The 72,089-nt window shown below is 39.5% G+C and overlaps 2 protein-coding genes and 1 long non-coding RNA gene across 4 annotated transcripts; all 3 read right to left on the bottom strand.

Annotated features, from left to right (window-relative positions):
- Window positions 1-11,895: 11,895 nt before the first annotated feature.
- Window positions 11,896-18,719, bottom strand: LOC139031414 (uncharacterized). Its single transcript, XR_011483868.1, has 2 exons — window positions 18,560-18,719; window positions 11,896-12,982 (listed from the first exon to the last, which is right to left on the bottom strand). It is a non-coding gene; the product is annotated as an uncharacterized lncRNA (long non-coding RNA).
- An 8,167-nt stretch (window positions 18,720-26,886) lies between these two features.
- On the bottom strand, window positions 26,887-43,133 carry LOC110152669 (DLA class II histocompatibility antigen, DR-1 beta chain-like). Of its 2 annotated transcripts, none has more exons than XM_070456292.1 (6): window positions 42,974-43,133; window positions 34,116-34,385; window positions 31,800-32,081; window positions 29,912-30,022; window positions 29,428-29,451; window positions 26,887-29,117 (listed from the first exon to the last, which is right to left on the bottom strand). In XM_070456292.1, the coding sequence occupies exons 1-6, from the start codon at window positions 43,038-43,040 to the stop codon at window positions 29,104-29,106; spliced, it is 768 nt and encodes a 255-aa protein (XP_070312393.1). In that variant the 5' UTR covers window positions 43,041-43,133; the 3' UTR covers window positions 26,887-29,103. The 2 variants fall into 2 exon arrangements, with proteins under 2 accessions (XP_070312393.1, XP_070312394.1); XM_070456293.1 differs by lacking the exon at window positions 42,974-43,133 and adding an exon at window positions 41,116-41,273.
- A 4,821-nt stretch (window positions 43,134-47,954) lies between these two features.
- LOC110152668 (HLA class II histocompatibility antigen, DR beta 3 chain-like) lies at window positions 47,955-58,543 on the bottom strand. Its single transcript, XM_070456294.1, has 3 exons — window positions 58,284-58,543; window positions 54,825-55,106; window positions 47,955-52,915 (listed from the first exon to the last, which is right to left on the bottom strand). Exons 1-2 carry the CDS (start codon window positions 58,417-58,419, stop codon window positions 54,892-54,894), a joined length of 351 nt encoding a protein of 116 aa, XP_070312395.1. The 5' UTR covers window positions 58,420-58,543; the 3' UTR covers window positions 47,955-52,915; window positions 54,825-54,891.
- Window positions 58,544-72,089: the final 13,546 nt, after the last annotated feature.

Consider the following 72,089-nt stretch of genomic DNA (forward strand, 5'->3'; position numbering starts at 1 on the left):
CTAGTCTCATTTGGAGGATCTGCCAGCAATCCACTTGTCATGGTCTGGTCCTCATCTGGAAAACACTAGAGTATTTATTTGTTTTAGGTTTATTTGTTGAGCGATGACTTAGCAAAAAGTTCATAGTCTGGTTTGGATTCTTATACCTCTGAATCAATGAGATATTTGGATCATGAATAGAGTGAATCTCAAACCTTAAGGCAGATTTCTGATAATGGGTGACACAGATGGTGGGGAGCAGATGGTGGTGGAGTGGTGAGCACAACAGAAGCACATCCATATATGTAAGAGGATTGGCATATCAGCAACATGTACTTTAGACTTAAGGAAGGATGAGATTGGACACTGAGGATTGGCATTCTCTATTTTCTCAACATGCATGTGTGTATGCTAAGTCACTTCAATCGTGTCCAACCCTGTGCAACCCCATGGACTATAGCCCCCTAGGTTCTTCTGTCCATGGGATTCTCCAGACAAGAACAGTGAAGTGGGTTGCCATGCCCTCCTTCAGAAGATCTTCCTGACCCAGGGATCAAACCTACACCTTTTGTCTTTTATGTCTCCTGCATTGGCAGGTGGATTCTTTATCACTAGCACCACCTGGGAAGCCCTTTTCTTAACATGTGGTGGTGGTGGTTTTGTTGCTAAGTTATGTCCAACTCTTGCAACCCCATGGACAGTAGCCTGCCAGGCTCCTGTGTCCATGGAATTCTCCAGGCAAGATTACTGGAGTGGGTGGCCATTCCTTCTCCAGGGGATCTTCCCAAACCAGGGATCAAACCCAGGTCTCCTGCACTGCAGGCAGACTCTTTACCTTTTTTTAACATAAACTTTATCTTTTCTTAACATAGACTGAAGCTAATTTGCATCACATTGAATTATTATGAAAATAAATAAATAAAAATGCAAGCAAATTTAGATATCATGCTTAGTGATAGTAATATTCCATATAATATAAATTCCACTATTTTTCTTCAAAGTTTTAAGAGAAGCAAAACAAAAGCAAGCCAAATCAAGGCAGCATGACCTTGAAAGGAGAGCAGAATATGCTATCACAAAATATGCCTCTTTGGCATAAAGATTATTTTGAGTCAGTAGGTGATTTTAGACAATAGAACTTAAATTATTTGTCGCCCATAGGAGTCTGCTATAGTAAATACTTCTGGTTTAGTAGAAACTCAAATACAAAAAATTAAGCCGCTTGGCTAAAACAGATTAATCCCTTTCCCATAAAGTATTTTGTTTGGTACCAAATGGTTTGGTTCTTGAGGGCCCTAACTAGATGCATATTTCAGTCTCTTGATATTTTCCTTCTGACAGTCAGCAGTTGTCCCCCTGTTGAGCTGTGTTCTCTCAAGGATCTTACAGGTATTCATGGGAACTCTAATGCGGTAATACATCAGACGATCTCATGGTGCTTTGAGAAACAGAAACATGAACAATAGGATGAACAGAAAAAACTTCTTCAAACGTGATTTTGTAACCTTTTAATTTCACAGTGAAATGAGTTACCCAAATGATGACTGAAAGTGTGCTAGTAACAAATATCAATATGTAAGAGGGTGCCCAAAAGGGGGAGATTGTTAAAGTGACTACACAAGGAGGCTATTAGACTGAGGAGGCTCAAATGCCTTGGTAACCGACATAAGCAAGTCTAAGCCCAAGTCAGGTCTAATACCCATTAACACACTCATATGCTAGAAAACGAATTTAAGAACAACCAATCACGAGCACCCACTTAACACTTTTTCAACTCAGGCAGCCACTTAAGTTATAGCCAGTCAAATAATTTTCTTTATTTCCTTCTGCCTCAGTTCTATAAAAGTGTTTTCCCCAACTTGTGTTCGTAGGGTGCTCATAACCACTTTTAATTTGGCACTGCTGGATTTGAGTTCATGTTCTCTCAAACAAACTCTTGAAAACATTTTGGTGGGCCTCAGCTTATCTGATTATAAATTATGGTGTATATTTAACTTTTGTTTAATGCCTTCATTGCCAAGTAGATTTTTTGGTTGGTTTTGAATTCTTCAGCATTGATGAACTTTCTTGTTATTTGTAGCAAGGTTTTGGCGGGGTGGGGAGCATACCTTGGAATCAAGAAAATGATACCATTCATGACAGCATCCAAAAGATGCTATCATGGAATAAATTATCAAGGAATAAATCTGATAAAAATGAGTAAGATTTCTATAGTTAAAACTACAAATCATCATTAGGAGAAATCAATGGATCTACATAAATGATAAGATTATAAAGTTTGGAGACAGTAAGAGTAAATATTTTAAAGATAATCAGTTGTCTCTAAAGCTATAGTCAGTAAAAAAAAAAAAATAGATGGGGAAACAATGGAAACAGCAAGAAACTTTATTTTGGGGGGTCTCCAAAATCACTGCAGATGGTGACTGCAGCCATGAAATTACAAGATGCTTGCTCCTTGGAAGAAAAATTATGACCAACATAGACAGCATATTAAAAAGCAGAGACAGTACTTTACCAACAAAGGTCTGTCTAGTCAAAGCTATGGTTTTCCCAGTAGTCATGTATGGATGTGAGAGTTAGACTATAAAGAAAGCTGAGTGCTGAAGAATTGATGCTTTTGAACTATGATGTTGGAGAAGACTCTTGAGAGTCTCTTGGACAGCAAGGAGATCCAACCAGTCCATTCTAAAGGAAATCAGTCCTGAATATTCATTGGAAGGACTGATGCTGAAGCTGAAACTCCAATCCTTTGGCCACCTGATGCGAAGAGCTGAGTCATTTGAAAAGACCCTGTTGCTGGGAAAAATTGAAGGCAGGAGGAGAAGGGAACAACAGAGAATGAGATGGTTGGATGGCATCACCAGGTCGATGGACATGAGTTTGAGCAAGTTCTGGGAGTTGGTGATGGACAGGGAAGCCTGGTGTGCTGCACTCCATGGGGTTGCAAAGAGTCGGACATGACTGAGCAACTGAACTGAAATGAAAAGTCTCATTAACATCATGGCAAGGGATTTTGTTCGCTTGATTCCTTGCTAGTTTTATTTCTTCAGTGTTTTGGGGTTTTGGTGGTGGTAGTGATGGTGTGGGAGGACTGCCAAGCTGATATTAAAAGTTCACATGTAAATACTATAGTCTTAGATTGGCCAGTAAAATTTTGAAAAATTAGGAAAAAAGCTAGAAGAAATAAATACAAGATAATGAAAGCTATATGAGTTAACGTTGTGTTACATATTAATCCAGGGTTGTGTTAGCTCAAGTATAGACAAACCGCACAACAGAACAAAAAAGAAATTCTAGAAACAGAGCCCCTCACAAATACAACGCTCTGGTCTGTAGTGAGACTGCAGAGCAATGGGGGAAAGAGGGTCTTTTCAATGACCCTCAATGACCTAGGGCCACTAGGTCATTTGAATGTCTATTTAAGAAAAGTTACTGTGACACATACTCAAATGTCAATAAAAACCAATTTCAGATGGATTGAACAAATTTAGTAAAATTTAACATTGAAGCAAACCAGGCTTTGGATTTCAATTGCTGGATAATCTAAATTTCTTTATCAGATGTACAGCTACACAGGTTGTCTATTTTGAGTCAATTTTGGTAAATCATATAGGATAAATCATATGGGCTTTACTGGTGGCTCAGAAGATAAAGAATCTGCCTGCAATGTGGGAGACCTGGGCTTGATCCCAGGATTGGGAAGATCCCCTGGAGAAGGAAATGGAAACCCACTCCAGTATTCTTGCCTGGAGAATCCCATGGACCAAGCAGCCTGGTAGGTTATAGTCCATGGGGTCACAAAGAGTCAGACACAACAAAGTGACTAACACACTTTCATGTGGTAGATTAAAGAAGACTACAAATTCTTTGGCATTTATCTCATGAAGACATAGATTATATATCCCTTCCCCATAAATCTGGACTGACCTGTACTCCCTTAGATCATTAGAATGTAATGGAAATGACTTGACACAAATTTTGAGGCTAAGTTTGACTTCCCTCTCTTGGGAGTCCTGAGCCATGATGTAAGACGTTTGTCTTCATTGGCGATAGGGCCACATGGGACTTCATGCAGAGGGAGAGTGTGTCCAGTGTCCCAGAAAAGCCTCCGGAGGACCCCAGGCCCAGTCACTGTCTGATTGTAGCCACGTGAGAGACCTTCCATGAAAACCACCCACTAAGCCCAGTCAACTCCCTGAACACAGAACAATCCTCAAACAGCTCTAGTTTTAAGTCACTAAGTTTGGGATGATTCGTTACACAGAAATAGATAATAAAATGTAATGTTTTTCAGTGAATTTCATCTAAAATATCAAATCCACTGGCACAAAATTCTTTACATTGTCCAGGTCATGGAACAACAGACTAGTTCCAAATAGCAAAAGGAGTACGTCAAGGCTGTATATTGTCACCCTGCTTATTTAACTTATATGCACAGTACAGCTTGAGAAACGCTGGGCTGGAGGAAGCACAAGCTGGAATCAAGATTGCTGGGAGAAATATCAATAACCTCAGATATGCAGATTATACCACCCATGTGGCAGAAAGTGAAGAACTAAAGAGCCTCTTGATAAAAGTGAAAGAGAGTGGAAAAGTTGGCTTAAAGCTCAACATTCAGAAAACTAAGATCATGGCATCTGGTCCCATCACTTCATAGCAAATAGATGGGGAGACAGTGGAAAGAGTGACAGACTTTATTTTGAGGGGCTCCAAAATCACTGCAGATGGTGAGTGCAGCCATGTAATTAAAAAACGCTTACTCCTTGGAAGGAAAGTTATGACCAACCTAGACAGCATATTAAAAAGCATAGACAGTACTTTACCAACAAAGGTTCGTCTAGTCAAGCCTATGTTTTTTCCAGTAGTCATGTGTGGATGTGACAGTTGGACTATAAAGAAAGCTGAGCACCAAAGAATTGATGCTTTTGAACTGTGGTGTTGGAGAAGACTCTTGAGAGTCCCTTGGACTGCAAGGGGATACAACCAGTCCATCCTAAAAGAGGTCAGTCCTGGGTGTTCATTGGTAGGACTGATGTTGAAGCTGAAACTCCAATCCTTTGGCCACCTGATGTGAAGAGCTGACTCATTTGAAAAGACCTTGATGCTGGGAAAGATGGCGGGCAGGAGGAGAAGGGGACAACAGAGGATGAGATGGTTGTGTTAGGGGAAGCACACTGATTGAAACTGCCCACCCTGGCCAGGCACCATAGTAACCATGTACATGAGTTGTTTTATAACAGGAGATCCTGATAAGTAACACAGAACTAATAAGCCACCACCAACCGGAAGAGTTCGGGAAAGGTCAAAAGGAGACACTGCGTGTCCGTTCACTTCCCAGAATCCCTCTCGCTAGTATCCATTTGGCAGAGTGACGTGTGAGCCACCAGGAAGGACTCTGAGTCAGAATGATTGGCCAAAGACCACCCGGAAGCTAATCCCATCACCATAAAACCCGAGACTGTGAGCCATGGGGCAGAGCAGTTCTCCTGGGTTCCCTTACCCTCCTGCTCTCCACCTGGGTGCCCTTTCCCAATAAAATCTCTTGCTTTGTCAGCACATGTGTCTCCTCGGACAATTCATTTCCGAGTGTTAGACAAGAGCCCAGTTTCAGGCCCTGGAAGGGTCCCCCTTCCTGCAACAGTTGGATGGCATCACCGACTCAATGGACATGGTTTTGGGTAGACTCCAGGCATTGGTGATGGACAGGGAGGCCTGGCATGCTGCGGTTCAAGGGGTCACAGAGAGTCGGACAACTGAGTGACTGAACTGAACTGAGTATCTTTTTAATGTCTGAAGGCTCTTTAGGAATATTTTTGCATTCTGGATATTAATAATTTTAATTTAGATTTTTTTTCCCTATTTTTAGCAGCCTTATAGGTGATTTATTTTTAAAAAATGAAAGAAAGGAGACCTTCTAGTTCTATTCATTTTCTTTATCATGCATTTAGTTTCAATTGCATTAATTTTCTCTTTATTATTTCATCTCTTCTATTTTTTCAGTTAAATTTTCTTTTCCCAGATTCTTCAGTTAAAAGCTTAGATCTCTGAATTTTATATGTTTTTATTTTCATATAAATATAAATATATATTTATATTTTAAATCTATAAATTTCCCTCTGGAGATTTCCCTCTGGAGATTGCTTTGGTTGTATATCACAAATTTTGAAAGTCTATTTTAACATTCCAGTAGTTTTCTAATTTCTCATCTAATTTATTCTTTGATAAGCTATGGATTATTTAGAAGTGTATTACTTCACTTCCAAAAACTTGACTATTATCTCAACTAAATATTCCTAATTACAGAATACAGAAAACTCAAGATAAAACAGAGAAATGAAGCAAAGAAATTTACCGGACCCACACATGACTGAAATTCAGGAATAAAAATCAAAACTGTGATTGAATCTTGATGAAATTCTCTTGTTGGGGCTCAGGGGAGTCTGTCCCCAAATATGGCACAATGGTATATTGATTATTTTGAATTAATGTTACTTACGAAGTGGCTAACGCAAGAGAGACACTCTGACCCTCCTTTCTGTCTCCCTAAAAGCAGGATATAATCTCTCATGCAAAAGATGTGATGGGGACAAAATAGATGATTAAATAGTTAATCCCAGTAGGGAACTGTAAGTAAAAAATATGGGAGACCCCTGTAAGCTAATGATGACTTGAGAAAGTAGGTTTGCTTAACCACAAAACCAAGCAGGTTTGCTTAGCAGGAAAACCATGCAACAGTGGCCTAAGACATGCCCCCAAACAATAAAACAGTGGTGGTATAGGACCCACATCCTGCCCAGTGAGCTCAGGAAGTTAATGATCCCTAGGACATGCTCTCTGCACACGTAAAAAACATTGGTTTGTAGACCAGCTTGACTACGACTAGGTAGGGACAAGAACTCCCCCGCTCAACCTGGAGAAGGAGCTAATGATGAAAACAATATGTCTACCCAAGAAAGACAAAGAAGGTCTTCTCCCCCTCCCCACTTTAGCTTTGATTATAAAATCGTAGCTCAGGAAGTTCTTGGGTCGGTCCGAGCATGTCTGGCTCACCGGCTTGTAAACCTCACAGGTGTCCTATTCTAGTAAATCACTTCTTATCTACCACTTTGCTCTGTAGCTGAATTCTTCTCTGCACTGAGACTTAAAACGACTATGGTACCAGAACTCTTCGGAGCCCTCTGAAATGACAACAATCAGTTCAGATGGACACCCTGCTTCTGGAAGTAAGCACACATAGCATCAGAGACAGGAATTCAGACCAAGAAGCCCGTATAAACAAACTTCGTTTCTTCTTTAATTTACTACCTCAAGCCCAAACTGCCTTTAGATTCTTCACTATTGCAGCACCCCAAACCTAAGTTTCTTTTTCCTGTCAACTACTCACTAATTTGTTTATTTGTCTAAAAAGCATAAAAGCCACCTGCTCTGGCCACTTCTTAGAGTCTGTTTCTATCAGACCTTCATGCACTTGAGTTAGAATTAGTTTCTTTTTCTCCTGTTAATCTGTCTTGGGTCAATTTTATTATTAGCTCTGCCAAAAAGAACTCAAAAAGGATAGAAAGGGAAATTCCCACCCCCACTTTTTTCTACCTTTTTTTCTTTGAAAGCAGATGCTTCTCATTCCACGTCTATTTGAGAAAAACTCCGTAAAGACTAGTCAGTAAAAGGTATTCAGATGGAAGGGAGGCTCTTAGGGTTGAATACAAAAGGGACCAGGAAGTAATGAAGATAAAATACTACCTTCAGTACTGAGGTTTCCAGGCCAAGGGGCAGGGGCTGAGGAAGCTATCAAGAAAGATATTTTCTGCACGAACAAACCTGCAGAATATTTTTGTGGATTAAAAGTGCAGGTAACACTTCCATGCTGCAGAACAGCTGAGACAGATGGTTTTTCTTCTTATGAGTGTCATTATATTCACTTCAGTTTAGGAGTCCTACAGGAGACAAAGGAGAGCATTGTTTTACTAATTCTACAGCTTCTTTTCCCCTCCTCCAAAGGGTTTCACGTTAAAGCAGTACTGTAAGAAGGGGGAAAAAATTCCTAAATCTCCCTGAGCCAAAGCTACTTGAGAGAACTGGAAAGTGGCAAGAAGAAGTTTAGAATTTAAAATCTTTCTTATTATGTCTGCCTCCTGTCTTGTCATCTCTATGATCAATTCTAGGAGACCAAGGTGTGTGTGTGGGGTGGGCGGGGGGGATGGCGCGTATGCACACTTGTGCGCTCACACATGCTCAGTCATGTTTGACTCTTTCCAACCCCAGGGACTGTAGCCCCCAGGCTCTTCTGTCCATGAAATTTTCCAGGCAAGAATACTGGAGTGGGTTGCCATTTCCTATTCCAAGGGATCCTCCCAATTCAGGGATCAAACCCGCGTCTCTTGTGTCTCCTGTGTTGGCAGGTAGATTCCTTACCACTGAGCCAGAGGCCAAATCTGTCTCTAAAAGAGGATTAAATATTACCTGTTGGCTAAACTCCAAAGTGTCCATGGAAACAGAAAGGAAGATATACATATTTACAAGATATGGAGGCAATTCTGTTACCAGATTCAATGTGCTCACACCCAGAGCCCCATCTGAAATTTCTCTACACCACAACCCACACCACATGATGTCAGGGCAGAAAGGAGAGCGACACTGAGAACTTGTGATCCATGAAGCTTCTGCCACGCAAATCCAGTATAATTTCATCACCCTGGGTCTCTTCCTGCATTTGTCCCACATCACCACATCACCAAGCATGTTAACCTTTCCCTTATCTCTACAGGTCATAATCTCTTATGTTTCAACTATAAGTGATCAAGGACTATTGATTTCTGGATTTCCAGAATTTCCAGGAAATCCAGAAATCAATAGGGGAAATAAAGGCTTTATACAGTGCCACTGAGACAGAGAACTGAGAGAAGCCATCTTTCTTCTTTTCAAAAATAAAAGTCTGTGGCTGGGGTCTCAGCTGCAAACAGGCTCCTTACCTTTCTGATTCCTGAAGTGGGTGAGCAGCCCCACCTCAAGGAAGAGCAGACCCAGAACAAAGCCCCCTGTTCCACTCATCATCTTACTCTGAGCAGAGTCAGACTATGCCCCTGAGAAAAGAAGCTAGTTTTAGTGGTTTTTAACTGAAATCCAACTTCGCTAATTGAGACTCTGAGACTGAGAGCTTCAAGAATGAGTGAGGGCAGCTGGAAGAACTAAAATAACTGACTACTGCTAGAGAAAAAATTTTAAAATCACACTGAGTAGCTACAAGGTTCAGGCACTGACTCTCTTAAATATCACAGCCCTGACATAAGGCCACATGACCTCAATGTCATGATGGATGAGAAGTCAGGGATTGAATGAAATTAAGTATCTTCTCTTAGGTGACAGAGTAAGGTTGGACTCTTCTCAAGTCAGGAAAAGTCCCTACATTAGAGAGGTTGTGCCCTTCAAACAACAATGAACTCAGAGCAACAGTATTAGAAGTACAAGCCCAATCTAAGGCAGGGGACGGATGCCCAGGGTCATGCAGTGACCATGACTTGAGATTTCATGGAGCTTCAGATTGGGGACATCTGTTTTCTCCTTGTCAGGCAGAATTGCCTCCCTCAGAGGTATAGAGGTATTTGGAGAAAATATCACAGGATAAACTATTAGAGGATTTCTATCACAGAATAACACATGGCTCCCCCAATAACCTCAGCTGAAGGACAGGAGAACAAGGAGCAAATGAACACATGGTGTAGGGAAGCAAGCCCCCTCCATGGAGAGTGAGGAGCTTATGAGATCAGAAAGCTTCTCACTCCATTCCACTGTGATAGGGCTCTGCTGGTTGGGGTGCTTCACTTGGCAGATGTAGACCTCTCCACTCTGAGGAACTGATTAAAGCATCTCCACGGTCTGGAAGGTCCAGTCTCCATTCTGGATCAGGCTTGTGGAGATCACCCCAGCCTCCTCTTCATGGCCGTTCCAGAACCACCTGACTTCAACATGGCCCAGATAAAATCCATTCACAGAGCAGACCAGGAGGTTCTGGTGCTGCGGGGGCCGGATGCACAGTCACTGTTGGTGCCCCTAGGAGAGAAAAGGCAGAGGGAACAAGTGAGGGAGACAGAGTGAATCTCCCTGGCTGCCTTTCTGCCCCCAGGCTCTAGTCCCATGCCCCAGTCTTGGCAGACCTCTCTGAAAACTGGCCATGTGACCCAACAGGAATTAGAATCACGAGCCTAGACTTTAATTCTTACAACACGGGACTGTTAGATTTCAGAGAGGTGGAGGAAATTTATTTTGTTTTGTTTTTTCATAGCCCCAAAGAATTATTCATTATTAACCGATGTGTTTACCAATCTTTGCAAGGTATTTAGGGTTGACTAAAAAATTAGTCACAACCTGTAAGTAGAGAGTTATTTTATTTGGTGGGAATGTTAAGGACTCTGAGCCTGGGAGACGGCATCTCAGTGACCCTGAGAAAATTGTTCTGAGGAGGTGAGAGAGGGAGTCAGGCTATATACAAGTTTGCAACGAAGAGGACAGGCAGTCTAAACATCAAAAATTATTGTTAAGTAAGAAAAACCAGGTATCAAGTTAAGGAATTCTATGTATGGGAAGATGCAAGAATCTGGGATTATTGAAGTCATTCCTTTCATATGCATCTCTGCTATCTGGGGCCAGCATGCTGCATATTTACAGAGATATTTTTCTGTTTCTTAAATTCCCTTTGAGCCTTCCCACTCACACTGGAGGGCTGAAATCGCTGACGACTGTGGCATCCTTAAGTGCCTTGTGTAAAGAGTGGCACTGCTTGTCAGCATAGCTCAGAAGTTCACATTTGAAGGGCCAGCATTGCAGATAGTTGTGACATTTCTTGCCCACTCATATGGCAGGAAATATTTCATTTCACAATAACATATTACTAAATGCATGATTTCTGGAGCCAGAGTGCCTGAGTTCAAACACTTGCATTGCTTTGCCCAACTATAAATGCCATAATAGTACTAATTTGTGTATTAGGGTTGTGTGAGGATTAATGCACCTAAAACAATGGCTGGTACTTAGTCTTCAAAATGCTTTACATATTTACTATCTTCTTTTACTTCAGGAGAAAATGTGATTCAAAGCAGTGTGGGTAATTGGGGAACAGCTTGAGATAGATGGGGAGATAGAAAAAAATTCCTGAGAATGCTACGCTATACCTTAGAACACCCAATAAAGTGAACTAACTCCGGGAAATGGGAATAGGCAAAGATGATTCTGAAGCTTTATGAGTTGAGGTCCAAGAAAAGCCTGAGCTCTGAAGGAGAAGGAAAGGAGCAAATAAAGTCATTTATTTAAAAAAAAAAAAACCTGCAATTACACTCAGTTGATCAATTTCTCTCCTTTGCAAAATAAAGTGAAAGGGAAAGTGTTAGTCGCTCAGTTGTGTCCAACTCTTTGCAACCTAATGGACTGCAGCTCTGTCCATGGAATTCTCCAGACAAGAATACTGGAGAGGGTAGCCATTCCCTTCTCCAAGGGATCTTCCCAACACAAAGTTTGAACCTGGGTCCCCCACATTGCAGGCACATTCTTTGCTGTATCAGCCACCAAAGAGGCCCCCTTTGCAAAATAAGCAGTTTTTTTTTTACTGAGCTTATCATTTTCTAACAGTCTCTCTTTCTTTAAGCTGACATTTGAGCTCAGGGTAGAGTCTGAGATTCATCAATATGTGTGTTTAGTGCTCGAGACAATCCCCACACCACCAGCCACAGTAGATACAATTATTATTTTTTTAAAGGTGAAAACTGTTGGGAAAGTGTTTTTACAATAACACAAAATGGCAGATTTAAGATTGACAGTAAATTTTCAATAACAGTTTTGCAGTAATTTTATTAAATATAAATGTTTAAATGTCTAACATGGAAAATAACAAACAGAATCAAAATATAAACTACAAACAAGATAAAATATTGAATCAAATACCAGCAAAGTGTTTATTATAATGCTAGAGAATCCATAAAACCACTGAGAAAAACACAAAGATCTAAGAGATAATAAACTTTAGATATTTCTTAAAGTTGTAATAGATGTTTGCCAATAAATATGTGAAAATGTTCAGGAACCTTAGAAATTAAAGACATATAAAATAAAAACAAAGTGATATGAAATGTCAACTATTTGGCAATACTGAAAAAGATCTAACAAAGGGAAATGTGGAGTAAAATGTTCCCACTATAAAAAGAAGCAACATTAAACTACTTAAATACAACTAGCACTATAAAAATAGTAATATCAATATGTTAAGTCAGTTAGTTCAGTCATTCAGTGGTGTCTGACTCTTTGTGACTCCATGGACTGCAGCACACCAGGCCTCCCTGTCCATCACCAACTCCCAGAACTTGCTCAAACTCATGTCCATTGACCTGGTGATGCCATCCAACCATCTCATTCTCTGTTGTTCCCTTCTCCTCCTGCCTTCAATCTTTCCCAGCAACAGGGTCTTTTCAAATGACTCAGCTCTTCGCATCAGGTGGCCAAAGGATTGGAGTTTTAGCTTCAGCATCAGTCCTTCCAATGAATATTCAGGACTGATTTCCTTTAGGATGGACTGGTTGGATCTCCTTGCTGTCCAAGGGACTCTCAAGAGTCTTCTCCAATACGACAGTTCAAAAGCATCAATTCTTTGGTGTTCAGTTTTCTTTACAGTCCACCTCTCACATCCATACATGACTACTGGAAAAACCATAGCTTTGAATAGACAGCCCTTTTTCTGCAAAGCAATGTCTCTGATTTTTAATATGCTATCTAGGTTGGTCAGGGTTCTTCTTCCAAGGAGTAAGCGTCTTTTAATTTCATGGCTGCAGTCACCATCTGCAGTGATTTTGGAGCCCCAAAACAATAAAGTCTCTCACTTTTTCCATTGTTTCCCTAATTATTCACCATGAAGTGATGGGACCGGATGCCATGATCTTAGTTTTCTGAATGTTGAGCTTTAAGCCAACTTTTTCACTTTCCTCTTTCACTTTTATCAAGAGGCTCTTTTGTTCTTCACTTTCTGCCATAAGTAAAAAAATATATATATAATTTGGGAAGGTGATTTCAAAATCATTTCAACCATGTAAAAATAATACATCCTAAGAAAACCAAAAAAGGAAGAAAGTTAGACCTAAAAGACATCTCAGAAAGATTGGCAGGCTATTCTTTACCCCTGAGCAACCAAGGAAGCTCCTACCTTCTAAGAGCATAAAATTTAATGAAAGTGATGGACAAAACCCAGCCACAAGAGGATTAATTTTACACAGGAGTCAGAAATGTCAGAAGAAAAGTGTGGAGTTCTAGAACAAAGAATAATTACCTTGGAGTGTCAGAAGTTCCTGAAGAATGACATTTAAAGATGTGAGTTAAAAGGTTATGTTGATATGAGCTAGAGGAAGAGGAGGTGTGTGTATGTCTGGGAGCAAAGGGAGGCATATTTTAGGTAAAGGTAATAGCATGTGTAGAAGCTTAAAATAGACATACTTCTCCATGAAACCAGAAAAAATAAAAATAAAAGCAGTTCATTGAAGCACAGAGATTGAGGATGGAGACTGAAAGATTCCATTAGAAAAATCACAGGAACCGAGTGCTTAAAAGCCTCCAACTAATTAAAAATAAATAAATAAATAAAACTCATAGTTATCCTGGTTAAAAAAAAAAGAGCTTGTAGGTGATGTTAGAAATTTGAACTTATGCTAAATGTAATGGGAAACTTTTGAAGAGTTTCAAGGAGATTAAAACCGTGATCCCAATGCACTTCTACCTTTTCTGCATTTCCAAAAAACCATTCTGCATTTCCAGAAAACCATATTTCTCTTAAAACAACAAAAGTACTTTGTACAGAACTTGTCTAGCAAATCTGACCTGCTGGAGTGCATACTAAGTCACTTCAGTCGTGTCCAGTTCTTTGCAACTCTATGGACTATAGCCTACCAGGTTCCTCTGTCCATGGGATTCTCCAGGCAAGAATACTGGAGTGGGTTGCCATGCCCTCCTGCAGGGGATCTTCCCACCTCAGGGATGGACCCTGCATCTTTTGTGTCTCCTGCATTGGCAGGTGGATTCTTTACCAACTGCACAACCTGGGAGAAGTTAAATATGTCTCAGGTCTCTTAGAGGTTACATGTGTTTCTGCAGTTTTAATATACATTTGTTAAGTAAACATATATGCATAAATATAAACACATATTTTATGTTTTGTCTTTATGTTTAATTGAATTGTGAAAATGTCAGGAAGAGTTAAACAACTCTTGTTTAAAAGTGCGATAACTAATTGAAGCCATCTGATAGTATCAAAGGAAAGAAAAGTAGAATTACTGCAGAAATTTGAGGCATTTTCCTGAAAACTATTTGTGGCTGTCACCAGTATTTATGACTTGTAAGTTGTATGTCAAGTTGTTGAAAGTTAAGAAGTTGTGATGATCACTCATGAAATTTTGAAAAACATTGCATAAGGCAAGAGATGAAAATGAAGATCATAAACTTGAGTTCATTGAGTGGGTTCAACAAGAAAGTAATGAATTTATGCAACTGCCTTGTTTTGTTTTGTTTGGGTAATGAAAACACCAAACCATAGATAACCATATTAAAAGACGAGTATGCATGTAAAGTATGAGTCTAGAATTTTTAGAAGCAGCACAGCGTAAGTAAAGTGTGGTTTCAATCTCTACACTACTGACATTTGTACCAGATAATTATCTGTGATTGTGGGAGTGAGGGCTGTTCTGCACATTGTAGGATGTCTACCATCATCCCTGGCTCTACCAACTAGATGTCAGAGAAACCCCTTGTGTGACAGCCAAAAATGGACCCGTGTATTGCCAACAGTTCCGGTAGGAAGGGGAGGGAAACAGGTGGGTGGGGGTAGGGAGGGAGGAGAGCCCACTGACCACAACTGGTATAAATGAACCAACCTGAAAAATAATCTGTGGTCAAAAAAAAAAAAGCCACTGCTGATTATGGTTCAGCGGAGAATTACATTTAAAAATCTGAAAATATTTCATCTGTTGAAAATCTTCACCCTATGTGAAATTTCTATTTTTCTTTTTTAGGAATCCTATCCTGGTGGAAAACTATTTTTTCCACAAAATAAATTTGTTCAGAACAAAGGTTTACCAATTTCTTTGCCTTGCCAAGCAATCACCAAGTCATATAATTTATCCTTCACATCATATCCTCTCTTAATTTCTCTGCCACTGTCCACTACTTATCCATAGTGGCAAATTATTACAGCCACAGGCATTTCATTCCTCTTCAATGTTCCAACTAATTCATTTTCTAATTTGGTCTCCTACTCCCAATAATGCAAATGCATCAGATTACCAGTCTTGGACAGATGTAGACTCTCTGTAGTCAAGTCCTCTCAGAAAGGGGGAAAATAATAAAAAGATGACATTCTCATTTAGACAGTTTACCAAAAAAAATGCAAGTCCCCAGATTTTAAGACCCTCACTTAGAAACGATGGCAGAGAGAAGGACACACTTGATCAGAACAGGCACATTTTACCATGCAGAAATTCCCTAAGTACCTTCTTTAGAGATAAGAAAGTTAGATTTTCTTTTTAATGGGTAAAGTTGCTGTTCACTGTAGCACTGTTAGTTCAGCTCAGGTGTCCAACTTAAGGTTGCCAGATTTAGCAAATAAAAATACAGAATGTCCAGTGAAATTTGTATTTCAGATAAACAATCATTGTTTAGCTGGAATTCAGATTTAATTGGGCAGCCTGTATTTTATTTGTCAACCCTAGCCCAACTTACTAATAAAATCTCAGAAGGAGCATATTGAATGGTGTTTTGTGTTCTTCAACAAAACCCAGGACAGTCTGCACATAGTGTGAACCCTGATGGAGTTTTTCAAATAAATGCAAAATGATCGTATATATTGGAACTAGCATTCCTTGCCTACTCCTCACACACTAGCACAGGTGAACCTCAGAAATTTTATCAGTAATTCAGACTTAATTAAGCCATTATTTACTAATCATAGTTCAGTTCAGTTCAGCTCAGTTTAGTCGCTCAGTCTGTCCGACTCTTTGCAACCCCATGAACCGCAGCACGCCAAGCCTCCCTGTCCATCACCAACTCCCTGAGTTTACTCAAACTCATGTCCATTGAGTCAAGAAACCCAAGCTACAGAATTAGGAAGTGTAATTTGGAACACGAGCTCGTCCACTTGGGTTTTTAACCTAAGTTAAAATATCCAACAGCCTAATGGATTTAACAATAGTATGCTCCTCATAGGATATTGCTAAGTGTGAAATTATTAATAAATAGTGACTCTTCCTAGTGCTGATCATGTAAATATTCAATAAATATGCTGACATTTTAATTTTATAACCCTTAAGAATGCAGGCTCAGAAGATATTCTTATTTTTTAACTTCCTGAAGTGAATAATATCTTCATCGTCATTTGACTTCCTCTCTGACCTCAACTTATTTCACCCCTCAAACTGCTTGCTCTGCTTCAGCCACTCTAACTTTCTTTCTGTCCTTAAACACAACAAGCATCTTCCCACATCTGGCCTTTCTACTGTTCCCTTTTCGGGAACACTTCTCCCTTAGCTGCTTCATGTGACTGCTTCTTCTCCTCATTCACACCTCAACTGAATGTCTCTTTGTCAGGCAGAGCCCCCTAGACACCTGAACTAAAGTTGGATGAATCCCATTTTCTCTGTCCCATAACACAGATTTTGTTTGTCAGAGCCCCATTGCTCACTGAAATGTTCTTATATTCACTTTGTGTTGAATACTTACTGGATTGTCATCTTTCTCTCCTGTCATTAGATAAGTTCTATTGATGACAGAGGATTTTCATATCTTATTCAAATAGAGTTGTCTGAGCCTAGAACAGAGTCCAGAATAGAACAGTTGCTTAGAAAAATACTTTTGGTCAAAATGAATAAACCCAGGATTCTAGGAACTGATCTTTGTGAGAATCCTGGAAAGCAAGAAAAGGCTCAGGGCCAGCACTCTTTTATTCTAAAGGCATATTACATCCCTTCTACTTCCTGCGAGAAATTCAGACAAATTTCTTCTTTCTCCACCTACTAGTTGGAATAAACATTCACAGGGAGGAAATGGTCATTTTAAGAAAGAGGGAGAGTTCACTATGATTTAAATAGTTCAATGAATCTATTATAGTGCTGAGGGTCTGTGCCAGCTTTGGAGATTTTCAAATCTGGTGATGGCATGGTTGGGAAAAGAATAGGAAGGAGTTAAAAGTTGATACAAGCAAACATAACTGATTAAGGAAAACAGAGGACATGACGTCCGATCTTATGAAATGTGGGCCTGAGACTCCAAGAGGCTAATGAGTTCCCTCAACTTGCCTATTGGCTTTCAGCCCAGTGGGATGAAAACAACCTTCACACTCTCTGTACCCTGTTCAGGACACATGGCTTGCCATATAAAATGGCTGATATTTGACTATCTATGACCTACACAATCAGAATTTCACATAATTTATTCTATACTCATTGAATTATTGGATACTTGTATGCTCAAGTCAGAGAAAGGGGAGATATAGGAGAAACTGATAGTATAGAAAGGCTCAAAATAGATTCATGATGGTTCCTAACCTGTGTTGGGTTTTCAGAAGATGCCTTAAGTTCTTTCAGGCATCAAAAAACACTCCAAAGATACTTCTTATCTGCGTGGTCATTCCCAGTACTAAGAAACACTGCTTCAGCTCCAGGGTAATTTACCCAAGAGAAATTAGGAGAAAACTAACTCTGTCAAAGAACATCTAGTAAAAGGATTCAAGTTTTTATAAACATTGGGGTTTGGGGAAAAAGGAAAGAGGATAATAGGGGAGGTCCCTTGATACATCCTCCCACTGGGAGAGATAGCATCGTCACAGATCCCGTTGAGGACATAACACGATCTTTTAGAACAATTCTCCCTGGTAACTCAGCTGGTAAAGAATCTGCCCACAATAAGGAGACCCTGGTTTGATTCCTGGATCAGGAAGATGCCCTGGAGAAGGGATAGGCTACCCACTCCAGTATTTTGGGGCTTCCTGGTGGCTCAGATGGTAAATAATCCACTTGATATGTGGGAGACCTAGGTTCGATCCCTGGGTTGGGAAAATCCCCTGAAGGAGGGCACAGCAACCCACTCCAGTGTTCTTGCCTGAAGGATCCCAGTGGATGGAGGAGCCTGCTGGGCTACAGTCCATGCGGTCACAGAGAGTCAGACATGACTGAGCAACTAAGCACAGCACAGCACTCCCTAATTCTTCAGATCTGCCATAAAGTCTTCCGGGAAACTTTCCCTTTTTCTTGCACAATTCAACATAAATAAAGAGAACTACTGAATGAAAAATTATTTTAACACTATTGTTTCTAAACTTTCTCAAATACCTGAAGGGATGGGATGCAAGGCTGGAGATGCAAGACTCCTTCATTGGAAGGGAGTTGAGAAAAACAGAATATAGATATGGTGACTGCATATGTCACTGTCATAGAGAGGGCAAGTTCAGGAACTGTTTGCTGTAGGTTGGTGTCACAATCTCTAAAGGACATGATCTGGGCATAGAAACTAAGGTATTCTTTCTTCTCCCACACTACAATGCTCACCACCCAAGGTGTGCACTTACATCGGGTCTCCCTGGCCCACGCCAAGAGAGGGCTCAGCCCCATCATCACTAACAGAGCTGCCATCCAGGAGCCTCTGGAGAAATACCAACATACCGGGCTGGAGAACAGGAAAGGAAAGGGTGGGAGAGCAGGTGAGTGCCACTCAGTGAGGACAAGAACCCTCCCCCCATCCGTACCCCAAGTAACACCAATCAAGAAACTCATTTCTTTGTTCCTGGATTGGGTGATCTCAGTGTTGGACCTAATCAGCATCAGTGATCTATGACATCATCAGTTGCTGGTCATAAATTCAGTATGAATGTCCTTCTCTGAAACTTAAGACTTTTCTAAACCTGCAGTGTTTTGGTGTCTGCAGGGCAGGAATAAAGACACAGATGTAAAGAACAGACATCATCAGTCCTCTGTGATGAGCTAGATGGATGGGATGGGGGACATGGTGGTGGGAGGGTGGGCCATGAGAGAGGGAATATATGTATACATATAGCTGACTCACTTCATTGTACAACAGAAACAAACACAACATTGTAAAGCAATTATACTCCAATAAAAAAAGGGGGAGATTTCCCTTGTGGTCCAATGGCTAGACTCCACACTCTCAATACAAGAAGCCTGGGTTTGATCCCTGGTCAGGGAACTAGATCCCATGTGCTGCAACTAAGAGTTCTCATGCTACAAATGAAAGAACTCACCATCCACAACAAAGATCAAAGATCCTGCAGGCCACAACTAAGACCCAGGGAGGCTCAATAAATACATATCTTTTTTAAAAGATTGTTCTTAATTTAGTGCTTTAAATGTTTGATCTGGTTGTATCTGACACGTTTTATCTGGGCCCGTATTGAGAGCCAGCTATGCCCCATGCTTGAGCCCAAACAGCATTCATCTGTCTTGCTTGAGGATATAGATATTTCAACAAAAGTACGTGTGAGTGTTTTTAGGAGCTGAAGTGCTACATAGCAGATGATTGCAATTTAGGAGAACTTTAATCTGATCCTTTTTGCACTTGTTGTAGATTTGGGGAAATTACAGTTGACATGAAGGTACTGTGACCTTTCTCAATACTGAAAAATGCTATGATTCTGTGGACGCTTTAAGGAACACCATCCCCTGGTAACTGGTGATGTGACAGAATTACAGCCGCTGATTAGAGCATAGTTTGTACTTCCTGACAGGAAGCGATGTCTTTCATAAGCTAAAGGAAATGGAAATTTAGTAACTTAACTCGAGTGAAAAAACTTCCCAGGTTTGTCTCCTGATGCTGTCCAAGTTTAGTGGCACCTCCAAAATATTCATAGAAAAAGAGGTTTAGAGTAGGTGATCTGTGTGGAATGGAGGATCTTGAAGGTATCTCTGTAGCATTTAATCTAAGAATATGCTAAGGCCAACTGTCCTGTTCAAAGTTTGCAAGAGGCTGAAAGATCAATAAAAGTCAAAGTGAGCTGTTGGTGCACTTTTGCTTTAGAAGAATTAATAGAGAATAGAATCACCATGTTAGGCGCTCAACCATGTCCTACTCTTTGCCACCACATGGACTATAGCCCACCAGGCTCCTCTGTTCATGGAATTCCCCAGGCAAGATTACTGGAGTGGGTAGCCATTCCCTTCTCCAGGGGATCTTCCTGACCCAGGGATCAAACCCATGACTCCTGCATTGCAGGCAAATCCTTTACCATCTGAGCCACCAAGAAAGCCTGTTAATGTTTTATGTAAAAACAAAAAACAAACACACACAAAAAAAATGTGTTCAATTCCTTATTCCTGGCTTCCATTAGGATTTTTCTTATTTTATTGGGACCACGTCCTCTTATTATTCACCTTCTCTTGCTTTATACCAAGAAAATATATAAGAATATGTTGCTAATTAGTAAATAGAATCCTATGAAAAAACTATCAGTTATATCCTTTGATGTAGTCATAAAATAATCCATGGGGTTGCAAAGAGTCAGACACGACGGGGAAACTAACACTTTTATTTTACACAGCAGAAGTTGAACAGGACTGCTTCTCCCTTTGTCTTTAGAGCGGAAAAGCCCTAGACTCTGGCCTCCCACCCCCGACCCTCTTCCTCCCCTCTCCATCACAGCAGGTCCTGTGACTCAGGAGATCCCCACGCTCCATTCAGAAGTGCCCCAGGTGACATTGCTAGCGACATTGGCAGCAGCGAGGCACCAGTGACCCAGGAGATACAGATGGCCAACACTTCTGAGAGAGGCAGTGAAGTTGCCCAATCTCAGATACAACTAGAGGTAGCGCAGGTAAAAGAACCAAAAAGCTGCGATATAGCGCCACCTACTGGAATACATAGAAAGAACTCTAATTTCTAAAAGGAGAATCATTAGAATTAAGGTTTTAAATTTTTTTGAAGTTTTACCTAAAGAAGAAAGGTGCTACTTCAGATTCACCAGTAAAGGAACAACCCATCAACCACCATGAGGAACCACTGTTACATGTTATCACAAAGAGAAAATGACAGTTCTCCAGGAACCAAACTTAAAGTCATGGACTATTGTGATCTGTAAGAGAATTCAAAATAGCAAGCTACAAGAAAACCCAGAAAGTCAGTTCAGTGAGCTCAGGAGTAAAATTAACGAACAGAAGGAATATTTACAAAAGAGGTAGAAACTCTCAAAAAAAAAAAAAAGAGAGAGAGAGAGAGAGATAAACTGAAATTCTAGAGCTGAAGAAATCAATAAATTAGGTGAAGAAAGCATTAGAAGCATTGGAAATAGAGCAGAGCACATGGAAGAGGGAATTAGTTTAAAGAGCGAAATCTGGAAGTAATACAAGTGGAAGAGGAAATAGAATCAAGATCTAAAAACAAATGAGGAAATTCTATAAGAACTATCTGACTCTTTTGCAAGGGAAAAATTAGGATAATGGGTATCACAGAAAAAGAAAAGGGGTGGGGGGAAAAGTAGAGAATTTGCTCAAAGAAATAATAGCTGAGAAATTCCTAAACTTGGGAAAGGAACTGGATATGCAGGTCCACAAAGCTAAGAACAAATCTAATTATTTCAATGCAAAATCACACATTATATTAAGCTTCCCAAAAATTAATGACAAAGAGAGAATTTTAAAGGAGGCAAGGAAAAAGGACGGCATATGCCAAAGGAACCCTCATTAGACTCTCAGCAGATTTCTCAGCAGATACTCCACAGAAAGGTGAAATAACAAACTCAAAATTCTGAAAGGTAAAAACTGTCAGTAAAGAATAGTCTAACCAGCAACGTTATCATTCAAGTAAGAAGGAGAAATAAAGGCCTTCCCACACAAACAAAAGCTGAAGGGGGCCCAACATAATCCTTATACGAGATGTTAAAAGTGCCCTTCTACCTGAGACAAAAAAGGCAAAAGTACACAAAACTTTAAGGAAGTGATATATTTACAGACAGAATCAGAAAATTGCAACTCTTTATCACAAAAGATTTTTAAACACTTAGTTATAGTATGAAGGGGAAATGGAGAAAAAAGGCAGTAAAAATAGCTATAGCTGCCTCAATTTGGTAAAAAGTTCACCACTTGGAAAGGGACATTTTGAGATAAGAGAAACATAAGAGAGGATGAGGAGAAGGATGGAACCTGTATGGACAAATGGAGATACAATGATATCAGCAGAAAAAGTACTATTTTATCTGTAAGACATTTTATATAAACCTCATGGTAACCATATGATGTAAATCTAGAGCAGAGATATGAAACAAAAAAGAGGAAACTGAGAAAAACAGTATGCAAAACCAAGAAGCTAAAATGTCAGACAGAAGCACCAGGAAAAGGAAGTATAGCAGCCAGAAAACATAAAATGTTGGTACTGTGCTCAATCACTCAGTTGTGTCCGACTCTGTGCGACCCCACGAACTGGAGCCCACCAGGCTCCTCTGTCCATGGGATTCTCCAGGAACAATTCACTAAGAAGACATAACAGTTAATGATATATATGCACATAACATTGTTGTTGTTTAGTCACTAAGTGGCGTCTGACTCTTTTGTGACCCCATGGATTGTAGCCCACCAGGCTCCTCTGTCCACAGGCTTTCCTAGGCAAGAATACTGCAGTTGGCTCCATTTCCTTCTCCAGGGGATCTTCCCGATGCAGGGATTGAACCCATGTCTTCTGCATTGGCATCTGGATTCTTTACCACTGAGCCACCAGGAAAGCCCACACAATAACACAGAAGTACCAAAACGCATAAACCAAATATTAACCTATCTAAAGGAAGGGATCGACAGCAATACAATAATGGTAGGGGACTTTAACACCCTACTTATATCAATGGATAGATCATCTAGACAGAAAGTCAACAAAGAAACAGTGGCTTTAAATAAAATATTAGGCTAGATGTAAAGACATTCCATCCAAATGCAGTAGAATACACATTCTTCTCAAGTGCACATGGAAAATTTTCAAGAATAGACCATATCTTGAGACTAAAAAAAGTCTCAATAAATTTAAGAAGATTCAAATTATAGCACATATGGGGCTTTCCAGGTGACACTAGTGATAAAGAACCCATCTGCCAGTTCAGAAGAGGTAAGAGACACTGGTTCTATCCCTGGGTCAGGAAGATTCCCTGGAGGAAAGCATAGCAACCCACTCCAGTATTCTTGCCTGGAGAATCCCATGGGCAGAGGAGCCTGGAGAGCTATATAGTCCATAGTGGGGCACAGAGTCGGAACTGACTGAAGTGACTTAACGATGGTATGAAAATAGAAATCAATTACAAGAAGAAATCTGGAGAAGTCATTAATATGCAGAGACTGAACAACATGCTGATAGTAGCAGATAGGTCAATGAAATCAAAGAAGGAATTTTAAAAATACCTAAAAATAAATGAAAATTTTAAAATGAAATACCAAAATCTTTGGATGCAGTTAGAGAAACACTGAGGGATACTTATAACAGTATAGGCCTAGCTCAAGAAAGAAGAAAAATCTCAACTAAGCAATCTAACATTACACTTAAAGGAACTAGAAAAAGGACTTCCCTGGTGGTGCAATGGTTAAGACTCTGTGCTCCCAATGCAGGAGGCCAAGGTTCAATTCTTGGTCATGGAACTAGATACCACATGCCACAACTAAGATCCTGTGCAGTCAAATAAATAAATAAATATTCTTTTTTTATTTTAAAGGAACTAGAAAAAAGAACAAATGAATCCCAAAGACAATAGGAAGCAAATACTAAAGATCTGAGTGGAAATAAATGAAGTAGAGACTAAAAAGACAATAGAAAGGATTAATGAAACTGAGAGCTGGGTCACTGAAAAGATAAATAAAATTGACAAATCTTTTTTGGTAATTGACAAACCTTTAGCTAGACTTACTAAGAAAAAAGAGCAAAGGATTTTATAAATAAGATCCAAAATGAAGGAGGAGAAATAACATCAGATACCACAGAAATACAAAGGATTATAATAGAATACTATGAACACTGTGTGCCAACAAATTGGACAACCTTGAAAATAAATTCCTAGACTCATATGACCTTCCAAGATTGAATCATGGAGAAATAGAAAATCTGATAGACCAACTACTAGTATAGCGATTGAAAGAGTAATTAAAAACTGCTCAGAAAACAAATATCTAAGACCAGATGGCTACACAGGTGAATTCTGCCAAACATTCAATGATTTAATATCTATTCTTCTCAAATTATTCCAAAACATTGAAGAGTAAGGAATGCCTCCAACTCATTATATGACCCAACATTACCCTGAGAGAAAAACAGATATGATACACACTAAAACACACACACACACACACACAAACAAAATTATAGGCCAATTTCTGTCATGAGCATACAAGTAAAAATCCTCCACAAAACATTAACAAACCAAATACAACAATATGTTAAAAGGATCATACAGCATGATGTGGGATTTATTGCAGGGATGCAAGGATGTTTCAACATCTGCAGATCAATCAACGCAATACACCACGTTAAAAACTGAAGGATAAAACTTATGTGGTCATTTAAAGAAGTGCATGATAAGCAATTGACAAGATTCAACACTGGTTTATGATGGGTCTAGAAGGAACAGAGCTGAGCATAATAAAGGCTATATATATGGCACATTCACAGTTTACCTCATACTCAACTGGAAAATTTCTAGTAATTTTATAAATATGTGCAAATACCACCACAATCCAGTTTTAGAACATTTCTAACACCTCCAAAGGTTTCCTGTTTATAGGTTATTTTTCACTCCATTCCAAGCTCTAGAGACCCACTGACTTGCTTTCAGTCTGTCAGTTCAGTTCAGTCACTCAGTCATGTCTGAGTCTTTGCAACCCCATGAACTGCAGCACACGAGGCCTCCCAGTCCAACACCAACTCCCAGAGTCCACCCAAACTCATGTCCATTGAGTCGGTGATGCCATCCAACCATCTCATCCTCTGTCGCCCCCTTCTCCTCCTGCCTTCAATCTTTCCCAGCATCAGGGTCTTTTCAAATGAGTCAGCTCTTCGCATCATGTGGCCAAAGTATTGGAGTTTCAGCTTCAACATCAAACCCTCCAATGAACACTCAGGACTGATCTCCTTTAGGATGGACTGGCTGAATCTCCTTGCAGTCCAAGGGACTCTCAAGAGTCTTCTCCGACACCACAGTTCAGAAGCATCAATTCTTCAGCACTCTGCTTTCCAACTCTCACATCCGAACTTGACCACTGGAAAAACCATAGCCTTGACTAGACAGATTTGCCTTTTATAGACGGTTCATGTACAATCCTATAACAATTAGTCTTTTGTGTTTGACTTATTTCCCTGATAATAGCTCAGTTGGTAAAGAATCCTCCTGCAATGCAGGAGACCCTGGTTCGATTCCTGGGTCAGGAAGATCCCCTGGAGAAGAGAAAGGCTACCCACTCCAGTATCCTGGCCTGGAGAATTCCATGGACTATACACTCCATGGGGTCACAAAGAGTTGAACACAACTGAGCAACGTTCACTTATTTCCCTTAGGATATTTTTGAAGGTCATTCATTTTGCAGCATGTATCATAAATTCTTTTAGATGTTTTTCACTTGTTCTTTTTTTATTGCTAAATAGTTTTCCATTGCATAGATACAATGCATTTTCTAAGATTGTTTCCAGTTTTGTGTTATAACTACTAATATTGCTATGAACAATTTCATGTGTGTGTGTGTGTGTGTGTGTGTGTGTGTGTAAAGTATCCATTTTGTTTGAAGGAATGAGTTTGCGTTATTCTTGACAAACAACTTGAAACTCTCTGTATTAATCTAAACCTCAAATGTCCAGGGATCTAATTCTGGACTCATATAACAAATAATAGGGCTTCCAAGGTGGCACAGTGGTAAAGAATCTGCCTACCAATGCAGGAGATGCAAGAGATTGGTGTTCGATCTCTGAATCCTCCTCAAGAAGATCCCTTGGAGTAGGAAATGGCAACCCACTCCAGTACTCTTGCTTGGAAAATTCTATGGACAGAGTAGCCTGGTGGACTAGAGTCCCTGGGGTCGAAAGGAGTCAGACATGACTGAGCAATTAAGCACACATGCATAACAAATAATAAATCAATGCAAAAAAGTGCTTAATAAAATAAATGTATAATAGATTTTAGCATTTTAAAAAGTAATTCCTCATTACGTGTCCTTTAAAAAAAATTCTCCCAAAAATATAGTTTTCCTCATAAAATTAAGAGCCAGCATATACTGTAAAATCAAACAAACAATCCTGCTTATTTGCTTTTGGGGTGGAAGGAAGTGGCTTATGGCTGGTACTTAAGTCTCAGTGCTAGAAAAAAAAAAAAATCCTTGAAATGACACTTATTTAAATACCTATCATCCTTCATGAGGCAGTTACAAAAAATACAGTTGAATAGTACCAGACGCTGTATTTCCATATGGTAAAACCATCCTCCTCACCTCATGGAACATTTCTTTCTCTTAAAAAAGAAAGATAATTTTAAACCTCTCCTTCCCTTGTGCATCAGAGGAGGCAGGCCCACGTCACAAAGGGTGAAATGTGATTTATGTGAGCTGCCATCGTCATCCATGATCCTCCTAATGAGTGAGGAAGTGGGTCTGCTGGGAACACTAAGGGAAAAGTTTGGTTGCTTCTTATAAAACCACATGAGAAGCAACAGTTCTCTTTTCCTGGCTTTCAGATCATTGCTGATGCCATTGGCCTGATAAATTGACCAATTCTGGAAATTCCCTACCTTGGTCTATCCGTTGTGTGAGATAATAAGTTAAAGTAAAGTAAAGTTAATTAGATTGGATTCTTCTGCTACTAGTAGCAGAAAGTGTCTTCATAGATATATTCATACTATAGCCTTTAGTTCTACCTTGTAATTTCACACCACAGGTCTCAAACAAAATGAAACATTTATTTATTCAAATCAGAGAACAAAATGACAATAAAGTTGCAATCTTGGGATCAAATAAAACTTATCCTAACTGTATGCACATGGCAGACATGATTTATCAAATCTCTACAGGATGATAACCTGTTTCACACAAATAACACATAGTGTAATTAACATATGCAAAACAAACTTTGAATTTTCTTGAAAATAATAGATGTGCAAGACTGTGACGAATTCAACAATTACTTTGAAATAAACTTCTGAATCTATTACCTATTGTTTTGATTTAATTTGTGTTTGAAATTGACTCTTCAGATGGAATGGGCTTCCCTGATGGCTCAATGGGTAAAGAACCCGCCTGCAAGGCAGGAGACGCAGGAGATGTGGGTTTAATCCCTGGATCTGGAAGATCCACTAGAGAAGGAAATGGCAACCTGCTCCAGTATTCTTGCCTGGAAAACATGGACATAGGAGCCTGGCAGGCTACAGTCCATGCGGTCACAAAGAGTTGGATACAAGTGAGCATACACGTTGACTTCAGATGGAATACAATAGCAGAACCCACCATCTTCTTAAGCAATTTAATTGCCTAAGCCTGATCTAGGAGAAAGGCCTTAATTCCTTCTATCATGGGGTTCCTTGAGCTAGGAGAAACCCCCATGGTTTCTGGGCCTATCCAACTCTTTTATGTTATTAAAGTCTTTGGAACTTAAAACTATATAATTACTTACAATTATAGTTCAACAATTTTTTATGCAGGGTCAAAAAATTATTTATTTACTTTTCTAGCTTGCTTTCTATCATATACTTTTGGTCAAATCTATTTGAATCATTCCAGTTTGCTTTTAGTTTTAAGCATCACTTTGTTAAACTTTTAATTTAATCTTATTTTTATTACATAGAATATTTGAATGTTCCTCTAGTTAAAACTATTAAATGAAATAAATTCAAAAAAGTCTGACTTTCATATTTGTCCCCTTTAATCTATTCTCTCATTTGCCCAAGAGGTAGTAATTTTTTTTAAAGTTCTGCCATTGTTTCTATTTACAAATGTAAGTAGATGATAGATAGATATTCTCCTCCTCCATCTTAATTTTTAAAATGTTATATACTGTACAAATCTCCTAAACCTACTGAAAGTACATTTCGGGAATTATTCTAGAGTAGAGAGTCTCATTTTTCTTCCAGTTGTAGGATATTTTTTTGTTTGGATGAACATCCCTGTATTCATAAATTTTCCTTTGTTTTTCAGAATTGTCTCTGATTTCTGCTAAGATAAGATCCATACTGGATTTTCCTGAAACAGGCAACAATTTATCACACACTCTGGGGGGACTCAGAAATGCATCTTTTCCACTAGAGTTGTGGCTTTGTCTTAGTGGCCTTCTGAAACCTACTTACAGGGAAGAATGCACCCCAGCCAAAGCATCAGCATGTCACTGATGTTTATCTGAGAGACAGAAAAAGATTTAAATATTGAAGACCACTATTAGTCTAATTAAAGAGGAGTTCAAGGAGTGAACTAACCCAGGATTAGACACTTTGTTTAAAAATCATGGCAAAGGAGAAAAAAAACCCACAAATATACTTTTTATAACTTTTAAATAATAGCAGATTACTAGAAACTGTGTTTATCTTTGAGGTTGTAAAGATGTAGGAAATCACCATGATGGAGGGAATTAAGGCCTTTCTTCTAGCTCAGGAAAACATGCCTAATGACAGAATGCAGAAAACTCAAGGAAAAAACAGGGAAGGGAGCAAGGAAACCTCCAGATCCACAAATGACCAAATTTAGGAATATATAGGAAATAATAACCATTATTGTTTTGTGATGCCACCTTCCACTTCTGTTTTCTTTCTACTTCTTTCCTTGAAACTGTATAAAGCAGATGATTGCCAGTCCATATTTATTGGAGATAAAAAGTTAAATCATATGGACAGGAGATGAGATCAGAGGCATAGGAGGTACTAAAGGTTGAAAACAAAGGGGACCAGGAAAGAATGAAGATAAGGTATGGTGATCAATACTGAGAACATCCAGGTCAAACGTGGGGGCCATGGAAACCAGCAAGAAGGACATTTTCTGCAGTCACTCAAGCAGGAGCACACAAGATCCTGAGAAGCACTCTTGTTGTGGAGGAATACGAGCCAAGCAGGAGACCTTTTCAGACTGTGAAGAAGCTGGGACAGAAGGTTCTTTGAGTGTCACCATCTTCACTTCAGCTCAGGGGTCCTGCAGGAAACAGAGGACAGTGTCATTTCCAGTCTTACTTTACAAGCAGCTTTCCCCCTTGTCTCTGCCTCTCAGAGCCTCCTGTTAAAGCTTGCAGTAAGAAAGGGAAAAATTCTTAAGTCTCCTCGAGCCAAAGCCACTTTAGAGTTCAAGCCTTCTGTTTAGTGGACAAAAGAAGCTTCAGTGTAAACTGCGTGGTCAGAAGTCAGATTCACAGTCTTTCTCATTATTTCTGTCTCCTCTCTCGTCACCTCTACCGTCTGCTCTAGGAGACTAAATACGATTCTAAAAGAGAGTTAAAGAGCATTACCTGCAGGCTGAAGTGCAGAGTGTCCTGGGAAAGAGGAAGAAAGACATATACTTAAAAGACGTGGAGGTAAATCCATCCCCATACACAATGTTCTTGGACCCAGAGCACTTTCTAAGATTTCTCTCACACCACGGCCCACATCACAGGATGCCAGGATAGAGAGGAGAGGAGACACGAAGAGCATGAAGCCTCTCTCACACAAACCCAGTGTAATTTCATCAGCCTTAGTGTCTCTTCCTGCATTTGCCCCAGGATCTCCACCCCAAATTTCATGTGTGTTAACCTTTTTCTTATCTTTATAGGCCATCACCTTTCATGTTTCAACCAGGGCTAACCATGGACTGTCAATTTCTGGATTTTCAGGAAATTTGAGGTCAACTAGGTAATGAGAGACTTCATATAGGGTCACTGAACTACCCAAGCAAAGTCATATTTCTTCTCCCAAAAGCCTGTGAGGAGTATCATCTGCCAACTGGCTCCTCACCTTTCTTACTCCTGAAGTGGATGGACAGCCCCACGCCAAGGAAGAGCAGACCCAGAGCAAAGCCTCCAATTCCACTCATCAGCTTCCTCTGAGCAGAGTCAGACTGTGCTCCTGAGAAAAGAAGCTACTTTTAGTCATTTTTATCCCAAATACAACTTCTCTATTTCAATCTCTAAGACTGAGAATTTTTTAATTTTTTTTTTTTAGCTGAAGGATGATTGCTTTACAGAATTGTGATGGTTTCTAACAAATGTCAACATGAATCAGTCATAGGTATACATATGTCCCCTCCCCATTGAGCCTCTGGCCCATCTCCCTCCCCATCCCACCCCTCTAGGTTACAGAGCCCCTGTTGAGTTCCCTGAGTGGTACACCTATCTGTTTTACATATGGTAATGTAAGTTTCCATGTTACTCTCTCCATACTTCTCACCCTGTCCTTCCTTTCCCCGTTCCGTGTCCATATAAGTCTGTTCTCTATGTATGTGTCTCTACTGCTGCCCTGCAGAAACTTTCATCAGTACCATCTTTCTAGATTCCATATATATGTGTTAGTGCATATTTATCTTTCTCTTTCTGACCTACTTCACTCTGTATACTAGGTTCTAGGTTTATCACCTCATTAGAACTGACTCAAAGTTGTTACTTTATATGATTGAGTAATATTACATTGTATATATATACCGAAGCTTTTTTATCCATTTATCTTGTTTCCATGTTCTAGCTATTGTGAATAGTGCTGCAATGAACATTGGAGTACATGTGTCTTTTTAATTTTGGTTTCTTCAGGGTATATGCCTAGCAGTGGGATAGCTCAGTCATATGGTGGTTTTATTTCTAGTTTTTTAAGGAATCTCCATACCACCTTCCAAAGTGGCTGCATAAGATTGAAAATTTTTTATTAAACTTTTTATTTTGTATTGGAGTATGGCCAATTAACACTATTGTGACGGTTTCAGGCAGACAGCAAATGAACTAAGGCAGACACATGCATGCATCCATTCTCCCCCAAGGGAGAAGGAAATGACACCCCATTCCAGTATTCTTATCTGGGAAACCCCATGGATAGAGGAGCCTGGTGGGCTACAGTCCATGGGGCCACAAAGAGTTGGACATGAGTTAGAGACTAAACAATAACAATTCTCCCCTAAACTCCCCTCCCATCCAGGCTGCTACGTAACATTAAGCAGACCTACTAAAATACCGAGAGTTTTGAGAAGGGGGAAAGAAGACATACCTGGAAGGACTAGAATAACTGGCAATTACTACAAAAATTTGTTTTAAAAATCACAGAGAGTAGCTTCAAGATTCAGGCACTGAACTCATTTAAACATTGTAGTCCTGATATAAGGCCACAGGACTTCAATATTTGATAGGTGAGGAACCTGGGACTGAATGCGGTTAAACAGCTTGTATATGGTGACAGAGCTAATAAAGGGCATAGCTGAGGTTGAACTCCACTCATGTCAGGAAGGTTTCTACACTGTAAAGGATGCACCTCTTCTCAGATCACAGTGAACAACTCAGAGCAACAGTGTCCGGAGCATAAGCCCAGCCTGAGGGAAGAGACTAGTGCCCAGGTCACAGGGTGACCACGACTTGAGATTCATGGAGGTTCAGAATAGGGACATCTCTTTTCTCCTTGTCAAGCAGAAGTGCCTCCTGGGCAGGGTGGGGCATGTATTGGAGAAACTATCGCAGGATATCTGTAAACTATCAGAGGATTTCTATCACAGGATAAAGGACTCCCCCAATAACCTCAGCCGAAGGACAGGAGAACAAGGAGCAAATAAACCCAGGGTGTAGGAAGAGAGGACGCCTGACACTCGGGGGAAAGCAAGCCCCTTCCTTGGTGGGTGAGGGACTTATGAGATCAGAAAGCTTCTCACTCCATTTCACTGTGATAGGGCTCGTCTGGCTGGGGTGCTCCACTTGGCAGGTGTAGACCTCTCCACTCTGAGGAACTGCTTCAAGCATCACCATGGTCTGGAAGGTCCAGTCTCCATTAGGGATCAGGCCTGTGGAGATCACCCCAGCCTCCTCTTCATGGCCGTCCCGGAACCACCTGACTTCAATGTGTCCTGGGTAGAAACCGTTCACAGAGCAGACCAGGAGGTTGTGGTGCTGCAGGGGCTGGGTCTTTGCAGGATACACAGTCACTGTAGGCTCCACTAGGAGAGAAAAGGTGGAGGGAATTAGTGAGCAAGACAAAGGGAGTCTCCTTGATTGGCTGCCTTTCTAAACCAATCACCTGAGCAGATTGCAGTCTCAGGTAGGCCAGACTGGCCATTTGGCCCAACTTTAGGAGCTAGTACTGTGAGCCTTGACTTTAATCCTTACAGCACTGGCCTGTTAGATTTGAAAGATGTTGAAAAAATATGTGTGTGTGTTTCACAGTGTGAATAGTAATTCATTGTTGGACTGAAGCATTTACAAATCTTTCAAGGCATACAGTGTATTGATTAAAAGCATGATTTCTGAAGCCAGACAGCCTGGATTCACATCCAGGCTCTTCCTTTTAGTGACTGGGAGAATTTTTACATTTCTATGTGCCTCGGCTTTCTATCTATAAAAGCGGATAATTATCCTAATTTACCTCTCAGTGCTATGTGAGGATTAATGCATGTAAGGTATATAAAACAATAACTGGAATTTAGTCTTCAATATATGTCAGCTATTATTATCCTTGTTAACTGAAGAGAAAATATGAGTCAAAGTGTTGATAAATTAGGGAACAGCAGTGGGGTAGGTGTGGAAATAGAGCATGAAGTCTTGGGAAAGCTGTCTCCAGGCACTCACACCTTAGAACACCTCAAAATGGTTCCACCCTGGGAAGAAGGAAAGACACAGGTGATTCTCTAAGTCTATGAGTTGAATCCCAAGAAAAACTTGAGTCCTGAAGGAAAGGTAAAGCAGGAAGGAAAGTCACTAATTAAAAAAAAAAAATTCTTCAACTTTCCTGGGGATCCAGGGGTTAAGAATCCACCTGCCAATGCAGGGACACAAATTCAATTCCTGATCTGAGAAGATCTCACATGCTTCAAGGAAGCTAAACCCCTGCCACAACTACTGAGCCCACATGCTGCAACTATTGAAGATCTCACACCCTAGAACCCATGCCCTGCAACAAGAGAAGCCACTGCAATGAGAAGCCCATGCACTGCAACTAGAAAGTAGTCTTTGTTCTCTGCAACTAGAGAAAGCTTGCATGCAGTAAGGAAAACCCAGCACAGTCAAAAGTTAATTAATCTTAAAAGAGTAAAAAACTTAAAATTTCTTATAATTGTGTAACCCCAGAACCAGCTCCAAACTGGCCTTATTCTGTTTCAAACAAGATACTGAGTTTCTTTTCAGAGACGAAAGAACAAAACCATGAGTCCTGCAGCTGAAGCATTAACAAAGGTGAGAATTTGAACCCAGAACCAAAGTTTCTCCCTGACCACAGAAGCAAAAGACTCAGACATGAAGCAAAGGGTCCATCATCCAGGAAGACGAGGTGCTGAAGCTCCCATACCACAGCTTACCATGAATGTCCAAGTTCCAGAGCCCTTTGTTGGGTAGCACAGCCGCAGACACTTCAATGCCCTCCCCTCCTCTCTAACCACCTACAGTGTTAGTCACTCAGTTGTGTCCAACTTTTTGTGACCCCATGAACTGTAGCCTGCCAGGCTTCTCTGTCCGTGGAATTCTACAGGCAAGGATACTCGAGTGAGTGAGTAACCATTCTTTTCTCCGGGGGATCTTCCCCAGCCAGGGATCAAACCCAGGTCTCCTGCATTGCAGGCAGATTCTTTATGTCTGAGCCACGAGGAAAGCCTAACCACCTATCCCAGTCAGCATTCCTCCATATCCCCTTCCCCTTTCTGCCGCCTCACTTCCACAGTCTGCTACCATCTTTCCTTCCTGCATCCCCTTTCCGGTCCTCTCAGACCTCCGGGCCCTTCCCCCACCACATGCTCCTTCCCCTCTCACAATCACACACTGACAAAAATCACACACTGTCTCCCGACAGCGGGTGAGACTCCCAGTCTCATCCCCTCACAGCAACTTTCCTAACTTGAACTTTCTCACAATCCAACACTCACCTGGACTCAGCCTCTGTCTCTGTCTTTTTCTCTCACACACACAACCCTGCACACACGCATGCACGCACACACACACACATACACACAACCTCCCCGAGGCCACCCACCTGCCTCTCTCACCTCGGCGCTGCCTCATGAAGCTACCAATGCCCAAGTAGTTGGATCTGCACACCATGTCCACCTTGGCCCGCATCTGCTCCATGAAGTCCTTTTGCTGGTTCCAGCACTCGGCGTCCGGCCTCCCCAGCTCCGTCACGGCCGTGAACTCCCCCACATCACTGTCGAAGTGCACATCCTCCTCCGTGTTGTAGATGTATCTGGCAAAGAATCGCATCCTCTCCAACCCGTTGGAGAAACGACACTCACACTTAAACTGATGCATGAAAAATGCTGTGAAGACGAGAAAGATATGATCACTGGGCGAGTTCCTGGAAATGACTGACAGCAACGCCCACCAATGGGCGGGGGAGAAGGGGGTCGCTAGGAGAGGAGGGAGCACCAGTAACTCCTTCGTTGGCTCCACTGGCAGCCCCAACTACCAGCATTCATGGTTCATCTTTTTTTTTTTTTTAATTCTAAAAGATAATTTGTTTGTCTTTTTTGTTTGTTTGTTTTCATTTATTTTTATTAGTTGTAGGCTAATTATTTTACAATATTGTAGTGGTTTTTGCCATACATTGACATGACTCAGCCATGGATTTACATGTGTTGCCCATCCAGATCCCCCCTCCCACCTCCCTCCCCATCCCTTCCCTCTGGGTTTTCCCAGCGCACCAGCCCAGTTGTCTCATGAATCCAACCTGGGCTGGTGATCTGTTTCACACTTGATAATATACATGTTTCAATGCTATTCTCTCAGATCATCCCACCCTCGCCTTCTCCCACAGAGTCCAAAAGTCTGTTCTATATATCTGTGTCTCTTTTTCTGTCTTGCATATAGGGTTATCGTTACCATCTTTTTAAATTCCATATATATGCGTTAGTATACTGTATTGGTGTTTATCTTTCTGGCTTATTTCACTCTGTATAACGAGCTCCAGTTTAATCCATCTCATTAGAACTGATTCAAATGTATACTTTTTAATGGCTGAATAATATTCCATTGTGTATATGTACCATAGCTAGCTTATCCATTCATCTGCTGATGGGCATCTAGGTTGTTTCCATGTCCTGGCTATTATAAACAGTGCTGTGATGAACATTAGGGTACACGTGTCTCTTTCAGATCTGGTTTCTTTGGTGTGTATGCCCAGGAGTGGGATTGCTGGGTCATATGGCAGTTCTATTTCCAATTTTTTAAGGAATCTCCACACTGTTCTCCATGGTGGCTGTACTAGTTTGCATTCCCACCAACAGTGTAAGAGGGTTCCCTTTTCTCCACACCCTCTCCAGCATTTGTTGCTTATAGACTTTTGGATAGCAGCCATTCTGCCTGGCATGTAATGGTACCTCATTGTGGTTTTGATTTGCATTTCTCTGATAATGAGTGATGTTGAGCATCTTTTCATGCATTTGTTAGCCATCGTATGTCTTCTTTGGAGAAATGTCTGTTTAGTTCTTTGGCCCATTTTTTGATTGGGTCATATATTTTTCTGCAATTGAGCTACAGGAGTTGCTTGTATATTTTTGAGATTAATCCTTTGTCTGTTGCTTCGTTTGCTATTATTTTCTCCCATTCTGAAGGCTGTCTTTTCACCTTGCTTATAGTTTCCTTTGTTATGCAAAACCTTTTAATTAGATCCCATTTGTTTATTTTTGCTTTTATTTCCAATATCCTGGGAGGTGGGTCATAGAGGATCCTGCTGTGATTTATGCCTGAAATTGTTTTGCCTATGTTCTCCTCTAGGAGTTTTATAGTTTCTGGTCTTACATTTAGATCTTTAATCCATTTTGAGTTTATTTTTGTGTATGGTGTTAGAAAGTGTTCTAGTTTCATTCTTTTACAAGTGGTTGACCAGTTTTCCCAGCACCATTTGTTAAAGAGGTTGTCTTTTTTCCATTGTATATTCTAGCTTCCTTTGTCAAAGATAAGTTGTCTATAGGTACGTGGATTTATCTCTGGGCTTTCTATTTTGTTCCATTGATTGATATTTCTGTCTTTGTGCCAGTACCATACTGTCTTGATGACTGTGGCTTTGTAGTAGAGTCTGAAGTCAGGCAGGTTGATTCCTCCAGTTCCATTCTTCTTTCTCAAGATTACTTTGGCTATTCAAGGCTTTTTGTATTTCCATACAAATTGTGAAATTATTTGTTCTAGTTCTGTGAAAAATACTGTTGGTAGCTTAATAGGGATTGCATTGAATCTATAGATTGCTTTAGGTAGTATACTCATTTTGACAATATTGATTCTTCCAATCCATGAACACGGCATATTCTCCATCTATTTGTGTCCTCTTTGATTTCTTTCATCAGTGTTTTATAGTTTTCTATATATAGGTAGATATGTAGGTTTCTTTAGGTAGATATATTCCTAAGTATTTTATTCTTTTTGTTGCAGTGGTGAATGGTATTGCTTCCTTAATTTCTCTTTCTGTTTTCTCATTGTTAGTGTATAGGAATGCAAGGGATTTCTGTATCTTTCATCTGCAGGGTCAGGCCAGACCATGGTGGGAAGGGAAGACCCCTCCAATCCTAAGCCATGTGGGATGCAATCAGCTCTGACTTGGCTGGAGACTTCCAAGCCTGAGCTGGGCCAGGATTTACCTATTACTTCCACCTCCTGAATGCTTTCACCAGAAAAACACTCACTGCTCCTTCCTCTCATCCCACAGCCCTTCAGCAGTTCCTGTGACACTCCTTACCTGGTGCTGACCTTGTGCCAGGCCTGTGCTACTGCCCCTGGGAATCCAAAGAAGGAAAAACAGACCTGTCCCTTACCTTATCTAGGCACGTAACATTTAGTAAAAGTGATGGACAAAACCCAACCACACAAGAGTTAATTACACAGGAGTCAGAAATGTCAGAAGAAAAGTGTGGAGTTCTAGAAGAGAGAATAATTACATTAGGGTGGCAGAGAAGTTGTCTCGAATGATAGTTAAGATGTAACATGACACAAATTTGTAAATCAACTATAAAATGAAAGTCACTCACTCATGTCCGACTCTTTGCAACCCCATGGACTATAGCCTAGCCTCATTCTGAATATAAAAACAAACATTTGACACAATGTGTGTGAGCTCAGTCACTTCAGTCCTATCTGATTCTTTGCAACTCTATGGACTGTAGCCCATCAGGCTCCTCTGCCCATGGAATTCTCTAGGCAAGAATACTGGAATGGGTAGTCATTCCCTTCTCCAGAGGATCATCCCAACCTAGGGATTGAACCCAGGTCTCCCGCATTACAGGCAGATTATTCACCAGCTGAACCACCAGGGAAGCCCATAATCAACTATACTTCAGTTTTGTTTTGTTTTGTTTTGTTTTTAAAGATGTGACATGAAAGGTTAAGTTTACTTGGGCTGAGGGCAAGAAGTGTATGTATGTCTGGGAGAAAAAGGAGGCATATTTAAGGTAAAGGTAGTAGCGTGTGTAAAAGCTTGAAAGAGATGATGAGTTTCTGCAGGAATCCAGAGGAAAACTTCTCACTAAAAGCACAGAGAGTGAGGAAGCAAGGTGAAAGTTTTCACTGGAAAAATCACAGAAACCAAATTCTTAAAACTCTTATAGCTGATTTTAGGGTTTTGAATTTATGCTACATGGGAAACTTTTGAAGAGTTTTAAGGAGATTAAAACCATGACCCCAATATATTTATACCTTTCCTTTTCGGCATTTCCAAATCCAGATAACTCTGAAAACCAATTTATTTTTCAAATTTGGTGACAGAACTCACTTGTCAAATCTGACCTGATGAGATAAGAGATCAAATATGTCTCTTAGGTGAAGGGGGCTATTCTGCACATTGTAGGCTGTCTACCAGCAACTCTGGCCTCTACTTACTTGATGTCAGAAGAAACCCTCAGTGTAACAACGAAAAATGGCTCTCAGCTCAGTTCAGTTGCTCAGTCATGTCTGACTCTTTGTGACCCCATGGACTTCAGCACACCAGGCTTCCCTGTCCATCACCAACTCCTGGAACTTGCTCAAACTCATGTCCATTGCATTGGTGATGCCATCCAACCATCTTATCCTCTGTCATCCCCTTCTCTTCTCACCTTCAAACTTTCCCAGCATCAGGGTCTTTTCCAATGAGTCAGTTCTTCGCATCAGGTGACCAAAGTATGGGGGTTTCCACTTCAGTCTCAGTCCTTCCAGTGAGTATTCAGGACTGATTTTCTTTGGCAGGGACTGGTTGGATCTCCTTGTAGTCCAAGAGACTCTCAAGAGTCTTCTCCAATACCACAGTTCAAAAGCATCAATTCTTCAGTGCTCAGCTTTCTTTATAGTCCAACTCTCACATCCATACACGACTACTGGAAAAACCATATATTTGACTAGATGGACCTTTGTTGACAATGTGATGTCTCTGCTTTTTAATATGCATTCTAGATTGGTTATAGCTTTTCTTCCAAGAAGCAAGCATCTTTTAATTTCATGGCTACACTTACCATCTGCAGTGATTTTGGAGCCCCCCAAAATAAAGTCTGTCACTGTTTCCATTGTTTCCCTATCTATTTGCCATGAAGTGATGGCACTGGATGCCATGATCTTAGTTTTCTGAATATTGAGATTTAAGCCAACTTTTTCACTCTCCTCTTTCACTTTCATCAAGAGGCTCTTTAGTTCTTCACTTTCTGCCATGAGGTGGTGTCATCTGCGTATCTGATGTTATTGATATTTCTCCTGACAATCTTGATTCCAGCTTGTGCTTCATCCAGCCCGGCATTTTGCATGATGTACTCTGCATATAAGTTAAATAAGCACAGTGACAATATACAGCCTTGATGTACTCCTTTCCTTATTTGGAACCAGTCTGTTGTTCCATGTCCAGTTCTAACTGTTGCTTCTTGGCCTCCATACAGATTTCTCAGGAGACAGGTCAAGTGGTCTGTTATCCCCACCTCTTGAAGACTTTTCCAGTTTGTTGTGATCCACACAGTTATAGGCTTTGGCATAGTCAATAAAGCAAAAGTAGATGTTTTTCTGGAACTATCTTGCTTTTTCTATGATCCAATGGATGTTGGCAATTTGATATCTGGTTCCTCTGTTTTTTCTAAATCCAGCTTGTACATCTGAAAGTTCTTGGTTCACATACCATTGAAACCTCACTTGGAGAATTTTGAGCATTACTTTGCTAGTGTGTGAAATGAGTGCAATTGTGCGGTAGTTTGAACATTCTTTGCCATTGCCTTTCTTTGGGATTGGAATGAAAACTGATCTTTTCCAGTTCTGTGGCCACTTCTGAGTTTTCCAAATTTGCTGACATATTGAGTGCAGCACTTTCACAGCATCATCTTTTAGGATTTGAAATAGCTCAACTGGAATTCCATCACCTCCACTAACTTTGTTCACAGTGATGCTTCCTAAGGTCCACTTGAATTTGCATTCCAGGATGTCTGGCTCTTGGTTCCAGATCCAGATAACCATGATAACCATCATGATTATCTGGATCTTGAAGATCTTTTTTGTATAACTCTTCTGTGTATTCTTGCCACCTCATCTTAATATTGTCTACTTCTGCTTCTGGCTTTAGATACTGCCAAATACTCTGGGTCAAAGAGTTGGGGGAAGGGTTGGTGATCTGTCACTGGACTAGTTCAACTAGTATAAACCATCCAAAAATCTGTGGTCAAAAGCCACTGTTAATTATGGAGTACTGAGAATTACATTAAAAGTTTTGCCAATATTGTATCTGTTGAAAATCTTGTTCCTATATGAAATTTCTATTTTTCAAGAATCCACTCCCAGTGAAGAGATATTCTTCCAGCAAAATAAATTTGAATATGACTTACTTATTTCTTTGCCTCACCAGCTAGTTAAAAACACATATAATTTATTCTTCACATCATCTTCCTTCTTAATTTTCCTGCCACTTGCCCACTACTTATCTATATTAGCAAGCTACAACTACAGATATTTCAGTCCTATTCAAAGCCCCAACTAATTCATTTCTAACTTTGCCTTCCTACAATACAAGTATTATCGGATTAATAATACTGAATTACTAGCCTTGGCCAGATGTAGGACTCTCATCTCTGCAGTCAAGTACCCTTAGAAAAGGAGAATGTTAGAAAAAATAACATTCTCATATAGACAGCTTACAGAAAAAGAACAGGGCCCCAGACTTTGAATACAGACCTTCACTTAGAAATGACGGCAGAGAGGAGTATGCTCTGGGTCAGACTGGGTCCACTTACTATTCAGGAATTCTCTAATACATTCTTGTCACATGACAAAGTTTAAAAAGAACAAGTCACACAACAATCTACCCAAATCTGTTCACTTTATCCTTACTCTTGTCTTTGTCACCACCACACAAAGTGAAGCCACAGTACACCTGCCCTGTAGAATTCTACCATGTTCTTAAATGGCATCCTCGACTCCACTTGTGAACCTCTGGAGTCCAGTCTCCACGTGGTAGCTGGATTATTTTAAAAAATAAACAAACTGACTCTCCTTATGATCTCTCAGTAGTTTCACATATATTTATAAATAAAAGTCAAAGTTTGGCCCATGGGGGCTTTCCTGGTGGCTCAGTGGTGAAGAATCTGCTTGCCAATGCAGGAGACATGGGTTCAATCCCTGATCCAGAAGGATCCCACATGTTGTGGAGCAATGAAGCCCGTGCGCCACAACTATTGAGCCTGTGCTCCAGAGCCCAGGAGCCGAAACTATCGAAACCCGTGTGCCCTAGAGCCTGCGCTGGCAACAGGAAAACCCACCACAATGAGCAGCCTGTGCACAACTAGAGAAAAGTACACTCAGCAACAAAGACCCAGCATAGCCAAAGATAAATACATGAATAATTTTTTTTTTTAAGTTCTCATCTCAGCCACCAGAGCCTAATATGATCTGGCTCCTAGTTTCCTCTCCAGGCTCATCTTATTTCACTCTCCAACCAGCTTGCTCTGCTTCAGCTGCTCTAATCTTCATTCTGTCCCTTAAACACAGCAAATATCTTTTCACACTACGGCCTCCCCTCTGCACCGTCTCCCTGGAGCACTTGTCCCTAAGATTTCTCACCTGTCTGGCTTCTTCTCATCATTTATGTCTCAGTTGACTGGCACCTTCTTAGGGAGAGCTTCCTAGATGCTTGAACTGAAGTCAAGTGAATACAGTTCTCTCTGTTTTATAACCCTGAAGTGTTCTTTCAGCACATTTATTGCTCTCTGAAATAATTTTCCCTGTTAAATGTTTACTGAGTTGTTGTCTTCCTCTCCCACCATCAGATAAGCTCATGACTGCAGGGGACTTTCCTAAGTTACTGAAATAGAATTCTCTGAGCCAAGAACAGAACCCAGTATATAATCATTGCTCAGAAAAAGACATTTGAGTTCAAAATAAATAAACCCAGTGTTCTGGAAATGGATCTTTGTGTGACTCCTGGAAGTCAAGAAAGAGCTCAGCTCTAAAACTCTTTTATTCTGTAGGCATATGATATCCTTTCTGTTTCCTGTGAGGTGTTCAGGCAAACTTCCTTTTGCTCCTCCTACTAGTTGGAAGAAACATTCACAAGAAAGGAAAAGGTGATTTTAAGATTCAGGGAAACGTTCATTAAGTTTCATCTCATCCAATTGATCTGTTACAGTGCTGAGGGTTTGTGCAAATTTTTTCTCTAATGGGGATTTTTTTATAATGGTCATGGCATAGCTTGAGGAAAGAATAGGGAAGAACCAGAAAGGAGAGGACACCAAACATGACTAATATTAAGGAAATTAAATGGCATTATTAGTGAACCTACAAAATTTGGGGCCAATATCTGATAGGCCAATGAGTTCGCTTGACTTGCTTCTTGACTTTCAACCCAGTAGGAAACAGCCTCACATTCTCAGGACCCTTCTCAGGGTTTATAGTTTGCCATAGGAAAATGCTGATATTTGACTACTTGTAACTTACAAAAACAGAATTTCCTGTAATTTATCCTCTACTAGCTGAATCCCTTTACATGTGCTCACACCTGAGAATGGGGAGATAGAGGAGAAACTAATCATGTAGAAAGATTCAAAATAGATTTATAAAGAACACTAACCTGTATCAGGTTTTCAGAAGATGCCATTAAATTCTTTAAGGAAATAAAGAACACCCTATGGATGCTCCTTATCTACAGAGTACATTCCAAGTAGTTTAGCTCCAGGGTGTTTTACCCAGGAAAAAGAGAGAAAATTAATGCCAATTTCTGTCAGAGAAGCTCCAGGGCAGGGATATAGGCATTTTAAACATTGTGGTTCAGGGAGATAGGAAAAGATATAGTGAGGGATGCCCTTTGATACATTCTCACATATTAGGGAGAGACAGCAACATCATAGACTCTGTTAAGGACATACATAGTATCTTCCTAGGAGAAACCATTCTAATTCCACGAGAGTCCCTGTAAATTTTCAGAGAAACTTTTCTTTTTTCTGATATGTGTGTTGAATGTGTGCTCTTTCATGTCTGACTCTTTGTGATCCCATGGACTGTAGCTCACCAGGGTCCTCTGTCCATGGAATTCTCCAGGCAAAAATACTGGAGTGGGTTGCCATTTCCTCCTGCAATGGATCTTTGTGACTCAGCATAATAAAGGCAATTATTCTGACTTCCTTACTTCTAAATCCTCTTGAGATCCTTAGAGGGATGGGTTGTAAGACTAGAGAGGTTTTATTGGAGGAGAGTTGAGAAGACTTATCCCATATATATGGAGTTACCTTAAGCAGCACTCAGAAGGCAGGCATCCAAGGCCCTTTTGTTGTGGAAGGAATGAAGGCTCCATGTGATAAGGACTGGTGATGACCGAAGAGAATGTCACAGTTTTTTTAAAGATGTAGTCTGGACAGAGACATGGTAACTCCCTTTCTTCTCCCACCCATAAGAGCTCACCCTCCCCCCAGAGGTGTGCACTTACATTGGGTTTCCCTGGCCCAAGAGAAGGGAGGGCTCAGCACCATCAGTATCACTGTCAAAGCTGCCATCCAGTGAACCTCAAACACATCATGCAGGAGAACACAGAGCGTGAGGGAGCAGCTCAGAGTCACTCAGTGAGGACTAGGACCCTCTTCAATCCACGTGGCCAAACAATACTAAGCAATGACCTCTTTCTCCCTGGATTGGGCAATCTCAGTGTTAGAAAAACCAATCAGCATCAGAGATGGATAGCATCATCATTTGCTGGTCAGAGATTCAGTAGGAAGGTCCTCTTCTGAAACTTAGAATTTTCTCTATTAAAAAAGATTATTTTAACTTAGTACTTTAAGGGTTTGATCCAGTTGTATCTGAGAGATTTTAATTGGGCCCCTCTTGTGCTCCAGTTCTGTGCTGGTCACTGATGTGTCACTCCTTTGAGCCTTTTAGGAAATCTTTCCTCTTACTTGAGATACTTTGACAAATGTAGGTGTGAGTGTGTGAGGAATTGAGGAAGTGGAGAGAAAATTGTTGCATTTTAAGAGTCCTATGATCTCATCATTTTTGCTTCATAATTTACTGTTGGAGATTTGGGAAAATTGCTGAACTTGTTGAAAATAAAGCACTTGGATTTTTCAAGTATTTCAATTCTGAAAAATGCTGCGATTCTGTGGACAACTGAAAGAACAATGTCCCTGATAACAGAATTATAACTGTTGTGTGGCGAGTATAGACTATACCTTCTTACAGATAAGACTGCCTCCAATAAACAACAGGAAATTAAATATTAGTCAATAATTTAATGTAAATGAAAATATCTTCAGGTTTGTCCCTGATATTATGATTGACTTTTGTGGCACCTCCAAAAAACACAGAGATAAAGGCAGACTTATGTGGAATGGAGGGTCTTAAAGGTATTTTTTGTAGCATGTTATCTAACAAGGTAATAAAACCAGGGGCCCACATCATAGTATGCAGGAGACTGAGAGAAGGATAAAGGACTTCAAGTCAGCCGTTGGCATGATAACTCAGCTTTAAAATGTAATATCTTACCTAAAAAAAGTGTTGAATTCCTTATTCCTGTTTCCCATTAGGATTTCCTCATTTTACTGGGGATACATCCCTTATTAACCAACTTCTCTTGCTTTATCTTAAGAAAAGAAGACCTTGCTAATGAATACATTACAGAGGATTCAGAAAAGAGAACACTGTGGGGAAACTATGAATTATACCTTCTGACATAATCACATAATTTTAAACATATAAATCTTTATTAGATAATTATTGCACATTATTTTAGAATAAGTGTAATATCTTAGATTTAGAATGGACTTTAGAGGCCAACTATCTGTCTAAAGTTCAGCATTAATTTACACTCCACCCCAGTTCTGATAAGCATTTATCCTTTATGTGCATTAATAGTTCTAGCGATAGTATTACTCACCATTTGGCAATAAAAATGACTATAACTAAATAAGCAATTTTTGCACTCTTTACCTTGTACCCAGAATTATACACATCATTTCAGTGATTTTAGTACTCTTTCTAATCCTACAAAAGAGTAAAATTATGGTTGGAGGTTAAATAACCTTTGCAAGGATACAGGGGGTAGAAAATGGTACATTTCAGACTGAACCAAGATATATGTGACTCCAAATAACACAAGCTCAAATATTGGATCATGAGTGAAGTGACGTGAAAGTCGCTCAGTTGTGTCTGCCTCTTTGTGACCCCATGGACTATATAACCTGCTAGGCTCCTCTGTCCACAGAATTCTCCAGGCCAGAATGTTGGAGTGGGTAGCTGTTCCCTTCTCCAGGGGATCTTCCCAACCCAGGGATCAAACCCAGGTCTCCCACATTGCAGGTGGATTCTTTACCAGCTGAGCCACCAGGGAAGCCCCAGAACTAGGATGTTTTCTGTTCAGTAGTCACAGAGAGATCAACCAGAATTCTCATAGACTTGTCCGTTAATATCACATGTAGAAAGAGTTTTATTTTTTTCTCTTTGATTTAGATCTTGGGTTCATTGTGCTGTAGCAAAATATCCACATCTTTATCCACTACAATTACTGGCCACATTATTTTTCAAAACGCCACCTTAGTTTTCCACTAGCCACTGTCCAGATGCTAGGTGTGCATCTGAAACGTTGTCTGTTTCAAAATAAATAATGAATTATTTCAGCAGTTCTTTTGCCATTAGTTCATTATCGTAGATAAACAAGTTTCTACCTTCAAACATAAATTTACTAGTCATTCTCACCAGGTAGGAAAACGAGCTACTCCCCTTGTCTTGGCTTCTCTTTCTAATGTTGTCCAACAAACCTATAGTTGCATTAAACCTAAAGATCACTGGGGAAGGGGGAGAATTAGGGTGTTTACTATGTTGAATCTGCCAATACAAGAGCATAGTATGTCTCTCCAAATATTTACAAATTTTGATTATTTAAGCAAGCATTTAAAACATTTTCAGCATACAAGTTCTATATGTATTTGTTAGGTTTGTATGTATTTATCTCATTTTTTAATAATTGGTCATAATATTTTACTGTTAATAATATGTTACTGTGACTCCATGTATTCACTGCAAGTATATAGAAATAGAATTGATGTGTATAGGTTTATCTTGCATCCTGTGATCCTGCTAAACTCAGTTGTTATTTTATAAATATTTTTAAGTCTTTAAACATTTTATAGAACTATCACATGAAACCACCTGGCTCTGGAGATTTCTTTTTCTTGAGTTTAAATATAAGGAACTAAATTTTTAAAATAGTTGTAGAGGTGTTCAGATTATCCAATTCAGCTTGTGAGAATTTTTATATTTATACTTCTTGAGAAATTGGCCCATTTTACAGAAGTTATCAAATTTCTGCGTATAAAGCTGTCTGTAGTAACACCTCATTACTTTTTGGTGTCTGTATCTGTGGGTATCTCTTGTTTTATTCCTGATGCTTGTAAATACTATTTTCTTTATCAGTCTTGCTAAAAGCTCATCATTGTAATTGATCTTTTCAAAAAGTCAGTTTTCATTTTATTGATATTTTATATTGTTCCATTTTCAATGTCATTAATATCTGCTCATATATGAATTAATTCCTTCCTTCCACCTGCCTTGAATTTTTTGCTTTTCCTTTTTTAGTTCCTTTAGGTGGGAACTTACTTTATTGAGATTTGTCAACTTCTCTATAGTCATCATTTAGTGCTGCAAATTTCTTTATAAGCACTGTTTTAGCTGTATCTCACAAATTTTGATATGTTGGTTTTACATTTTTATTGAGAATATAAAACCTCCACTTAGATCTATGGATTATTTATAAACATTGATCTGTAAATATTGCTCTCTACATACTAATTAGATCCTATTGTTTATAGTGTTGGTGAGTTCTTTTCCATCCTTCTTGAGTTTCTGTTCAGTTGTTTTGAGAAGAATAGTGAAATCTCCAGCTATAATTGTGAATATGTCTTTTTCTCATTTTAGTTCAACCAGATTTTTCTTCACCTATTTTTCGGCTCCATTGTTGGGTGCAGCACATTTAGGATTGCACTATTTTATTGGTGGAGAATATTTTTATCATTATGCAATGCTCCTCCTCTGCTCCTGATAATTTTATTTGTTCTGAAATCTACTTTGTCTTATATTAATACAGACTCTTCTGCTCTGTTTTGATAATATTTGCACACTGTACCCTTTTCATTTTTTTTTTTTTGCATTCAACATACCTATATTGCTGTAATTGAAGTGAATTTTTTCATAGACATTAATTAGTGGGTCATTATCTCATCCATCTAGCAGTTTGATTACAGATCTTCCTCTACTTATGATGGGGTTATGTACTGATTAGTTGAAAATATCAAAACACCAAAAACAACAAAAAATATCAAAACATCAAAAACAAGAAAAAAAAACAAGAAAAAAAGTTGAAAATGTCAAAATTGCATTTAATACATCTAACCTACTGAACATCATACCTTACCCTAAACTAACTTAAATGTTAAATATTAAGCTGAAGCTGAAACTCCAATACTTTGGCCACCTGAAGCAAAGAATTGACTCATTGGAAAAAATCCTGATGCTGGGAAAGATTGAAGGCAAGAGGAGAAGGGGATGACAGAGGATGAGATGGTTGGATGGCATCACCAGCTCGATGGACATAAGTTTGAGCAAGCTGATGGACAGGGAGGTCTGGCATGTGCAGTTCATGGGGTTGCAAAGAGTCGGACACAACTGAGCAACTGAAATGAACTTAAATGTGACAGTTATATTAGCCCACAGTTGTGTAAAATCATCTAACATACAACCTGTTTTATAACAATTATTTAATATCTCTTGTAATATATTAAGCACTGTACTGAATGTGGAAACAGAATGGTTTTATGGGTACAGAATGTTTGTAAATGTACTGACTGTTTACCCTCAAGAAAGTGTGGCTGACTGGTAGCTGGAGGTCATTGCCACTGCTGAGCATTTTGAGAGAGTATCATATTGCATATTAACAATCCAGAAAAAGATCAAAATTCAATGCACAATTTTTATGAATGTGTATCACTTTTGTGCCATTGTAAAAGTCAAAAAATCATAAGTTGAACCATCATTAAGTGGTCGGGGACTATCTCCACTGTGGTAAACATTTACATTTATTGTAGTTGTTAGTTGAGGTTTAAATCTGCCATTTTATCATTGTTTTCTATTTGTTCTTTTATATTTTATATGTATTTTTTCTTTTCTCTGCCTCCTATGAGTTACTAGAATGTTTTTTAGAATACATTGATTTATTTATAATGCTCCTGAGTATTTCTCTTTGTATAATTTTTTAAATGGCCTGCTCTTCAGTAAATTTTTTGAAATATTTAAGAAAGAAACCATGCTAATTTAATGAAAATTTCCAAAGAAAAGACACTTCAAACACTTTTATGAAACCTGAATAGTCTTTATAACAAAAACTGGCAAGGACCCTAAACAAAAAGAAATTTACAGACTCATCATTCTTATAAACATAGATGTCAAACTTTAATAAAATATTAACAAATTAAATCAGGTGCTATATAAAAAGCGAAATGCATCAATGTCATATGGAGCCTATTCCAGGAATGAAGGTTGCTTTAACAATTGAAAATTAATGTAAATCACTATATTAACTGAAAGAAGGAGAAAAGACATACGACCATCTTGATTAAATTGCAAAATATCAATTGACAGAATTCAACACTTGCATTTAATTTTTACTCTAGTATTAAAAACTAGAACTAAAGAGTGATTTTTTTCAGTCTAAGAAAGGATAGCTACCCCACTGCACATATCAGACTCAATAGTGAAATATTTTTAAATTTCCCCATGATATCTAGAGTACTAGAGTTGTTAGACAATAAAAAATGCCAAAAATAAAAATAAAAGATACAAAGATGTGGCAAAGGAATTAAAATTGCCATTATCTTGATCATAAAAATAATAGACAATTTTATAAATTAATTACTAACAATATATCTGGATACATAAAACCAATTATATTCTGCTTTACCAGAAATAAATCAAAATCAAAGTCAAGATGATGATACCATTCACAATAGTAACCAAGAGTAGCAGGTATCTAGTAATAAATACTGAAAACTGAAACACATTATTGGGAAAAATCAAGGGACTTACATAAATGATGAGAATACACAGTTGGAGATTGTAAGAGTAAATATTTAAAGCCCTATACCTCCCTCATCAGACTTCTGTGTCTATAAATTTATCTTTTTCTAGATGCTTCACATAAATGAAATTATGTGACATTCAGATTTTTGTGTCTGGCTTATTTTGCTTAGTACAGAATTCTTTAAGCTCATCCGTTTTGTAATATGTATCATCATTTCTTCTAAATACTGCCATTTCACATAATTTATTCTCCTTCGTGGCTGAATTATTCCATTGAATGAATGTGGCACATTTTGTTTATCCACTCACTAACTGATGAATATTTGGATTGTTTTCCAGTTTTGATGATTATGAGTAATATGGCTATGAATTTTTGCACACATTTATCTGTGAGGACATATATTTTCATATCTCTTGAGGATATTCCAAGAAGAACTGCTCAATCATATAGCAAATATAGCTTTTAACTTTTTAAGAAACTGCCCAAGTGTCTTTCAAAGTAGTCGCAATACTATACATTCTCAGCAGCTACCCATCAGGAACTATAAAGATTTTGCATCTTCAAATAGAATTATGACAATGAGAGTAAGTTCAGTTCAGTTCAGTCACTCAGTCGTGTCCAACTCTTTGCGACCCCATGAATCGCAGCACGCCAGGCCTCCCTGTCCATCACAAACTCCCGGAGTCCACCCAAACCTATGTCCATTGAGTCAGTGATGCCATCCAACCATCTCATCCTCTGTCGTCCCCTTTTCCTCCTGCCTTCAATCTTTCCCAACATCAGGGTCTTTTCAAATGAGTCAGCTCTTCACATCATGTGGCCAAAGTATTGGAGTTTCAGCTTCAATATCAGTCCTTCCAATGAATATTCAGGACTGATTTCCTTTAGGATGGACTGGTTGGATCTCCTTGCTGTCCAAGGGACTCTCAAGAGTCTCCCCCAACACCACAGTTCAAAAGCATCAACTCTTCGGTGCTCAGCTTTCTTTATAGTCCAACTCTCACATCCATACATGACTACTGGAAAAACCATAGCCTTGACTAGATGGACCTTTGTTGGCAAAGTAATGTCTCTGATTTTTTAATATGCTGTCTGTGTTGGTCATAGCTTTCTTTCCAAGGAGGAAGCATCTTTTAATCTCATGGCTGCAGTCACCATCTGCAGTGATTTTGGAGCCCAAGAAAATAAAGTCTGCCACTGTTTCCACTGTTTCCCTATCTATTTGCCATGAAGTGATGGGACTGGATGCCATGATCTTAGTTTTTTTAATGTTGAGCTTTAAGCCAACTTTTTTACTCTCCTCTTTCACTTTCATCAAGAGGCTTTTAGTTCTTCTTCACTTTCTGCCATAAGGGTGGTGTCATCTGCATATCTGAGGTTATTGATATTTCTCCCGGCAACCTTGATTCCAGCTTGTGCTTCATCCAGCCCAGCGTTTCTCATGATGTACTCTGCATATAAGTTAAGAAGCAGGGTGACAATATACAGTCTTGACGTACTCCTTAAGGAAATAATAATAACCATTATTTTATTAATTTTTACTTTCTCTTTTTTTTCTTTTGCTTTCTCAATTTTTATTTATCAGGGAACCATTTTGTTGAAAGGAATGAGCTCGGGATACATATTACCAACAACTTGAAACTCTCTGTACTAAACTAAACCTCAGTTGGTCAGCGGTCATCTGGACTCTATTACTGGTGTATATAGTGAATAATGAAACAATGCACAAGAAGGTACATCTTACTATAGATATATAGTAGGTTTTAGCATCTCATAAAGCTAATCATGTTTCCCAGGTGGCTCTGCAGTAAATAATCTACCTGCCAATGCCGGAGACATGGACTTGATCCCTGGGTAGAGAAGAACCCTGGAGGAGGAAATAGCAACCCACTCCAGTATTCTTGCCTTGGAGATCTCATGGACAGAGGAGGCTGGCAGGCTACCGTCCATGAGGTCGCTAAAGAGTCAGACACGACTTAAGCAACTAGACAACAACAACAAAGCTAGTCACTTCTCATTATGTGCCTTTTTTCAAAAATTTCTCTGGGAAATATATCTTTCCTCATAAAGATAAGAATCAGTATATTAAGTTCTAAAACAAACAAATAATAACCCTTTTGCTTTTGGAGTTGGGGGTTTGAGTATGGCTGGAATTTAATATTCAGTGTTAAAAAAAAACTGAATTGATGTTGTCTCTCAAGAATCTATCTTAAATAAACTAAAAATGAGAAAAAAGAATCTATTATCTTTCATGAGGAAATAATTTAAAAATATACTCTAATATGGCCAGATATTATAGTTTTCTTACCCTAAAATCATTCTCCCTTACCCCATTTACCATTCTTTTCTTTCTAATTAAAATGGCTTTGCTCCTGTTCTTCCATATGTATCAGGGGAGACAGGGTCACATGAAAAATGGTAAATCACAGTTTTGTCTGAGCTGCCATTGTGATCCAGGGTCCTCCCAGTACATGGGGAAGTGGGTCTACTGGAAACACTCTAGGAAAAACTCAGTTGCTCCTTATAAAAGTGCAGGAGAAGAAGCAATTCTCTTTTCCCACTTTATTTAAGATTATTGGGGATAAATTAACCACCTCTGGAGATTCCTTACCTCAAATATGTTATGTGAGATAATAAAGAAAAATAAAGTTGATTGGATTTTCTTTTACTAGTAGCAAAAATCATCTTCAGTGAAATGTTCATGCCATACACTTTAATTCGACATTATAATTTCATAGCAAAGGTATTAAATAAAATAATTACTCATTTCTTCTCAGAGAACAATGTAAGAATAAAGTTGCAACCTTGAGATTAAACAGAATTTATCCTAACTGAATGTATATTGGAGATATTATTATCAGCTTATCAAACTCCTACAGAACAATATCCTATTTCACATAAAAACTGTATAATTAATATATGCATAAAATAACCTTTTCTTGAAAATAAAATAATAGTTGTCCCTGACTGTGGAGAAATTGCTTCAAATGACTACTACTTTGAAATGAACTGCTCAATCTATTATCTAGTATATAGATTTGATTTACATTTAGAAATGACTCCTTAGATAGAATACAATAGCAGGACTTAACCATCTTCTCAAACAATACCTGGTAGCTCAGACAATAAAGAATCTGCCTACAATGCAGGAGACCTGGGTATGATCCCTGGGTCAGGAAGATCCACTGAATAAGGGAAAGGCAACCCACTTCAGTATTCTTGCCTAGAGATTTCCAGGGACAGACCATGGGGTCACAAAGAGTTAGACACAACTGAGTGACTAACACTTTCACTTTAACCAATTGAGTTACCTTTCTCTGAAAGCTATCCAACTCCTTAATATTATTAAATATGGAATTTAGAAATATATACTGACTTACAATTATAGTTTCACAATGATTTATTCAAGGGTCAAAAAATATGATTTACTTTTCTAAGATGTTTCTAATCATATACTTGTAAAATTTTATTTATTTATTTATTGGCTCCAATGACTAAAGCTTTATTATTTGCAGAAAAGACTTAAGATTTGTGTTTCTCCTGGATAAATCTTTAAGGAGACTATGAATTAGACTTTAGGTGAGGGAGCCTTCCCAGGGTTTCAGTTTAAAAAGACCTCCTCTCCCTTTTTTTTCCTTTGATTTCGGGTTCTCCCTGATTGGCTCAGTCTCAAGTTATTGTGAGCTATATTTACATTTCTGATTTGTAGAGATTTGCAAGACAAAGGCAAAATTCTCCAGGCCAGAATACTGGAGTGGGTAGCTTTTCCCTTCTCCAGGGGATCTTCCCAACCCAGGAATCAAACCCAGGTCCTCCTGCATTGCAGGCGGACAGTATATAAAGCAAAGAACCTTTCAAATGTGACCAAACTACAGGAAGATAAATAAAAACATCATTAGGTTGCAATGAACTCTTTCTTTACATTTTTCCTTCTACATTTTACTCCCTGATGCTTTGTGAAGCAGATTTTCATTCCATATTTATTGATAAAGACATTATAAAGTAATGTTGGCAGAAGAAGAATTCAGATACAGAGAAAGCAGTAAAAGCTGAAAACAAAAAGGAGCTAGGAAAAATGAAGATAAGGTGTTGCCTTCAATTTAAGAACTTCCAGGTTAAGACTGGGGACTGAAGAAGCCATCAAGGAGAACATTTTCAACAGGGTCACTGGACTAGGAGCAAACCAGATCCTAAGAAAGCACTCTCTGAAGAAGAGTAAAATCTAATCAGGAAACCTTTTCATGCTGCAAAGAAGCTGGTAGAGGGTTTTTGCTTGAACGTTGCCATCTTCACTTCAGCTTAGGAGTCCTGCAAAAGACAGTGGAGAGGGTTGTTTTCAGATCTAACTCTGCAAGCAGGCTGTGTGTGTGTGTGTGTGTGTGTGCGCGCGCGCACACTCATGCTCTTTCAGGACATCAAGTTAAAAAGCATTATATTAAAAAGAAAAGCAAATTCTTATATCTTCCTGAGCCAAAGCTACCTTAGAGCACAGTCCGTCCTGTTTAGTGGAGAGAAGAAGCTTTAATATCAACGGCCTGATCAGAAGTCTGATTCAAAATCTTTTCCATTATTTCTCTTTCCAGTCTTGTTATCCCTACCATCTGTTATAGAGAGAGTAAATATTAGTTTAAAAGAGAATTAAAGAGCATTACCTGTTGGCTGAAGTCCATAGTGTTTGAGGAAAGAAAAGGGAAAAGATATATTTATAATAAATAGAGGAAAGTCAGTCTCTAAAACACAATGTCCCCAAACCTAGATCAGTCTTCTAAGATTTCTCTAATACCACAGCCCACATCACATGAGGCCAACCTGGAAGGCCAGACAGGAGAGCAGACATCAAGAGCATGAAGCTTTCCTCTCACAAATGGAATGTGATTTCATCAGCCTTAGTGTCCCTCTGTCCCAGGGTCTCCACCCTAAATCACCATGCATGCTAACCTTTTCTTATCTCTAAATGCCATAATTTCTTGTGTTTCAAACATAAGTTTCTAAGTTTCCAAGGCCTATTGAATCCTAGACTTTCAAGAAATTGAGGTCAATAGGGGCTTCCCAGGTAGATCTAGTGGTAAAGAACCTGCCTGCCAATGCAGGAGACAAAATAAGAGATGTGGGTTCGATCCTTGGGTGGGGAAAAATCCCCTAGAGGAGGGCATGGCAACCCACTCCAGTATTCTTGCCTGGAGGATCCTATGAACAGAGGAGACTGGCAGGCTACAGTCCATGGGATCACAAGGTCGGATATGACTGAAGTGATTTAGCAGGCATGCACGCAGGGGAAGGAAAGGCTTTAGATGAGACCAGTGATATACAGAGAACTAACTGAGCAAAGCCAAATTTCTTTACTCAAAAGTATCAGCTGCCAACAGGTTCCTTACCTTTCTGATTCCTAAAGTATGTCAACAACCTAATCCCAAGGAAGAGAAGACCCAGAACAAAGCCCCTGACTCCACTCCACTCATCATCTTGCTCTGAGCAGAGTCAGGTCATGCCCCTAGAAAAGAAGTCAGTTTTGGTGATCTCTATCCAATCCAACTTCCCTAAGCTTTAAAGATGGGAGAAGAAGGTTGCCTAGAAGAATTAGAATACTTGGTCATTATGAAAAAGAGATTAAAAATCACACACAGTAGCTATGAGGTTAAGGCACTGAACTCATTTAAACATCACAACCCTGACATAAAGCCATGACTTCAACATTTCATGGATGAGGAGCCTGGGACTAGAAGATGTTAAGTAGCTTGTCTAGCATGAGAGAGCTAATTAAAGGCAGTGCTGAGACTGGACTTCTCTCATATCAAGAAGGTCCCTACATTGTAGAGGATGTGCTCCTTCTCAAATAACAGTGAACACAGAACAACAGCATTAGATGTACAAGCCCAGCCCAACAAAGGGGACTGATGCCTTGGGCCATGGGGTGACCATGAACTGTGATATCATGGAAACTCAGGGCAAGGACACCTTTCCTCTGCCTGCCAGGAAGAATTGTCTCATCAGCAGGTATAGGTATTGATAGAAACTATCAAAGCATATCTATAAACTATCAGAGGATTTCTATCACAAGATACCACAGAGCTACTCCCCAACAATTTGTACTAAGAAAGAGAAGAGCATGAAGCAAATAAAAAAAATATGGTGTGGAGCAAAGAGAATCTGACACTCAGAGGTAAGCAAGCCCCCTCCATGGTGGGTGAGGAACTTATGAGATCAGAACGCTTCTCACTCCATTCCACTGTGATAGAGCTCATCTGACTGGTGTGCTCCACTTGGCAGGTGTAGACCTCTCCACTCTAAGGAGCTGTTTCAAGCATCACCACGGTCTGGAAGGTCCAGTCTCCATTCTGGATCAGGCCTGTGGAGATCACCCCAGCCTCCTCTTCGTGGCCATTCCAGAACCACCTGACTTCAACGTGGCCCAGATAGAAACCCTTCACAGAGCAGACCAGGAGGTTGTGGTGATGTAGGGGCCGGGTCTTTGCAGGATACACAGTCACTGTAGGCTCCACTAGGAGAGAAAAAGCAGAGGGACTAAGTGAAGGAGACAGAGTAAGTCTCCCTGACTGGCTGCCTTTCTTCACTTAGTCTGCTGATCCAGACTGCAGGATTGGACAGGGCTTGCTAGAGCTGGCCATGTGACTAAACAGCAGTTAGTGCCATGAGCCTTGTCTTTAATCCTTACAGCATGAACCCATTAGATTTGAGAGATGCGGAGGAAATTTGTGGGTTTCTTTATCCAAGGAACCATTTATTCGTTATTCAATCAAAGTGTTTACAATTTTTTGCAAAGCAATTGTGTACTCATTAATAGCACAGCTTCTGTAGCCATGCTGCCTGGGTTCAGTTCCAAGCTCTCTCTCTTACTGATTGATCCTAGTGTAATATTCACATTCCCTGTGCCTCAGCTTTATGACCTACCAAGGAGGTTAATAATACAAAGTGATCTCTGAAGGTTATCTGAGGATGATTGCACTAAAGTATGTTAAGCCACAACTGGAATTTAGCCTTCAATATGTGTTAGCTATATATTATTTTTGTTTCATTAGAGAGAAAATATGGTTCAAAGTAGTGTGGATAACTTAGGAAAGAGTAGTAGGGTAAGTGTAGAGACAGAATATGAAATCCTGGGAAAGCCATGTCCAGGCACTCACACTTTAGAACAGCTCAGTTTGGGGCAGGGTTTGGAATTCACTGATACATGGTCTTAATGCCTCATTCTTAACTCCATCAGCCACAATAAACACAGTTTACAAAAAAAAGAACAACAACAGAAGAAGGAGAAACCTGGGGAAAAACATTTTTACAATTTCACAAAATAGTAGGTTTAAGATCAATGGTAAACCATTACTAACATTTTCTCAGTCTATTACATTAAATTAAAATATTTACATTTCTAAAATTGAAAATAATGAACTGAATCAAAATATAAACCACAAACTGGAGAAAATCATCAATGTGTTAATCTTAACACATAGAGAACCCATAAAATCACAGAGGAAAATACTAGGACCATAGAGATAAGAGACAATAGGTAATTCTTAAGGCAGTAATAACAATTAGCCAATAAATATGTGAGAAATGTTCAAGAACCTTGGAAACAAAAAATTTTTAATTAAAATTTTAATTAAAATGTCTTCTCCAAGGAAGACATACAGATGGCAAAAAAACACATGAAAAGATGCTCAACATCACTCATTATCAGAGAAATGCAAATCAAAACCACAATGAGGTACCATTATACGCCAGTCAGGATGGCTGCTATCCAAAAGTCTACAAGCAATAAATGCTGGAGAGGGTGTGGAGAAAAGGGAACCCTCTTACACTGTTGGTGGGAATGCAAACTAGTACAGCCACCATGGAGAACAGTGTGGAGATTCCTTAAAAAGCTGGAAATAGAACTGCCATATGACCCAGCAATACCACTTCTGGGCATATACACCGAGGAAACCAGATCTGAAAGAGACATGTGCACCCCAATGTTCATCGCAGCACTGTTTATTATAGCCAGGACATGGAAGCAACCTAGATGCCCATCAGCAGACGAATGGATGAGGAAGCTGTGGTACATATACACCATGGATTATTACTCAGCCATTAAAAAGAATTCATTTGAATCAGTTCTAATGAGATGGATGAAACTGGAGCCCATTATACAGAGCGAAGTAAGCCAGAAAGATAAAGACTATTACAGTACACTAACACATATATATGGAATTTAGAAAGATGGTAACGATAACCCTATATGCAAAACAGAAAAAGAGACTCAGATGTATAGAACAGACTTGTGGACTCTGTGGGAGAAGGCGAGGGTGGGATGTTTCAAGAGAACAGCATCGAAACATGTATATTATCTAGGGTGAAACAGATCACCAGCCCAGGTTGGATGCATGAGACAAGTGCTCGGGCCTGGTGCACTGGGAAGACCCAGAGGGATCGGGTGGAGAGGGAGGTGGAAGGGGGGACCAGGATGGGGAATACATGTAAATCCATGGCTAATTCATTTCAATGTATGACAAAAACCACTGCAATGTTGTAAAGTAATTAGCCTCCAACTAATAAAAATAAATGGAAAAAGCAATGAAAAAAAAAATAAAATAAAATAAAAATTTTAAAAAGTAAATTTTAAACTAAGTATTTGGCAATAATGAAAGAAATATCTAACAAAAGGGAATTTAATATATATTTTACCACTATAAAAATAAATAATATGTAACCACACAAATACTACTAGCATTCATTATAGAAAAAAATAACAGTGTGTTAAGTGGCAAAGTTACCAACATAATTCAGAAAGCTGGTTTCATAAGTATTTCAACTAAGTAAAAGTACATATAAAGAAAACCAAAAAACCAAGAAACTTAGACATAAACAAAGCCTTAGAATAACCAGAAGTGCTTCGGAAGTTCCCCATCTCTCAAGAATTAGTCTGCTAGCTCTGTTAATGAAATGCTTCTGCACACAGACACCTGCACACTTATTTCTGGGGGGTCAGTATTAAGAAGGTGTGTATCTAGAGCAAGTTGTGACTCTCCTCACATGCTCCCAATCCTTGAACATTCCTCACCTCTCCTCCCCCAAACTCTCCCCCCCAACCACAGACACCTTGAAGTCCCCTCCCACATCTCTAACCACCCACCCACCAGTGTTGACTCCCCCCCCCCCCCCCCGCACCTATTTTCTCCCACAAGGACCATCAAGGATGCCTGGAGTCTCCCTTCTGCATCCCTCCCCCCGCCACACAAACACCCACCCTCTTGGTCCTCCCAGATTCCAGGGTACTCCCCCCACCACACACACTGTCTCTTTCCTTTCACAATAACTGACTAAGTCGCACAGGCAGATGAAAGAAGAACCCATGGGAGTTGAGGGGTGCCTGTGGAGCCAATGAGGGGGTGCTAGTGGCCCTCCTGCGCTTGGGCAGCCCCCATCGGTGGCCATCATGTCAGTTCCTTCCTGAGAGCCCACCAGGGTGACCAGATCCTTCTGTTCCCACAGAGCATTTCACGGTGCAGGGCAAGCCCAAGTTTCATTTCTCCAGGCAACATGCTCTCACAGGAACCCTCCTTAAGCATACTTGCTCATAATACAACACATTCACTGGGACTCAGTCTCTCTGTCTCTTTGTCTCTCTCTTACACACACACACACTGTCCCCAGTCCTCTGGCCGCCCACCCCCGCACTCACCTTGACACTGCACCGTGAAGCTCTCACCAAGCCAGTAGCTGTGTCTGCAGAACGTGTCCACCACAGCCCACATCCCATCCACGAAGTCCTTCTGGTGATTCCAACTCTCAGCGAAGAGCCTGCCCAGCTCGGTCATTGCCCTGAACTCACCCACATCGTCACTGTGAAAATGCGCCAACTCCTTCTGGTTATAGAAGTATCTGGCCAAGAACCACACCTGCTCAGTCTGGGTGGAGAAATGATACTAGGACTTGCCCTGCACCATGAAATGTGCTGTGGGAACAGAAGGATCTGGTCATCCTGGTGGGCTTCCAGGAAGGAACTGACGTGATGGCCACCAATGAGGGCTGCCCAAGCACAGGAGGGCCACGAGGACTCCCTCTTTGGCTCCACAGGCACCCCTCAACTACCACCCCTCAACTACCACGGGTTCTTCTTTCATCTGCCTACAGTGGAGGGAGGCGAAGGTGGGCAGAGGAGACCCCTCAGGTCTCCAAGTGGCTTCAGTGGTTGACTAGAACCCTTCGAGCCTGAGCTGGACCAGGATTTTCCCCATCACCACTCTTCCCTGAAGCCCTGACCAGAAAGACACTCATGACTCCTTCCTCTCACCCCCACAAGTTCTTTAGCTCTTCCTCCAGAGTACTTACTTCTTTACTGGTGAGCTTCAGGCCTGTGCTGCCCCTTAGGAATCCAAAGAAGCTTAATATTTAGTAAAAGTGATGGAAAAAATTCAACCATACAAGGATTTAAATGAGAGTGAGAAATGTCAAAAGAGAAATGTGAAAATCTATAACAGAGAATTACAGGATGATCTAAATTACATTAGGGTGCCAAAGAAGTAATCTCTAAAGGAAGATGGCGATGATGTGATATGAAAGGTTAAGTGGATATGAGCTAGAGGAAACGTGGGTATGAATCTCAGTTTTGGGGAAAAGGAGTCACATTTTAGATAAAATAATATAATGAACCAAAATATGAAATAATTGATGAATTTCTTCATCAGTTCAAGAAATGACAAGAAAACAGTTCACTGGAGCACTGAGAATGAGAGGAAGGAGAGGAAGGATGAGAAATCACAGGGAGCTGGGTGTGTTAGGATTTTGGCTTTACAGAATCAATAAAAATAAAGAGAAACTACTGAAGAGTTTTGAGGATATTAAAAGCAACATCACAATACAGGTCCACAACCCCACAACAGCATTTCTAAATCCAAAAAATTCAGAAAACCAGATTTTTTTTTAAATTGGTGGAAAAATCTATTTGGAAGATCTGACCTGAGAAGGTTAGATGTGTCTCAGTTCTTATCATCATATGTGCTTCTATATTTTCAATATTTTAAACATCATACATATATGTATGCATATATTCAGGATTTCCCTGATGGCTCAGATGGTAAAGAATCTGCCTGCAATACAAGAGACATAGGTTCAACCCCTGGGTTGCAAAGATCCTCTGGAGAAGCAAAAAGCTACCCACTCTAGTATTCCTGCCTGGATAATTCCATGGACAGAGGAGCCTGGCAGGCTGCTTATGGGGCCACAAAGAGTTGGACCCCACTGAGTTACTAACACACACACATGCATAAACACACCTTTATATCATAGATATGTATATATTTTTGTTTTATCTTTCTGTTTAATTGAACTTTGAAAATGTTAAAACAGAGTTAAAGAATAACACTGTGATTAAGATGAATAAATGAAAAAATTTAGCAATTTCAATATGTGGATTAGCCACTAAGTCGTGCCTGAGTCTTTTGTGACCCCATGGACTGTAGCCCGCAAAGGGTCCTCTGTCCAGAGATTTCCCAGGTGAGAATACTGGAGTGGGTTGCTATTTTATTCTCCAGGGGATCTTCCTGACACAGGGATCGAACTCATGTCTCCTGCGTGGCAGACAGATTCTTTACCATTGAGCCACCTGGGAAGCCCTTTCAATAACATAGAATATACAAATACCACAGAAGATTGAAGCATTTTACTGAAAAATTTGTGCAGTCACTAATACTTATGACTTACAAAAGCAAGTTGTTGAAAGTTAACAGACTGTGAAGAACTCTTGCAATATTGAAAAACATTGCATAAAGTAAAAAATAAAAATGCAGAGAGTTCCAGAAAAACATCTACTTCTGCTTTATAGACTATGCCAAAGTCTTTGACTGTGTGGATCACAACAAGCTGTGGAAAATTCTTCAAGAGATGGGAAAACCAGACCACCTGACCTGCCTCCTGAGAAATCTGTATGCAGGTCAAGAAGCGACAGTTAGAAATGGACATGGAACAACAGACTAGTTCCAAATAAGGAAAAGAGTATGTCAAGGCTGTATATTATCACCCTGCTTAATTAATTTACATGCAGAATACATCATGAGAAACACTGGGCTGGATGAAGCACAAACTGGAATCAAGATTTCCGGGAGAAATATCAATAACCTCAGATATGCAGATGACACCACCCTTATGGCAGAAAGCAAAGAGGAACTAAAGAGGCTCCTGATGAAAGTGAAAGAGGAGAGTGAAAAGGCTGGCTTAAAACTCAACATTCAAAAAACTAAGGTCATGGCATCTGTTCCCATTACTTCAAGGCAAATCGACGGGGAAACAGTGACAGACAGTATTTTCTTGGGCTCCAAAATCATTGCAGGTGGTGAATACAGCCATTAAATTAAAAGACGCTCCTTGGAAGAAAGCTATGACCAACCTAGACAGCTTATTAAAAAGCAGAGGCATTACTTTGCCAACAAAGTCTGTCTAGTCAAAGCTATGGTTTATCCAGTAGTCATATATGGATGTGAGAGTTGGACCATAAAGAAAGCTCAGCACAGAAGAATTGATGCTTTTGAACTGTGGTGCTGCAGAAGACTCTTGAGAGTCCCTTGAGCTGTGAGGAGATCCAATCAGCCCATCCTAAAGGAAATCAGTTCTGAATATTCATTGGAAGGACTGATGCTGAAACTGAAGCTCTAATACTTTGACCACCTAATACGAAGAACTGACTCATTGGAAAAAACCCCGATTCTGGGAAAGATTGAAGGCAGGAGGAGAAGGGGACGACAGAGGATGAGATGATTGGTTGGCATCACCGACTTTTGGACAAGAGTTTGAGCAAGTTCTGGAAGTTGGTGATGGACAGAGAAGCCTGGCATGCTGCAGTCCATGGGGTCACAAAAAGACAGACATGACTGAGTGACTGAACTGAACTGAACTGAACTTGCATTGATTGAACAAGTTCAAGAAAATGGTGAATGTATACAACTGCCTAGGTTTTTAGGTAAAAACATGGTAAAGTAAACCACAAGGAACTGAATTGAAAGGTGAGTAAAAGTGTGGGTCCATACTTTTTATATACAACACAGTGTAATCCAATATTTTTAACTTCAACACTGTTGACATTTTTGGATCAGGTAATTCTTTGTTGTGAATGTGCTGTTTTATACATTTTAGTCTGTTTTCCTGCATCTCTGACTTCTACACACTAGATATCAGAACAATCCCCCAGTTGTGACAATAAAAAATAGCTCCAGATATTACCTAAAGTTGCTTTGACAAAGGAAGGAGATGAAACGGATATACTGCCTCTGGATAAGAATCATGAGGTAAACCATCTGAGAAATCAATGATTAAAAAAGAAAAACACATTTAATGATGATGTGCTGAGAATTGCATTTCAAATGGAATATTATATCTGTTAAAAACATTGATGTTACATGAAATATGTTTTTTAAAAATCTGGACCCAGTGCAAAGCTATTTTTCCAGCACATTTGTTACTGCATTTGTTTGAAAGGAAGGTTTACTGATTTCTTTGCCTTGTCAACAAGTCAGTGCATGTGTGCAAAGTTGCTATAGCTGTGTCCGTCTCCTTGCCACACCATGGACTGTAGCCTGCCAGGTTCCTCTGTCCATAGGATTCTCCAGGCAAGAATACCGAGGTGGGTTGCCATGCCTTCCTCCAGGGGATCTTCCCCATCCAGGGGTCAATCCCACACCTCTTAAGTCTCCTTACCACTAGTGTCACCTGGAAACCCCAATCAGTCACTAAGCCATGTTAATTTATTCCTCACATCATCATCCTTCTTGATTTTCATTCCACTGAGCCATTACTTATATTTAGTAGTAAATTTCAGCCATAGCCATTTCATCCAGTACAATGGCCCAAACTAACTCATTTTCTAACTTTTGATTCCCTACTCTCAATAATACTAGTAGATATCAAATTGACAGCCTTGGCCAGATACAGAACTCTCACTTCTAGTTCCCTCAGAAGGGGGGAAACTAGGAAAAGATGACATTCTCAATTAGACAGTTTACCAAAACTGAACAGACCTTCCTAATCTCTGGCCTTTAGGTATGATTGTAGGGAGGAGAGGAACCTGGATCAGACCATCCATGTCTTACTATTCACAAATTCTCTGAGGTCCTCCTTGGCAGACAAGAAGTCAAAAAATAAAGTGTGAAGTTGCTGCTTACTGTAGCTTGTATGTATCAACCCACATGGTTGTGGTTAACAATGTTAGTCCACAGTCATGTTCTGTCCATATAGTAATCATCCCTCGGCCATGTGTCATTTAGCAAATAAAAATACAGTGTGCCCAATTAAAGATTCTGGATAAATTATTTGTTGTTTATTTGAAATTCAAATTTAAATATAACTGACAGTCCTATATTTTATTTGGCAATCAAAGCTCAACTTGATAATAAACTCAAGAAGAATTCATGTTCCTCAACACATAGCCATCATGTCTAGTACATAGTGTAAATCTTTATGAAAATTTTCAAATAATAAATGTGAAATGAATTAAAATTTCCCCTATATATTGAAATATACCATAAGGCACACTAATGTTACATATGAACATCAGAAATGTTACCAATTATTCAGACCCAACTTAGCCACTATATATATGTATGAAGAATATGTCACAATTTTAAGTGACATGGCCTGAACACAGTGACAAAGCTAGCTCCATTCCTTCCCCCATCCCATGATAGCTCACCCCCCTGCAAGGTAGGCACTTATGTGGGGTGTCCCTGGCTTGGGCCTGCTGATGGGTTCATCACCATCAGTATCACTGTCAGAGCTGCCATCTAGGAGCCTCCGGGGAAACACAGTCACATCATGCTGGAGAACAGGAAAAGACAAGGTGGAGGGGAGCAGGGAAGTCTCACTCAGTAAAGACGCGAGCCCTCCTCCTCCCACATTCCAAGTGATACCAACAAAGGGATCATATCTGTGTTCCTGGATTGGGTGATCTCAGTGCTGGTGAGCCAATCAGCACCAGGGATGAGAAGCATCATCAGTTGCTGATCAGAGAGTTAGTAAGAGAGTCTTCTTCTGAAACTTTACAATTTCCTCCCTTAAAAGGATTGTTTTCATCTACTGCCTCAAAGGTTTGTCCAGTCACATATGAAACATTTTAATTGGGCCCCTGTCCTGAGCCATCTGTATGCTGACCAGTGAATTATTAACATACACAGGTTTGACTTTTAGGATTGTTTCTTTCCTCTGCATTTGGAGAAAGAGCTATCTTGACAAATGTACGTGTAGATGTGTTTAGAAGTTGAGGTGGTGGATAGAAAATGATTGTAAGTTAGGAGACCTTTAATCAGTCCTTTGTTGCACTGCAACTTAGTCTTACAGATTTGGGAAAATTACTTACCCTCTACGGTTCAAAAGAAGGCACTGTGACCTTTCAGTTGCTTCAGTACTGAAAAGCGCTGTGATTCTGTGGACTCCTCAAGGAACAGCATCTCCTGGTAACTGATGATATGACAGAATTATAACTGTTGATTAGACAGCAGCCTGTCCCTCCTAACAGCTTAAGATGTCTCAATAAACTAAAGAAAGTTTAGTCAATAATTTAACCTGAGTGAAAAGGTTTTTCAAATATATCTCCTGATGCTGTCACTGACTTTAGTGACACCTCCAGAAAACACATAGAGAAAGAAGCTTAAAAGAGACAATCTCTGTGGACTAGACGGTATTAAAGATACCTTTGTAGAGAGCACAATCTAACAGTGTGAAAAGGCCAACTGTCCAAATCAAAATATGCAGGGAACTAAAGAATTCATAAAGGACTTAAAGTCAATCTTTGGCACAATAACTCAGTTTTAGCATAATTATTATTTGTATGAAAATGTGTTCAATCTTATACTCCCAGTGCTCATTATGATTTCCTCATTATACTGGAAATATGTCCCCTAAATATATCTCCTCTTGTGCTTTATCCTAAGGAAAGAGATGAGAAGACCTTGCTATTAAATTTATCATCGCGTGTTCAAGAAATAGAACACTATGAAAGGAGACAAAAATATACAACGAAGAAAAGACAGTTTCTTCAATAATTAGTGCTGGGAAAACTGGGCTGCTACATGTAAAAAAATGAAATCAGAACATTCTCTAACACCATACACAAAAATAAACTCAAAATGGATTAAGGCTTAAATGTAAGACCAAAAACCATATAAGTTCTCGACGAAAACATAGGTAGAACATTCTTTGACATAGATCATAGCAGAACTTTATGGATCTGTCTCCTAAAGCAAAGGGAATAAAAGCAAAAATAAATAAATGGGACCTAATTAAACATAAAAGTTATTGCACAATAAAGGAAACTATTCACAAAATGAAAAGACTGAATGGTAAATAATATTTGCTAATAGCATGAATGACAAGGAATTAATATCCAAAATATATAAACAGCTCATAAAACTCAAAATTAAATAAAAAAACCAAACAACCTGATTTGAAAATGAGCAAAAGACCCGAATACATATTTTTCTAAAGAAGACATACAGATGGCCAGCAGGCGCATGTAAAATATTCAACATCATTGATAATCAAAGAAACGCAAATTAAGACCACAATGAGATATAATCTCACATCTGTAGGAATGGCTATCATCAAAAAGAACTCGTGTTGGAGAGGATGGAGAGAAAAGGGAACACTCATACACTGTTGGTGGGAATGCAAATTGGTACAGCCACTGTGGAAGATTTCATGGAGGTTTTTCAAAAAATTAAGAATAGAACCCAGCAATTCCATTCCTGGGTATATATCTAAAAAGAGAAAGAAAAGAAAACACTAATTCAAAGAGATTCACGCAGTATTAATTATAATTGCCAAGGTATGGAGGCAAGTTTAGTGTCAATCAACAGATAAATGGATAAAGAAAATGTGGTATATATAGCCAAGGAAATAATGAAATTTTGCCATTTGCAGCAACATGGATGGAATTGGTGTGGTGTTATACTAAGTGAAGTCAGGGAGAGAAAGACAAATATTGTATGATAACTCTTCTATGTGGAATCTAAAAACTAAAACAAACTAGTGTGTGCTTGTATGCTAAGTCGCTTCAGTTGTGTCCAGCTCTGTGCAATCCTATGGACTAGAACCTGCCAGGCTCCTCTATCCCCGGGATTCTCCAGGCAAGAATACTGGAGTGGGTTGCCATGCCCTCCTCCATGGAATCTTCCCAACCCAGGGATCGAACCTGTGTCTCTTATGTCTACCTGCATTGGCAGGTGGGTTCTTTACCACTAGTGCCACCTGGGAAGCCCAAAACAAACTAGGAAATACAGCAAAAAAGCAGACTCACAGATACAGAGAACAAACTAGTGGCTACCAGTGGGAAGAGGGAAATGAGAAGGGACAACAAAGGGAAGGGGGTTAAGAGGTACAAACTGTTACATACAGAATAAATGAGCTACAAGGATATATTGTACAACAGAGGAATGGAGCTAATATTTTATAATGTCTATAAATGGAGTTAACCTTTAAAAACTGTGAATTACTGTGTTGCATACCTGTATCATATAACATTGTATATCAACTATACTTCAATTTAAAATAAAACAGAATGCTATTGAAAAACTATGTTACTGCCTTTCTGATAGATATATAATTTTAAACAATATAATTCTACTTTTAGGTTTATTATACTTTATGTGAATATAAATACAATCTCTCAGATGCAGAATGAACTTTAAAGTACAACTCCCTGTTTAAAGTTCTGTGTTACTCTCCGACATAAATCACAGCAGGATCCTCTATGACCCACCTCCCAGAATATTGGAAATAAAAGCAAAAATAAACAAATGGGACCTAATTAAACTTAAAAGCTTTTGCACAACAAAGGAGACTATAAGCAAGGTGAAAAGACAGCCCTCAGATTGGGAGAAAATAATAGCAAATGAAGCAACAGACAAAGGATTAATCTCAAAAATATACAAGCAGCTCTTATAACTCAATTCCAGAAAAATAAATGACCCAATCAAAAAATGGGCCAAAGAACTAAACAGACATTTCTCCAAAGAAGATATACATATGGCTAACAAACACATGAAAAGATGCTCAACATCACTCATTATCAGAGAAATGCAAATCAAAACCACAATGAGGTACCATTACACACCAGTAAGGATGGCTGCTATCCAAAAGTCTACAAGCAATAAATGCTGGAGAGGGTGTGGAGAAAAGGGAACCCTCTTACACTGTTGGTGGGAATGCAAACTAGTACAGCCACTATGGAGAACAGTGTGGAGATTCCTTAAAAAGCTGGAAATAGAACTGCCACATGACCCAGCAATCCCACTCCTGGGTATACACACAGAGGAAACTAGATCTGAAAGAGACACGTGCACCCCAATGTTCATCGCAGCACTGTTTATAATTGCCAGGACATGGAAGCAACCTAGATGCCCATCAGCAGATGAATGGATTAGCTAGCTATGGTACATATACACCATGAAATATTACTCAGCCATTAAAAGGAATTCATTTGAATCAGTTCTAATGAGATGGATGAAACTGGAGCCCATTATACAGAGTGAAGAAAGCCAGAAAGATAAAGACCAATACAGTATACTCACACATATAAAAGATGTGTGAATTTAAAAAGATGGTAACAATAACCCTATATGCAAAACAGAAAAAGAGACACAGATGTATAGAACCGACTTTGGGACTGTGGGAGAAGGCGAGGGTGGGATGTTCTGAGAGAATAGCATTGAAACAAGTATACTATCAAGGGTGAAACAGATCACCAGCCCAGGTTGGATGCATGAGACAAGTGCTCAGGGCTGGTGCACTGGGAAGACCCAGAGGGATGGGATGGAGAGGGAAGCGGGAGGGGGGATCTGGATGGGGAACACATGTAAATCCATGGCTGATTCATGTCAATGTATGGCAAAAACCACGACAATATTGTAAAGTAATTAGCCTCCAACTAATAAAAAAAATAATAAAAATAAAGTTCTGTGTTAATATACACTCCACCCCAGTTCTGATAAGAAAGCCTCCTTTATGTGCCTTAATATGTCTATGACAGAGTACCCTCCATGCTACAATTAAAATTCCTAAAATGTCTTGGGCAATATTTGAGACTTTTCTATACAAAATTCACAATGACATTTTACACATTTTTAAAATTTAATTCTCATGTCATCTCAGTGATTTAAGTACTCTTCTCAAAATACATAGGTAAGAATAAAATGGTTGTTGGAGGTTAAACAGCCTTTGTAAGGATACAAAGCTAAATGAATGATGCACTCCTCATTGAGCCAAGTTATAGTAAGTTGTGGGCTTCCCTTGTGGCTCAGCAGGTAAAGAATCCGCCTGCAATGCAGGAGACCTGGGTTCGATCTCTGATTTGGAAAGATCCCCTGGAGAAGGGAAAGGCTACCCACTTCAGTATTCTGGCCTGGAGAATTCCTAGGACTATAGCCCATCACTTCATGGGAAATAGATGGGGAGACAGTGGAAACAGTGTCAGACTTTATTTTGGGGGCTTCAAAATCACTGCAAATGGTGATTGCAGCCATGCAATTAAAAGACCCTTACTCCTTGGAAGGAAAGTTATGACCAACATAGATGGCATATAAAAAGCAGAGACATTATTTTGCCAACAAAGGTCCATCTGGTCAAGGCTATGGTTTTTCCAGTGGTCATGTATGGATGTGAGAGTTGGACCGTGAAGAAAGCTGAGTGCCGAAAAATTGATGCTTTTGAACTGTGGTGTTGGAGAAGACTCTTGAGAGTCCCTTGGACTGCAAGGAGATCCAACCAGTCCATCCTGAAGGAGATCAGTCCTGGGTGTTCATTGGAAGGACTGATGCTGAAGCTGAAACTCCAATACTTGGCCACCTCATGCGAAGAGTTGACTCATTGGAAAAGACCCTGATGCTGGGAGGGATTGGGGGCAGGAGGAGAAGGGGATGACAGAGGATGAGATGGCTGGATGGCATCACCGACTCGATGGGCTTGGGTTTGAGTAGACTCCGGGAGTTGGTGATGGACAAGGAGGCCTGGTGTGCTGTGATTCATGGGGTCGCAAAGAATCGGACAAGACTGAGCAACTGAACTGAACTGAACTGAACTGATAGTCCATGGGGTCGCAGAGATAGGTGACTCCAAACCCTGTAAGCTCAGCCATTACCTCATACCACCTCACTTTGAATTTCTGAAGAAAATAGTGCCTGTAGATCAAAACCATTCTCCTCACTTTAATTAATGGATACATGAATCCATCAGACTACGTTTTTTAACAAATGGCAACATTTTATACGAATTGAGAGAACCGATATGGTACAGTTACAGTTTGTTCAAAATATTCCCATTATCAGTATTGCTAGTCTCCTCTGGAAGTGACAAAAAGTTGCATTTCTCTTATGTGATGATACTCACAGCTCCCTACTAATCTCCTTCTAATTGAAGATAAGAGAGCACTCCAAATTCCTATATCGAATTTTGTTTTCAACTCTTAGTTAGGACTTATCAGTATAATGTAGTATGAGTATAAATTTTTGGAATAGAACAGAAACAGTATCTCACTTACTTTGGAAAAATATATTTCTAGTAATGTGGAAAGTTCAAAACTTTTTGAAGAGGTGAACGTCATTATTGACCCTGAATTTGAGGAAAACCTATGTCCCCAGACCCCAGTGAGAGTTAAGTACTATTGGAAGTTGTGTCGTTGCAACCAGGAGAATATTACATTCCATATTGTAGAGCAATTTTGAGAATGTTGGAGGAGTATATAGCCCTCACTAATAACTGCTATCATACATAATTTGGTCATTTGTTTATACCATAAGTTACACCAGAAAGATAAGTGTATAGAAATTGATGTTATTAAACATCCACCTAGAAATCTAAAGATGAACTGTGTGAGAAAGATACCCTGCCAGAATTTATAGTTCAGAATTTGGGACCTGACCTTAAGGAAAAGTCTTTCAGAGGAGTCTAGTCAATTGTTAAAACAAGAACCAATGGCTCAGTTAATTTAAAGAAATGACCTTGCTATATTGTTAACCAGAGAGGTTAATTAGAAAAAATTATTAACTAATAATTAATAATTATTAGTTATTAGAAAAAATGTTTTCTAATAACTAGAGCAAAAGATAACCTAATAACTGTTAGAAGCATTAAACTTCTCCAAAAGTGAGGAAAACTTACTACTTATAAAAATTGTGAACTATGAAAAACACAGAAGGATAAAAAGAATCAGTCCTATAGGAATTGATTCTGCCATCTGGTCAAAATACATAGCAATTGGCTTATGTCCTTCTGGAACAGGACTGAAATACAAGCTGCTTTACTACTGTTCTTAACTGCAATAATTGCAATATCTCCAGTCTGACCATGATTCTTTTCCCACCCTAGAGTTCTATAGTCATGTCTTTTCAGGCTCTGCAAAATAAACTCCTTGTTATGCTCCTATATGGACAAATCACTAGAATGTTTATCTAGATGGGCATCTAAGAGTGCCTCTCGTTGTCCCTCTTTGTTAAAGATACAGTCGCTATAAGAAGAAGATTCACACTAAGTGTGTTGTGAAATTCTTGATAGTCTTGATAACACTAAAGTCAGTCATGAAATATTGGGGAAAACTTGTGGCCCATTTCTGGTAAATCACTGTTAAGGTATCATCGGTGAAGTCTAACTATAAAACGTCTTGGGAAACTGAAGAGATGTAGTCAAATTCTCCACAGCTTTCCTAAGCAAGAAGTGTTGGAAATTGTGACTGTACAAATCTGCCCTGAAACAAAACCAGAAACCTGGATAATTCAGACTTATTTCATAGGGCAGGGGTCTCCAACCCCCAGGCTGTGGACCACTGGCCTGTTAGGAACTGGACCCCACAGCAGGAGGTGAGCAGCCAGCTAGTGAGCAAAGCTGCTTGGTCTGGCAATCCCCATCACTCGATTTACCACCTTAACCATAGCTCCCTCCCACTGCCCTCGAGTGTGGAAAAACTGTCTTCCACGAAACTGGTCCCTGGGGCCAGAAAGGCTGGGGACTGCTGTCATGGGGCACAAATTAATATGATCATCCTCTCTTTATTGAAGAGACCTCAAGGCATGATTTGTTATACAGAAATAGATCATGAAATTTGCTGTCTTTCAATGAATTTCACCTAAAATAGCAAATCTGCTGGCACAAGATTCTTTATAATATCTTCTTGGTATCTTTTTAATACCTATAGAATCTGTCAGAATGGCATCTTTTTGATCATTATTTGAATTTTTCTTTTTTTTCCTTATCAGTCTTTCAGGTTTATTTTTAAAAAAAAATTCTGACTCTGTTCATTTCTTTTTATTTAGTAAACGTCAATTTTTAACTGTATTTATTTTTCTCTCTTGCATTATTTTTTCTTCTACTTTTACTTCTACATTATTTCTAATTTTCTTTTAAAATTAAATTCAAGCTGTGGTACATATACACCATGGAATATTACTCAGCCATTAAAAAGAATTCATTTGAATCAGTTCTAATGAGATGAATGAAACTGGAGCCCATTATACAGAGCCAAGTAAGCCAGAAAGATAAAGACCATTACAGTATACTAACACATATATATGGAATTTAGAAAGTTGGTAACGATAACCCTATATGCAAAACAGAAAAAGAGACTCAGATGTATAGAACAGACTTGTGGACTCTGGGAGAAGGCAAGGGTGGGATGTTTCCAGAGAACAGCATCGAAACATGTATATTATCTAGGGTGAAACAGATCACCAGCCCAGGTTGGATGCATGAGACAAGTGCTTGGGCCTGGTGCACTGGGAAGACCCAGAGGGATCGGGTGGAGAGGGAGGTGGGAGGGGGGACTAGGATGGGGAATACATGTAAATCCATGGCTAAAATTAAATTCACTTTTTCCTGATTATCTTAAGTTTTGTATCTCTGATTTTTAAATATTTCTCCTTTTATTACTTAAGCATTTACACCTCTAAATTTTTCTTTAGGAACAGTTTTGGTTTCATATCACAAATCTTGAAAACCTGTTTTACTATTTCTTTAAAATATTTTCTTATTTCTCATTTGATTTGTTCTTTCATAAGCCATATATTATTTAGAAGTATATTACTTCACTGCCAAAAGTTTGGCTATTTTCTCAATGTTATTAATTATAATTTAATAAGATTATTGTCAGGGAATATATCCTATATGATTTTATTTCTGTGACCCTTTGTGCAACTTGTTTTATGGCCATAGCATATGGTTTATTTTGTAGATATTCTTTGTAACAATTAAGGAAATACATACCCTGTAGTTATTGGAGGTAGTCAAATTCATGTCAATTATATATAAAACATTTTAGCTTCTTTACATCTTTGATTTCTTTACTTATTATCTGTTTGCATGAATCTACAGAGATGTTTTTCTGCCTTCTATCTACTTTGTCTGAAGAAGGGAATGACAATCCACTCGAGTATTCTCGCCTGGAGAATTCCATGGACAGAGGAGCCTGGTAAGCTACAGCCCATGGGGTCGCAAAGAGTCGTCCTCAATTGAGCAACTA

The sequence above is a fragment of the Odocoileus virginianus genome, chromosome 27, assembly GCF_023699985.2.
Source record: "Odocoileus virginianus isolate 20LAN1187 ecotype Illinois chromosome 27, Ovbor_1.2, whole genome shotgun sequence".
In the NCBI taxonomy this organism is placed as follows: Eukaryota; Metazoa; Chordata; class Mammalia; order Artiodactyla; family Cervidae; genus Odocoileus; species Odocoileus virginianus.

Bases quoted from the DNA above. Each gene is read 5' to 3' on its own strand.
- LOC110152669 (XM_070456292.1), bottom strand. From the start codon at position 43,040: ATGGCAGCTTTGACAGTGATACTGATGGTGCTGAGCCCTCCCTTCTCT. The intron at 32,082-34,115 runs GTGAGAGAGGCA...TTTCTCTCCTAG, and splicing joins CTTCATGAGGCAGCGCCGAG to TGGAGCCTACAGTGACTGTG. The intron at 29,452-29,911 runs GTGAGGAGCCAG...CCTCTTTCCCAG, and splicing joins CCACTTCAGGAGTAAGAAAG to GACACTCTGCACTTCAGCCT.
- LOC110152668 (XM_070456294.1), bottom strand. From the start codon at position 58,419: ATGACCGAGCTGGGCAGGCTCTTCGCTGAGAGTTGGAATCACCAGAAG. The intron at 55,107-58,283 runs GTGAGTGCGGGG...TTTCTCTCCTAG, and splicing joins CTTCACGGTGCAGTGTCAAG to TGGAGCCTACAGTGACTGTG.